The 54,460-nt window shown below is 50.2% G+C and overlaps 1 protein-coding gene and 1 long non-coding RNA gene across 2 annotated transcripts; both read left to right on the top strand.

Moving 5' to 3' along the window:
* Nucleotides 1-24,942: 24,942 nt before the first annotated feature.
* Nucleotides 24,943-53,559, top strand: Tgfbi (transforming growth factor beta induced). The gene is made up of 17 exons (XM_052156464.1): nucleotides 24,943-25,138; nucleotides 29,498-29,596; nucleotides 38,349-38,413; nucleotides 39,789-39,949; nucleotides 40,260-40,424; nucleotides 40,643-40,789; nucleotides 42,525-42,666; nucleotides 44,634-44,846; nucleotides 45,502-45,639; nucleotides 46,178-46,323; nucleotides 46,965-47,101; nucleotides 47,756-47,886; nucleotides 50,055-50,179; nucleotides 50,939-51,041; nucleotides 51,346-51,425; nucleotides 52,211-52,235; nucleotides 52,906-53,559. Exons 1-17 carry the CDS (start codon nucleotides 25,005-25,007, stop codon nucleotides 52,953-52,955), a joined length of 2,061 nt encoding a protein of 686 aa, XP_052012424.1. The 5' UTR covers nucleotides 24,943-25,004; the 3' UTR covers nucleotides 52,956-53,559.
* Nucleotides 50,186-50,864, top strand: LOC127664476 (uncharacterized). Its single transcript, XR_007973207.1, has 2 exons — nucleotides 50,186-50,369; nucleotides 50,415-50,864. It is a non-coding gene; the product is annotated as an uncharacterized LOC127664476 (long non-coding RNA).
* Nucleotides 53,560-54,460: the final 901 nt, after the last annotated feature.

Below are 54,460 nucleotides of genomic sequence, written 5' to 3'. Positions count from 1 at the left end.
TGTAGCTCAGAATCCTGCTGAGTGTAATAATCTCATATTCGGTAACACAGACACATGGAAAGCTATCACCAGCTGTTTAATCTTGTCAGTCATTGGGAAGGGACCAACACTTCACAGTAGTTTAGGCAGCACTGGTCATAGCTGGTGATCACTCTCAACTATGGAGAGAAAGATCTGCGACAAGAGATGCATCTCTTGGTTTTGCTAAAACATTCAGGCTACAGAACAGCTGAGAGAAAGAGCAAGCAAGCTGTGGAATTTTCTAGTGCAGTCTCACTGGATATCTGAATGGGGATCTACGTGCCTCTTTGGAAGTGCTTCATGTCGGTAACACTCGTTATCATAGTCTTAAGGCTGACTACCTCAGTAACCAGAGGAAGCCTGCCTTGAGTCCTTGCATGTCTGAAGGCCATAGACTGGTCTATATTCCACTTCCTTTCTTCAGAACCCAAAAATATGCACGCCAGAAGTAATGGATCATGCCAGTAATCTCAGCCAACAGAAGTCTAAGGCAGGAGAGCTGCCATGCCTTTGAGACCCTGCTGATCTTCTCTATAAAGCACCAAAAGGCAAGTCCAAAGCCAGCCAAGTGGGTGTTATTGTTGTTGTTGTTGTATTAGTTTTCCTCCATAGACGTATTGGTAACTTGGTCTTGCAGGTTTTATTTTTTTCCAGATGTGTTTTAATGATAACTCCTAGGTTTCAGGTCCCAAGGGCCATCATTTAGAAATTCACTGAATGACTCACCAAACACAGTGTCAAGGACACTCAGCCAAAATTCATGGTAGCCATGTCACAAGGATGTTTGTACAGGCAGCTTGAAGACTTTCTCCCAGGACCTGTGGGTTTCCTGTGTTCTCCTTCCCACGCATGCTCAGACAAAGCTACTCTTTATTAGGAAAATGGAGTAAGCTGTGCGATCCATCTGCATATTACCACCCACTAGAGACTCTCTGCATTGGTCTTTGTCACTGAGGTTTGATCAGGTAGGGATTCCATGTACCAACGCTTCATACTTCCAGAAGGAAAAACAAATGTTCGACAGTTGAGGCGCTGTGACCCACCATAACTTAGGGACAGTCCTATAAAATAATAGAGAAATCCCACCAGCCAGAATCTCAGGCCCCTGAGAGCAGGCTTTGCTAAGGATGGTGGTCTCAGGCCTGCTTGGATAGCCACCTTCAAACTTACCTTATTAGAATACTCTCATGCGGACCGGTTCTGATGCAGGCCGTGTACCTGTTGAGAGAGACCCAGCCAGGGAGGGCGGGGACGGAGGGGTGAGTCCTTGGTCCAGTCTGGCAGCTGGCAGTGCTGGGAGGTCTGTTCCACTGCTCCAGCATGGTGGGTTTTGATAAAAAAGAGACAGCCCATGATTCTCGTGCTTTATTATAGAGGAATAGACTGAGAGAGGGGAGGTAGAGAGCTGAAAGGCAGCCAGCCATGGCCGCGTGGAAAGAGGGGAAAGAATGGAGAGAAAGGAGAGAGAAGGGCAAGAGAGGGAGCAAGAGAGGCGGGAGGGGCCAAGCATCCCCTTTTACAGTGGGCTGGGCTGCCTGGCCGTAGCCAGGTGACCGTGGGGGTAAAGTTCAACCAGAATGCCAGGGGCCTGGGGCAGGCATTGCCCTATGTGACTGATGGTCACAGGGTTATGTCCAATACTGAGCCATTCAGTTTGCACACCAGCAACTCTGTATGTCACTCTGTGTGTCACTCTGTGTGTCACTCTGTATGTCACTCTGTATGTCATTACTCCTTCGACATTGCTTTTGCCCCAGTCACTCCCACTCTTGTCTCTAGATGCTGTGTATCTCGGATGTGACTGGGTGGAGGGTGGAGAAGGAGCCTGAGTCTCCTCCCTCTGCCTGGCAGAGGCTCCTCCCTCTGCCTGGCAGAGGCTCCTCCCTCTGCCTGGCAGAGGCTCCTCCCTCTGCCTGGCAGAGGCTCCTCCCTCTGCCTGGCAGAGGCTCCTCCCTCTGCCTGGCAGAGGCTCCTCCCTCTGCCTGGCAGAGGCTCCTCCCTCTGCCTGGCACATCCCTTTGCTCTCGCCTGCTCTCTCCAAGGCTCGTGCCCCCTCACTGCTCTTACACTTGGCCGCAATCTTGGCGTGGCTCTTTGTTGGCTGTCTTACTTCTCTGCGCCCCTGGATAAAATGCAAATGCAACTCAGCTGAGGAAGAGCTTATTCTGGCTGGTGGTTCAAGGGTGCAGTCTGTCATGGCAGGGAAGCCGGAATGGCAGAAGAAGATGGCAGAAGAAGGAGGCAGCTGGTGGCTTTGATGTCAGGGGCAGATGCTCAGGTGACTTTCTTCTCATTCTGCTCTAGATCCAGCCTTTAAGATGATGTCACGCACAGTTAAGATGGGTCTTCCCCTCCTCTTTTAACCAAATCTAGATAATCCCCTAGGGGCATGGTCAGAGGCTGGCCTCCTAGGTTGATGAGTCCTCTTGGCAGTGATGTGTTTATAAAAAGATAAAGGGGAGGATATATGTTCTATGGAGATGCAGTAAACTATGGGGGAAGCGCGTGCCTCTGCCGGCCCATGCTGAGGCATCCCTCCCCGCCAGAGGGACCAGTCACATGGCAGTATAGTATAGAATAGAGTTTATTCAGGGAATGGGGAGGGGAGTCAAGAGGGTAGTAGAGAGAGAGAGAGAGAGAGAGAGAGAGAGAGAGAGAGAGAGAGAGAGAGACAGAAAGAGAGAGAGAGGAGAGAGAGGGAGAGAGAGGGGGGAAGAGGGGGAGAGAGAGAGGGAGAGGAGGAGAGAGAGACAGAGAGAGAGAGAGGGAAAGGGGGAGAGAGAGAGGGAGAGGAGGAGAGAGACAGAGAGAGAGAGAGAGGGAGAGAGAGGGAGGGAGGGAGGGAGGAAAAAGAGAAGAGTAGAAAAGTAGAGGGGTAGAGGCCAGCCATGAGCATGTGGGAGGGGCAAAGGAATGGGGAACGAGGAGGGGGAAGGAAAATCAAGAATAAGAGAAAGCAAGAGAGCAAGAGAAGGGGGCAAGCACCCCCTTTATAGTGAGTCAGCCACACCTTGCTATTGCCAGATAACTGTGGGGGCGGAGCTTAGACAGAATGCTGACAGCACTAATGGGCCTCCTGGGTTTCCATTGTAGCATTATGCAAAAAACATCCTTTTTATTGCAAACCCCAGAATACTTTCAGAATTCCACCACTGTTTTCCTTCTTGCTGTAACCTTACCACCAATTATTCTCAAAGAGTGGGGGCTCTACCAAGACCCATTAATTCCAGGGAGTAGTGTGAGGACGCCCCTAGAGCCATGGGTGTCTGACAAGACCTGTTAGGCAGGACATGGAGTGGCAGATTGCAGGTGGGGTACAGCTTACAGCCCTGCTCCTGGTACCCAAAGGTTTTAACTTAGTAGCCATCTATTAAACTGCTCTGTCCTTTACCTCAATATCCTGTTCTGTGATGAGCTAATGAAAATGTGTGTTGGAGCTGAGGAGAGTGCTCAGTGGTTAAGAACACTCATCGTTCTTCCAGAGGAGCCAGGTTTCGTTGTCAGCACCCACCTCGGGTGACTCCAACTTCAGGGGATCCAATGGGGTCTCTATGGGGACCTGGATATATGTGGTACATAAAACCTCTCTCTCTCTCTCTCTCTCTCTCTCTCTCTCTCTCTCTCTTTCTCAAGTTTCTCACCTGGCATTTCCTTGACTACTGATCCTAATCCACGGAAGTAGCTTTTAACTTTCTGCATCATAGTCTTAGGTCTCATGAGACTAGGGGGTCATTAATGAAGTATCATTTTTAGAATCAAAGTCCTAAAGATCCTTAAGGGACTTTGGGACCATAAAGAATAACACACCTTAGGCAATCGAGGAAGATTAGAGTTCCCTAGAATCTCACTGGCGAAGTACAGATGGATATATGGACACCAACAAGGCCAGGGGGTGGTTACGTAGGCTTCCTGAGAGTGAAGAATCCGAAGCTTGGCTTCTGGGTCCTGACTCTGGAGTGGACTTGCTGTGTGACCTTGGACAAAGCAGGGCTCTTGCTTTGTTTACAAATACGGGGATTGGTCTGGAAAGTTTCCATCATGACTCCTGCCCCAACATTCGTCTTTGTTTTTGGGTGCTGTGATTCAGTGGGAATGCCTTAGAGGGAGGGCTCGGCTGACCTTGGGCTGACTGGTCAGCTCAGGCAGCCAAAGGAATAGAAAGAGCGCACACCTCCCCAGCCTGGCCTCGGTGCCAGGGCCCATGGCTTCTGCTGTTGTCCTGCTTCTCCCACTCATCTCTGCCTCTTGGAATCCCTCAGAACCAGATGGCCTGTGTGCTGTATAACCATGTAGTTTACTAAGCCGTCAGTCAATTCATCTCTCACACACACACACACACACACACACATCAGATGGAACAGAAAAAAAAAGAAGCCTCTCAGGCTCCCTCTGAAGTGAAGTCTGTTCTTCCTTTCATGACTGATTCACAGCTAAGCCTCTACAGTCGGACATTGCCTCATTCTGGCGGTGAGACATGGGCCTTCTGTCAGGCCAAGTTTAGACAAGAGTTCCAAGGCACAAGTGAGTAATTTCTGATGGATGGGGGCTTGCAATGCTTCCCCGGCCTCACCAGCCTGGCCCGAGGCCTCCTCTGCTCTTCAGGTGGATTTTTTCCCCTTATATTCAGATTCTAAATCTACCCTCTGACAGACAGAAGTGAGTCAGTGCCCTGGTAAACAGCAGGCTGGCACCCTGCTGTCTCATGGGTCTGAAGTCAAGTGTAAATTCCCTTTGTGCAGTGACTTGAAGATTTAAGATCTCTGAGGGCTTCTGAGCCCTGTCCCCTCTGGAGGAACGGGTGGCAGGCAGGGCATTCTCCTGACCACTCTAGGGTAGGAGGCTAGCTACCTTGTATTGTCTCCAGACAGCTTTTTACTCCCAACCATGACAGGACCATGAGCATGTTTAGCAGATTATGAGACACCTCTGAAACCAGATATTCAGGTTAATACAAAATCCTCTCTCTGGGCATAAATAATCTAATTAGCTGTTAATATACAAACAGGACAGTCACAGCTCTCAGGAGTACAGGGAGCAGTTCTACCTCACACCCCTTTCAAGACAAGCCAGCCCTGTTCCTCTCTGTGATAAACCTCAGGAAAAGGCAAGAGTAGGGGGCCCCCCTGTGTCATCTACATCCTGAGATGCTTCCAGAGGGAAAATGCACATGTCTTGAAGGATCCTTGTCTGTGGCTCTTACCAACCTCACTGTCTGGATCTCTTGGGCCACGGCAAAAGGTGGTGCAGACAGTACCACGTGTCCTACACAACCCTGACCAGACTGTTTTCCACATTGCCGTGTGCATCTCTCTAAACTCGCAGAGCTGAAGAAGCACATCGACTCACCACTTCTGACAGAATGGACGTGCCGGCTTGAATCCGGGGAGATATGTTGCCTTGATCTTGTTAATGTACTAAATGGTACGGGTCTGAGAAGACAGGCCAGAGCTGTCAGCATCAACAGCCTGTGTGTTCAGTCTGTGCAGCTGATAAATATTTACTGGATGGTACTAGGTAGGAGGTGTCCCCCTCTAGACTGGGAGCATAGAGATAAACAAGGAATAAGATGACTGCCCACAGAAGTTTACATGTAGCAGGATTACACATATAATAAACAGACAACAAAACAAACAAATGGTACAGCTCTTCAGACATAACAACTTGACAGGGGCTGCATGGAATGTGGCTCCTTCAAAGTAAGTTCTGAATAGCAAGAAGTGGAGAAAAAGGAAAAGCACAAGAGAGAGAGAGAGAGAGAGAGAGAGAGAGAGAGAGAGAGAGAGAGAGAGAGAGAGAGAGAGAGAGAGAGAGAGAGAAAACCAGTATATTATCCCTAAAGCAAAAATAAACTTGGCACATTAAAGAAACGGTGGCTGGAGGACACAGGGGTGGGGTGGGGGAGGGCAGGAGTGGTTGGCATGATCTTGGAGAGCATCTGGGACCAAATCCCACACGTGACTAAGTGCACTGGGTGTCACTGAGATGCTCTGGGAAGGGGCAGGGTAATACTCTCCCTGGAGGCGTTTTAAGAAGAGCCCTTGGTAACCAGGCTTGCCGTGTGGAGATCCCTGTGTGTCCACCCACCTGCTGTATTCCTGGGAAGAGGGATGGCTTTTGCAGGCATCTGGTCTGCTCAGCTGTTTGGTTATTTGTGTGAACCTTCAGGGGAGAGAGATGTCCCTCCTTGAGGAAAGAAGCCACACACTTGGCATTGACCAACTTCTCCTCAGCCACCAACTTCTCCTCAGCCATGGTTCTTGCAGTAGGGAGTAACAAACACAGGACACTATGGGGAAGTCAAAGGCCACTGGTTGCCATTACAGGGATAAATCCTGCCTCAGTGACTCTAGGTCAAGACACTTTTTGTCACTGGAGCCTCCCCCATTCCGTGGTCTTCGTGTTGGTTTTATTCTCTCTTGTCCTAGGAGAATCTTCTCCCACATGGAGTCACCACTCTTGCTTTTGGAAGGCCTACACCATGGCCGATTATCACTGCAGTCTGACCAGCCCTCATCTCTCCATCATGGAACATCTTCGTGGGGTTCGCTGCTCTGTATGAATGTTAAGCTTTATCCAGGGTTCCTCAGATGCTCTCCGCCATTTTCCTGAGACCCTGGGATGCAACCTCAGCTGACCTCCAGGAAGACTGGCCTGCTGAAAGGTCTCCCCGGTAGGCCAGTGAGGCATTTCTCTCCTGGACCTCATGGTCTCAGAATGGTGCACGCTTGCTACCACAGGGTCTTCTTAGCTCCCTCCTGTGAGGAGGAGCTCCAGCTGCATCAGCCCCAGGCCACACGGTCTGTGGAGGCCCAGGCCTCATGCCCCACCCACCATCTGAGTTCTGATTGTGTTGGGCACTATTACCCAGCTCTGTCCTAACTGTGCCTGGCTCCTTCCTCCAAAGGTTCCAGATCATTGTCGCAGAAGGCCAGCAGGCCATTCCAACTCCTGATTGATGTCCTTTCCGGCTCATGACTGATGTGCTGGCTTTGTGTCCTCATTCCAGATGTGTGACGCTCCCAATGACTGTGCTCTGGCCCCATCTCGCTCACGTGGACGAGGCCCACGGCCACTGCATCTTTCTGCTGGAATGTCACTTGTCTCTCCTCCCTCTGTCACCCTCACAGTGGGACAGGCCTTATACATGCAGACTAGCTAGTTCGTTTTCAAGGAGGTGCCATTGAAAGAAGCCGTCCAGCTACTTAGATGGACATGAAAGCAACTCTGCTATTTTATGGTTACTCCTTGAGCTTTAGGAGAGGAGTCTATGCACACACTCCTGAGCAGTGAGCTCAGGTCGGCCGCGGCTGCTCCAGCCTGCTGTGCTTCTGAAGGCTTGACCTCGCCAGAGTGGCCTTAACCACGAGGCACATGGCTTGGCTTCATTTCCACACCTTCCTCCTAGTACTTACTGTTCGTATTTTTGATAAAATGTGAAAACTTCCAGAAATGCATGGGGGATAGTGCCTGGAGTATAACTTGTCTAATTTATATGATTTTTAAATATTTGATATGAAAAAGAAAAGAACTGAAGACTATAATTTTTAAAAATTTTTTTTAAATTTATATTGAAGTAATCTTTTTAAATGCACTGGCTTCAATTAAATATGTAGTTAGGACTAAATGTCACCCATTTCTTTTTTATTTTGTGATCTGGCTGCTAAGAGTACTAGGGTGGAGATGGAGCTCTGCATGTGTGATGGAGGGTCCCATACCCAGCACCAGAGAGGGGGGAGGGGAGAGAGGGGAGGGGAGAGGACGTCAGAGAGGAGGGGGAGAGGAGGGAAGGATAGGGAAAGAGGGAGAGCAGGGAAGGCTAATGGAGGGAAGGGGAGAAGAGGTGTGGGGAGGGAAGGGAGGAAGGGGGGAGGAAGGAGAGGGGAGGGAGGGGAGGGGAGGAAGGAGAGGGGAAGGGATGTTGGGGAGGAGGGGAAGGGATGTTGGGGAGGAGGGGAAGGGATGTTGGGGAGGAAGGGAAGGGAGAGGAGGGAAGGGAAAAAAGGAGAAGAGTAGAATAGAAGGAAAAAGAGGAGGAGAAGAAAGGAGAGTGGAGGAGGAGAGGCAGGGAGGGGGGAAAGCTTGCTTGCACACACAGAGCTCACAGTGTGGTTATAGGCTGCAGTGCCAGTCAGGTCAGTGAAGCTGCTGTTTTGATCGAGGGTCTTCCCGGCTCACGAAGTCTCCCTGGTTCCTTCCTCTGAGGTTTCCTAGCCCTGCTATTTTCCCTTAGAAACAGCCGCTCTGGTCACCGACTCAGCAGAAGTGAGACTCCTCAGGTGGACGCATCCATAGCAAAGGCCACCACAGGGAGTGTCACCGACGTGTATCACACCACACGTTAAGTAGCATGTAGTTTAAAGGACATTATTTTAACAACTGATTTAGTCTTGGTTGAAATCACCACCATAAAGCTTTTCCTACAGAGAAATGGAGATGGGAGAAAATCATTTTCTTCCCTCCAAATCTCTGGCAAGCCCAGATGTGACTCCATGTTTTGTTTTCATTGATGAGGAAACCCACACTCATGTCTTAGTTGACAGAGCTTGTTCGAGACCTTAGCAGCAAACAGTGGCTTCCTTCCTACCGTGTTTTCTTTACTGTGGTAAACTGCTTTCTAACCCACCACCACCGCCACCTCCGCTGCCGCCGCCGCCACCACAACCACCACCACCGCCACCATCGCCACCATCTTTGGTTACTCTTTTTCTCTCCCCTCCATGAAACCCTCCAGAACGGTATAGGCAAAGCCGCCAGGACTTTTCCCCACAAAAATGCCTGGGAGTTTGAGAACCCAGCCCAAAGCACTTGACAAATCCTTCTGATAAGGCAGCTTGGGAGTACAAGAAGAGGATTTTGTTCTAAGCTTTGAAATATTTCTTATCTGAAAATCTTTTGAATCTGTTTTTGTGTGGGATGGGAAAGCCAGGCACGCCTACAGCCATCGGGAGGCGAATGTCTAAGCATTCACATGTGTGCTCTGAACATGTGTGCTGGAGACAGCACACATGGGCGAAGGGGGGTCTTGAGATGGGTGGTCATCCCCAAAGATAACAGGGAAGGGATTTTACTCTGGAAGTTTTGTAGTCAAAGGTTTAAAAACAAAGTATATCATCAACCCATGGTCTTCAATACCAGAAATGAACTTGAGAAAAGCTTCCTCCGATCTCCAGTGAAATTGGGAGACCAGAGCCTTCTCTCACTGTGAGTGTGTGCTCTGCCCATAATACTGCATGCCTTGCATTGCACACAAGAGCACACACTTACACGTAAGCGTGTATTATTCTCTGCTTTAGTTTTATACAGTCCCTGTTTCAGACAAGTGCCTGCTCATGTTCACTGAGGAAGAGGAAGTAGGGTGTTGTGTAATGGAATGGAATCTTGGAAATTAATGCTGATATTTGGTAAGCTGTTTCCTCTTTTTAGTGTGTCTAATTCATGCCTTTCTGGATAAATGTCAAAACTTTAGCTCTCATCAAAAAATGTGTGTGTGCGTGCATGTGTGTGTGTGTGTGCGCACACACATGTACACATGTACACATGTTCATTTGTGTATACATGTTCATGTGTGTGCACATCTATGTGCTTATGTGTGTGAATGCCAGAGATCAATACTGGGTATCTCCATCTTATTTTTTGATATCAAGTCTTCCTGGAGCTCACTGATTGGATAGACTAGCTGGCCTGCAAGCTTCAGAGATGCTCCGATCTGCCCACCTGACCTCTACCAGGGATGGGGGTCGCAGGTGTATTTTGTTACCTGGATGCTGGAGATTTGAGCTCAGATCCCCAGGCTTGCACGCTGAGCAGCACACTGGCTGAGCCATCTCCTTAACCTTCCTCATCAGAAATTTGAATTCAAACCACCAATTTCTGAGTCCTTAGTTAGCTTATTTAGAGGCTTATTTTTGAGTGAGGGACATTCTTAATGCAGACAGGCCACTACTGCCTCATCTTTGGAATGTGTGGACATGTGCAAACAGGTTTCTCTGTTTGGCTCAGAAAGCCCCACTTCCTCTTCTCCTTGGGGGTGGAGTTCTGTTGAGTTATAGACACAGCGAAAGCTAGAGACAGTCTATAAGGCCATCTGGCTCCTGCAGGAGGCCGGCTGCACTTGCTGTGGAGATAGATTCCAGGCCAGCCCTCTGAGCGCTAGTTATCATCCAAATGTGACACATGGCTGCGTATTCCTAAAGGTCCCCGTGGGGCTCCCAGCAGCTTCTGCAGCCTGTTCCAAGCCTAACACTTGGGAGGTTGGGCGTGGGGCTTCGAATCTCTTTAGATAAGCTGCCCCTGTTCTAATTGGGCCTATGGAGTTCTGGCAGCACACCCAGGAGAGGAAGGAGGCCGACTCACTTCTACAAGTTAGAGATCCACTCTCATTGGCTGCTGGGCTCCAGAGGAAAGCACTTCTCACAACTCTCCAGTGCCTAAGAGTTGGGGCCAAGATGCTAACTAGTGAATGGCTCTACCACAGCTCCCCTACAACCCACAGGTCCCAAATCCGATCTTCAAGAATTGTCTTGTACGTAATTGGTGTGGATCTATATGCCGACCCTGTCTGCAGAGTGGTCTGGCACATTGATGTTAGGAGCGAGTACCTATTGAAGGAACATGGGTGCCAGTGACAAGTGGGTGAGGAGGTCCCCTGTCTGTGCTGCTTCTGACTTTAAATGTCTTGTGCTGCCTGGCTTTCTATAAGGGCAAGCTGTGAGATGATTTCCACAATGTGAAGGAAAACAGAGGAAAACTCCAAGCCCAGATGTGAGCCTCTGTATTAAAAGGACTTTTATCATGAGTTTGTCTCAAAGCCAGAATAAAAACTGCCAGAGTGGGCTGTAGGCAGTGACTGGAGGGCTGGAGGATGTTTCCTTTGAAGTCTGGTGGTCAGTTTCTGCTGGTTGTAGGGGAAAAAAAAAAAACCATCTTGCCCTACTGAAGGGCAAAGCTATTATTTAGAAGGGAGAGGCCCAAATCCTGTGTTGACTGATATACATGACAGGAACTTTCATGTTGCAGAAAGCAGAGCAATTTGTCTAATGTCAGGTTTGCCTACTACTTTTAGAATAGTGATTTTTAAAGAGCTGTCCCCTACCCCCATTAAGGCTGGGAATTGAACCCAGGGCCTGGAGCATGTAGCAAACACTCTACCATAACAGCTTTACTGAGAAAACAGTTAGCACTTTGCAAAGCCAGCAGGCCACTCCCTAGTGGCTGTCACCTCCTCTGCAGTGTGTCAAGGTCTGTCAGGCCCTGTCTGCTGTTCTCAGGCTTCCCAGCCACGTTCTGCCTTCCACCTGGATGAGCACAGGATGAGGGGTTTCCCGGCAGCTGCTGTGTGCACAGCCAGGCGTGGGGGCTTCACTCTGCCCTCACAGTCCCCAGTCCAGTGGGAAGGAGGCATGCAGGGAAAGAAAGGAGAGGGCATAAGGGCCTTGTGAGGAAAACGCTAGATGCTGTGCGGTGAAGAAGTCCCATGGGGGCCCTTAAAAAGTGAGCAAGTTTGGTCAAGGTGGGGAAGGAAGATGGAGGCAAGAGTGAGTCACCCAGATGGGTTGGAAAGCTGGGAAATGTTTGAGGGAAATCTAGGGTGGAGAGAACAAAGGCCACGCTGTGGGTGGGGAAGGGCTAGAGGCTGCCTGGCGCTCAGGGGCATTGAGATACAGCAGATATGTGGGGGGTGTGGCTGCCTAGGAGTGTCTGTGTTTCTCAGCCTGGCTGCACACTAGAATCACTAGAAATTCCAATCCAAACTAGGGTGCCCGCAGGCAGACAAGTGCTGCATGCTCTCAGCTGTATATTGAAGCTAAAATATGGATCTTGTGGGAAGAGAGAATAGAACTGTGGTTTCCAAAGGCCCAGGAGAAGTATAGGGAGGAAGGTCTGAGAGAGGAAGGCCAATAGGTCCAGAGATGGAGTCAGGTGGAAGAGATGGCTTCTACTGTTCTATGACACAGCAGGACAGCTGTGGTCAACAGTTAAGGATAATCTCAAGGTAGCAGAGATCTCCTTCGGTGTTATCAACTGGGCCTGTCAGATTTTCATTGTTGTGCCAGAATGACCCGGTTGACATAAGCAACAAGGGAGGCAGAATTTATTTGGGATCCTGTTTTTAGGAGTCTCAGTCCAGAGCCCTTGAATGGTGATTCTAAGCTCACATAAGGCAAAACATAGCATGTGACAGTGACTGACTGGAGTGTGTGACAGAGGCCACGCCTCGCCTCAAGCAGACAAGGTACAGTAGTGGGGAAGGGGCTAAAGATCAGGTATAACTTTAAAAGTTTGTCTCTTGGGGCCTACTTCTTCCTGCTTGATGCCACCCTCTAAGTTCCTATTACTGACTAGAGATCAACTGTTCCATGCATAAGCCTTTGGGAGACGAGGTTCATATTCAACCCAGAACACCAACACCAAGAAATGATTCACATTCCAGATAATAGATAAGGTAGCCAACCATGTCTGATACCGAGCCATGTACACGTCCTGACATACCACACTGCATCGCGTAAGGGTACACAACTCTATATTGCAGTGTGTCCAGTATCCTAAAGTTCCCAAGCATCAGTGACTCTAAAATGAAGGCAGAACTGATCACCACACGGTTATTAAGGATCCCAATTCAAAGGACAGGGTGGCAGCAGAGTGAACCAGAGATGCTACTGTGCTGGGCTGTAGACCATTGTTGAGATAGCAAGAGTCTGATGGAGAGATGGCTCAGTGGTTAAGAGCACTGACTGCTCTTCCAGAGGTCCTGAGTTAAATTCCCAACAACCACATGGTGGCTCACAACCATCTGTAATGGGTATCCGATGCCCTCTTCTGGTGTGTCTAAAGACAGTGTACCCACATACATGAAATAAATAAATAAATCTTAAAAAAAAAGAAAAGAAGAGAGAGAGAGAGAGAGAGAGAGAGAGAGAGAGAGCAAGCACAAGAGTCTGTGGCCCTGCAGCTGCTGAGCACAATCTAACTGATCTAAAAAGGACAAAGTGAGAAAACCATTGGGTATGTCTTGGGATGCTGGCCTCATCTGAGAGAAGGCTTTTTCAGTCACGTGTAGTCCCAATCCTTCAAGGACAAATGGGGACTCTACAACAATATACCACCCCCTGACGGTCTACAGGAAGATCTTTCAGGGCAAATGCATAGACCTTACCAGAAGCAATTTCCAGATTCTCTGTGGGCTTGCCTAGAGCACCTCTCCTCTTAAATGGCACATCTTTCCCCATTTCTCTTTTCACCTTAATGAAAGCAAGACTTCCTTGTAAGCAGCATACTCTAAGAATTGTGCCAGAACCCCCAGACAGCAAGGTTCTGAGACCCAACAAGAAGGAGGCAAAGTGCGTGCCTGGTTCTATCGAACTGGTCTCTACTAGACACATAGACTTGACTTTCTCTCTAGAGCTAGACTAAGTCAGGTCATAATAGGCTCATTTGGATTAAATTGAAGTCCTGCTATTCTCACCCAAAGAAGTCTGGGCTAATGTGACAGACAGCACAGGCTGGTGACACACTGCGATCACTTGATAGTGGCCCACATGTGCCATGCTATGTGGACCAGTCGTTGTGCTAATCCCTGACCATGTGGCACATCCAACCCTCCCACCAGCCCGTGGAGTCCATTGTGACTGCTGATTACAGAGAACACTCATATACGAGAGCAACCACTTGCCAAGCCTGAGAAGGGATGGACTCGAAAGAGAGAAGACATCTTTTTCATAATTACATGAACCAAATTTATATCTCCAATATTTTGACAAAAAAAAAGTATGTCCACATTCAACATAATGCTCTAACAATTTTAGGCCATGATTTAAATATATAATATTAAATATATAATAAAAAATCTTTACATATAAGCTTTAAAATATACAAGAAGGTCAGTTCTTTGAGGAGGTTTATAAACAATGTATTTGAAGATTGCTGACTTTGAGCCAAACAGCCCTGGCTAAGACTTCTTGGCTCAGTCTCTGTGCGGTGCTGGCCAAGTCCCGCCCTTTCTGAGGCTCAGCCCCTCGTCTGCAAAAATAAAGACACATGTCTTTTCAGCAAGGTCGTCAGAAAGATCAGATGAGATATCCCAAGAAGTGGCCTGGCGTGTAGCCCACTCTGCTGAATGGTAAGAATCATTAGCACAGTTGACACCTTGGAGACCTTCCTGGCACGGGAGGGGGTCCATGTTAGCGAACAGCCTCCCTCTTTTGCTAAGAGCAATGGTCCCCAGATTGTTCCCATGGAACTCTCATGGGGAGTGGGAACATGGCGCAGCCAGGCTCCATGCCTCTCACCATCTTCCCTTTTCAAACTTACTTAAAATCTCAAGTCATACCTTTTCCCAAGACTGTAGGCCACAGTGGCTGTCCCCGCCCATCGTACGAGGTAAGTCATGAATAAAAAAATGGGCTGGTGATGAATTCTGGGAATGGGGCAGGCATTCCCCTACCCTCACCAATCTGGTGATCTAATAAGGAGGACAGTCATGCCATTGGTTGCCATGGGGACAGTAGATCAACAGGGCCAATGGAAGAAGGACAGAGAAGAGCCTTCCAGGCCTACCAGGTTATAGTTAGCTGTAGAGATGCATGTTTACTGGTCTTGAACTTGATGTCACCTATTTCCCTGTTTTCCTAGGCAATAGCATGCATCTGGCAAACAGAGAATCTTCTGGTTTCATGTTTACTATCTTAGTTGCTTGACTACACAGCACTACAGCTACCGTGTCGGTAACCATTTGTTGGTTGCTAAGTTTAAGAGGAAGGGAGGCCTCTTGCAACTCTTAGGCTTTCCTTGTATTTTCTCTGGGCTTATGTAGAACTACATGAAACCCAGTCTAACCAGATAGGGACTACCAGTATCCTACCTGCTGGATCCTAAGGCATGAATCCATAGGAGGCAATATTCTGAAATTTATGTTCACATGTGGCTCCAAAATCAGGATTTATTTGGGAGCATGCAAGAAGAATGTATGGCCACTGATCCCTGGGCTGGGGCTCTGGGCTGGTAATGGTAAACATAATGATGTGACTTGTCTCAGCCTGCATCCGCTGTCCCAGACCAGAGAAGAGCAGAGTCATCAGTGGGGATGAGAAGGCAGGATTGTCCGTTCATACTTGCTTGGTCCTAGCAAGTCAGATCTAGCCACTCAGCTGACAGCCTCAGCTTTTCTTGCTGCCCCAAAGTGACCTTTCCCCTTTGCCAAACCCCCCCCCCTTTCCCCTCTTTCTCTCTGGCTCACACCCTTCAGGGCAGTCTCTTTAAATCCACAAAATTTACAGATTCAGGGAAACAGCCCTACTCACAAGTCAAAGCCAACTGGGACTGTACATCATTCTTTTTAAGACCCAAAATGAAGATCTTCTGTGACCTTCCAGACTCTTCTATTTGTGGCATGTTCCTGGAAAGCCACAAGCCAGTACTCCTTGTGTTCCCAAGAGCACAAAGCTAATTCTTATACTACCAAACCATCAGAATCTCCTGGTTGGCTCCAGAGGGTTGGCAGTACCATCCTGGCCACCTAACTTCCCATTCCTCTGCTGAAGAAGGTCATACTTAATTCAAACCAATCTGTGTGGTTTTTTTTTTTCCAGTTTCTGACCATCAGTGCTGAATCTCCCTGTGGTTTATGGCAAAAGAAGTTGCTCAATGACTGAGAATACAGAGGAGACTGTGAAACCCACGGGAGAATGCACACACAACATGGGAGGCTGTGCTCAGCTGACTTGACTTCAAGACTTCAAGCCACACGTGAGGAATTTGGGTCACAGACCAAGGTGATCAAGGCTGACCTTGCCTCAAAGAGGGATGTCAACCACTTGAATCAAGCCAGATTCAACCACTCCCATAGAATCTCTTTCATGAAAACAGGCCTAACTGTCCCTTCTAGGTCCTCTTGCATGCCTGTCTGTGCCCCAGTCACTTGATTCTGTCTCATGCATGTGGTTGGCTTCTGTAAGCATCCCACAGTTGGAAATAACCTTCTCTTGCTCCCCTCCCCCCACCACAGAACAGACAAGCGTTTCATCTAAAGGAAGGACAGGGTCCTGAGCTAATGGTTCCCAGGGTGCCATTTCTATGATAAGGGCTTTTTATCCCAAATCTAGCCTCTGTTGACCCCTGCTTAGGACCACTTAGAAGCATTCTGTGTCCTTCTTTTGGAGGAGACATCTTAGGCTACAGTCTTCGTGCCTTGCCTGCCGTCATCTACTCTGAGGTCCTTGCCCGGTAAACATTCACCGTGGGCCAACGCCTCCAGCCAAGTGAAGCCTCTGAAATAAAAACACACAGACCGTGCTGCCGGGACCAGTAGCTGCTTGCTGCTAGCTGGGGAAAGGACTTCCATTCGTTATTGTCCCAAAGCTGACACTATGCCAATCCCCACATCTGGAATTGATTAGAAGGAGAGAGCATGAAAGCACGGGTCTCATGACCCTGCTGCCTCCCTTTCTAGTTAACTCTCTGGTTAGAAGTGATAACTTGGGTCTCCAGAGTAAGTACAGAGACGAAAGAAAAGCAACTCACAATGGCACAACATCATTATTTGGGGGGGGAGGGGCTTCAGTGAGCTTTGTATCTAAATAAACATTTGTTTGAGGCTGCACATCATACTGTACTTTAATCACCATGCCAAGCCTCAGTGAGCCCAGCCTTGAGACCTGTGTCCTTCTCAACCTTAGCAGACTCTGCTACGTCGTCCCAAAGGATCAATAGAATCTGTACTTACTGGATTTGGTCAGAGAGAGAGCAAGAGACACAGAGACAGACAGACAGAGAGAGAGAGAGAGAGAGAGAGAGAGAGAGAGAGAGCGCCTGGTGTTTGCAGACCATTAAGGCCTCCATTTGTTGCCCTTCCTTGCCACCTTGAAACGGCAAGCAACCAGAAAGTTCCCCAGAAGCCTGAATAGCACCGACACTGGGTGCTGGCTGGTACTTCTGCAGATGACAGGAGGACCCACAATTCTTAGGGCCTACTTTGGGGCTTCTTGCTATTGAAGAAGTAGTCCAAAGAAGAATGAGATGATCTACCTTTGAGAAGACTGAATGAATCAAGTCTTGCTGTGTCGAGAATATGCTATACCATGGAGAGGAGGGGCAAAGGTGATTTAGTGTAAAAAGTCAGGTCGGCATTATTTGGTCAGTTGGAATTAGTGCATTTAAATGTGACTTCTTTGTGCTCTTCCTCAACTCCCAAATTATCAAGTACTAACAGGAACCAGAAAGCCAGCCGAACAGCCGTCTACAGTTTCTGCCTGAGGAGTTGCAGGCTACCTTGCTGACACAGCTTCCCTTTCATTCAGATGATGAATCACCTCTTCTGGGAAGAGTCTGGGACCCCTGCCCCCCTCCCTGCCCACACCAGCTGTATGGCGTGGCATGTGCCTGGTACTTCCCTTAGGAGCTGCTTTTGCGTAGAGCCTTGTATTAGGCGCTGATTTCACCGAGTGTGCGTCTGGCTCCCTATGGGCTGAGTGCCTCCCGCCAGTCATGACTCAGTCCTGTCTGGAAGCCGTGTGCAGCCCACTCCAGGCTAGCTGTGGAGAGAGCTCAGACTGATGGAAGACCCCATCCAGACCTACTTTCTGGAGTGTGCTGACTTCTGAAAGCTGTCAGACATTTGTTTTCCCTGACTAATAACAGGATCAACTCAGCCCCTAATGTGGTGGCTGAGTTAGAAAGGAAGTAACTTTTGTTGTTGCAAGACTTTGATATCCTAAATGTTAGACAATGCTACTAGTTTAACTAATTCCTATAAGTGGAACATATAATTGATCAGTAATGAAACAAAGTATTTAAAGTTCTTTCAGCTACTAGTTTAACTAATTTGCATACATGTGACACATATTTGACCAGTAATGAAACAAACTGTTTAAAGCCCCTTCTTTCAGTGTGCCCAACCAACCCTTTGCTGCAATACTTCACTTCTTATTTCAGGTAACTTTCTGGTGCTTCATAGAAGTGGTGACTGCTTCAGGGATGTGAGACCATCTCCAGAGGGAGCTGCACTAGGAAAAACAGCTCTGCCTTGTCACAGTCAGACAGAGGAATTGCTTCAAATGTGGAAGGTTAAGGAGGGGTCCAGACAGTTTAAGCAGAAGGATGGAATTAGGCTGGCCGCTGCCAAGGTGCACTTAGGAATCCCTGAGGGCTGGGGAGATTGCTCTGTGGGTAAAGGCACTTGCCACCAGGCCTGAAGGCCTGAGTCCCACCTGACGCCCATCCTTGGAACTGACAGGGTAGAAAGAGAGAAATGACTCTTGGAAGTTGTCCTCTAACCTGGACACGTAGCCTGTGACAAGCACATAAATAAATAAATAAATAAATAAATAAATAAATAAATAAATAACACTGAAAGCATCCCTTATAGGCCGAGGCAATAAAGTTTAGTATGGGGCCTGGATCCCCGATGTGAGGACTAGGAAATATCCCCTCCGAGAGGCCCCAGTATTCAAAAAGTGAAATATTAGTTGTAATTTACCTAGGTGTCCATGCAGATGCCAGGGATGCACTTCAGACCTAAAAATGAAGGTCCCCTTTTTGCTCAGATAAGTGTCTGCCTCCTTGCTGCACGTCTAGGATTTGAACCTGGGGCCTTAGGTTTGTAAGGCAAGCCCTCCCTCCATTACCAACCTGCATACCCAGCCTGCTCAGTTGTGTTTTTTTAGTTTTTGTTGAAATTCTAAATGTTTCCTCAGAATTAGTACCTGAAATAGGGTTGTTTGGAGAGAGTAGGGAGTCGTACCCAGGGGACCAACAGCAGCTGGCTGACTAGAAACCCCTCTGGTGAGCCTGCCACGCACCATCCCAGAGAGACTTACCAAGTCATAGAGAAGACCTGTTCTTTTATGCTAGGAGTAGAGGCAGTCTGCTGGTAAACTCTGTCATTTGTTTGAGACAGGGTCTCACTGTGTTGCCCTGTCAGGCCTGGAACTTGCTATGTGAGGTGTACGTGCCTCTGAAGCCAGGCAAGTAATACTAATTCAAAGGACTTTGGCTTTGAGGTGAATCTGAACTTTGGCCCAGTGCACTCTGCACTTTGGAGAAGAGAACACTGGGATACAACTTTCCTTACCAAAGCTACCTCTTTGCTAGAGAGAATTTGGGAAGCTGGGGGTGGGGCAGTTTGATGACTGAATCTTTATGCAAAGAAAAAGGTAGGGTTTTAGAAGCTATGTAGCCACCCTGTGTGGGGAGGGGTACATCTTTGAACAACTCCTCCAGGAATAGACCTGACTGGGACATTGAGGGAAAAAAGAAAAGACAAACACACAGGATCAGGTGGGTGGGGCTCTGTGATGGAGAAACAGCAGTATGCTGGAATCTTGTTGTATACAGTTGAAAACATAGGCAGGGTTAATGCATACAGTTGAAATTAGAGGAATTATATATGGTCTGTAGGAGCCATCTCTGTAGGGAGCTGTCTTCAGGCATAGGCATCCGGAGAGGGAAGGCTGTGGTGGACATTTTCTGCACACACTGTGAACATTCACACTAGGAGTCACAGGGAGGCTTCTCCAACCCTGTAAGCCTCAGGGGAAGAGAGGGACTTTCCCCTTTTCCCCAAAGATCTGATGCTATAGGACCTTGACAATGGCACCTGTCACACATTCACTTGGGATCTCACACACTTGGGGGTTCCTCTGCTCCCTCCAGGCCACGGCTTGTGTGGTGGTTTGGGGGACAGCAGGTTGGGGGTGGGGCTTCTCTCTTCATATGCTGACTCGCCGCCACTCTCATGAGCTCCTTTGAGCCTCCCAGCCTAGACTTCTTTGTATGTGGAGTAGTGAAGGCAACAGTACTCGGTCCATAAGATTCTCTCAAAGGTGGACAGCTTCGTGACTTGGGCAACCCATGGACGAGTCAGCACTCCGTGTGTGCTCGTGCTTTCTGATGTTCTTCTTCTGATCCTTCCTGACATCATTCTGAGACTTGGTGTCTCTACTGAACACAGCCTTGGCTCCTGTCTCCCTGGCTGGTCCCAGTGCCTTAATGGATGGGGTTAATGGAGTGTTGGGAGCAGTCTAAGCTAGGTATCATGTGGTCCTCTGTCTGAGATTTCTGTTCTTTCAGAAATAATGCTCCTTTGAGCCCTTCAGAGTTGTAGCCTGACCCAGAAGCCACACATGTCTGTTTTGTCCTAGATATTCCTAGTGGCCTCTCCCAAAGAATGGAGCCCAGACCTCTCTAGCCCAGACCTCTGAATTGGCAAAAGCAAGAATGTACTAAGAATGATTTATATAAGACCATTCAAAACTCAGCACGGCAGCCCACCAGTAGACATAAATATCAAGTTGTTTCCATGGTGTCTTATAATGGGGTATATAAAAGGACCATGGGACAAACACACAGGCTGCCTGGAAAGACAGATTTTCACCCTCAAAATGAAGGCTTCTTCAAGTAGGCATATCCAGGAAAGGGAACCAGATGGAAGGTTCCAGCCAAGAAAATTTAAGTAATTTGCCTGAGCAAAACTTGTTAAAGGTAAAGTTGGTTATGGAAGTGTCAATATGTGTCCACAAGGCAAAGAAGAGCATGGGGGGGGGCTGTTGGGGCTGTGAAGCTATGCGAGTGAAGGAGACAAGGGGGTACCTTGCAGGAGCTGGCTGCCCATGTGAACTTGGGCAAGCTGATTAGGGAAATCAAGGGGGGTAATTTTTCTATAGGTACTCCGGATGGATTCTCCACTGATCTAATCTTTTCCCCATTTTTACCAAGCTTTTCTGTAATAAGTCTGGGTTCCTTTTTTGTACGTTGAAAGAGAAATATCAACAAAGCAGTCTGGATTTTCTTCCACAAACTTCCTTCCATAGTAGTTGTCAGGAATGTCTTGGAGAGCCGTGTTTGTTGGGTTGGGATAGAGAGGAGATGCCAAGAAAGATGGACGAGAGGCTAGGGTAGGAGACGGTGTTCTGGAGTTGTCTGTGGGTTGATAGGAGGAGGAGTAACAGAAATCTGGGCGCACAAGGGTTAGAGAGGGTTAAGAAACTTTGAAGGAAGGTTTGGAAAGAATGTTTGTGTTGGTAACGGAGGACATATGGGAATCAGAAGTAGAGGAGAGGCAAGCCTGCATGCAGGATTTCCGACCTTGAATGGTGCCGTCAGCAAGGATGTCAAAAAGATGTGTGAGTTCCTGACTTCAGAATGCACAGCCATTGGTGCTGTCCAGCTCTCTGGGCCATTGCCCGCCCTGGAGATAAAGATACACAGACAGGGAAGCCGCAGAATGATGTGGTTAAGCCTGGTCCCACAAGCCAGCCAACCGCCGTCCTTGGGCATCACTCTGCGGAGGTATTTGAGGTTAGGCAGTTAAAGCAACCCCAAGAACGCCCTGGGTTCTTCTCAGAGATTTCAGTCCAGCTAAATCAATGAAGCTCTCTTATGAAAAAAAAAATCACTTTCCCTGGAAAACAGATTTGGGTTCTAACCAGAGTAGCATGTGGCAAACTCTCATGAAGAAAAGCAGTGTTTGGAGACCAGAGAGAACAGCAAGTCGTTGAGCAGAGCAAACCTGGAGCCTTGTGCCATTCGGGGCAAAACCTGGGAGCCTGGCGCTGCTTCAGGGCTGTGACAGCTGCCGTTTCCATCAGCTGGGAAGCCCAAAGCGGTGGCTTTGTCTTACGATCCAACTGTCACAAGTCTTGGTCTGTCCTAGCCTCCCTAGGAACCTTGGCAGTGGATGAGGATGAGGTGGAGGGAAGACGATGACCTGGAGCCCATTTTTTTGTCCCTGTTCAGTCTGTAAGGGACACTACGAAAAAGAAGACCAGAGGAAAAGCCACTTGGTGGTCCTTCCTTGATGATCATCCACCCTGGGAGCTAGCCTTGGCATGAGCCAAGGTTTCCTGGGGTAAATCTTCCAGTATATTCCTTTTGGGTCAATCGTTTGACTCCCATCTTATCCTTACCCATCTAATATGAGCCCATAGGCCAGGGCTTCTAGTGGACATCACTAAGGGACCCTGTCAAGATGTGGAGCCTGACACTGAGGGTCTGCAGAGGGCCGCATTTCTAAGGCATTTTCCAGCGGTGTGGATGCTATTTTCTGCATGTCTCACCTGGAGGGCCAAGGCTGCGGGAGAGCTCTGGCACGTCTGCTCCCACCCAGCTCCGAGGTCAGCCCACGGCTGCTGCTTCCCGCCTGTGTGCTTCACACAATCAGAAGCCCCACACTGTGTGACAAGGGAAACATGACCGTTTAACTTAGAAAGCTCGTGCCAAACATGCCTTCCTGTTCCTTCTGGGTTGCACGCAGGGCGGGCCGGAGGGGCAGGGTGTCCTCTGGAAAAGCTTTGACCATTTCCCTTGATGCTTGAGCATCACCAGGCACTTGGGGGTGGGAGGGGCACAGCCTGAGCTGGCCTGGCGCCCACCCTCTCCTCCATAAACATGGGATCCCATGCAAAACAGGTCGTTGGAAACACTGGCTTGTCTTCTGCTGCTGAAGGGCCACTCTCTGCAGTCTGAAGTTGTTTTCAAATAGCTCTCGGTGAACTTGATTGGGCCACTAAACACAAAGCAGCTATTTTTCTAAAGTACCTTGTAAAGGTCTAGTAATTATTGTTCCAAACAAGCCTCATTTTCTCTTGTTTAGATTTTTCTAACATAGAAAGAAAGAAAAAAAAGCTTCTCAAATAAAAGGTCTGTGTTCTGCCCCGGTGGCTCCAGGTCACGAGGCTGGAGGGCCTCCCCACCCAGCCACATCACCGTCTTTGAAGCAGCAGCTACTACCATGGGGGGTATGTTTACATTACTGCCTTTTATGGTTTGGGGCAGCGTGGAGCTTGTGGTGGAATTTTTAAAAATATCTAAACAGTAACTGAAGCATTACTGTGATCGCCCCACTGAGCTCATGGAAAAACTCGACTCATCGAATGTTAGTTTTATGGAGAGGGGAGTGAGGATGGGTGAGATCACTAACAAGTCCCACTCAGACCCCCTCCATCTCCTGGGAGATGGGGGCGCTGGACCGGAAGGAGGAAAGTGTGCCTCCCAGACTCTTCCCTGAGTTAGCGCAGCTGCATCTCCTGGCCTTGGGTGGGGAGGCTTTCTGGGATGGGGCCTGCACTTGACTCTCTTGGGGTGTTTTCCAGCAGACTGGACCAGGCGCTCATTGGATTCAGAGACACGGTTTGCTGTCTAGCAGAGCAGATGTCGTTTAGAGGTGCTCTGTGCGCAGCCTCTCTTTCGGTTCCTCCTTCCTTCCACTGCATCGCCTGCCTCCACCCACTGGGCCATCAGCATCCTTTGAGGGACCACTCTCTGCCTGCACCTCCCCTGCAGCAAATCCCTGAATGCCCCTTGCGCGCCAGGTCCCCTCAGGAAGGAATGGCTTCCAGGTCTGCATCTCCACCCTCCACGCCTCCCTCGAGCCCTGGATTGAGCTGTCTGTGGACATTCCACTGAGATGAGTCATGCACACCTCAAATGCGTCAGGTCCCAAGCTACTCATCCATCCCTGGCAAAGGACACCCATCTCCATGCCCTTCTGATGAAAAGCAGCAGCAGCCGCAGCCCCCACAGTGCCCAGACCTCGGACACCTTATGTGTCCCTGATGCTTCTTTGTCCCCTCAGCACAAGGGGTACTAGTGGCTTTTCTCACTGCAGGGACGAGGCTTGACAAGAAGCAGGTCACAGAAAGGAGGCTTTGTCTTGGCTCACAGTTCCGAGATGCAGTCTGTGTGACTGGGAGGCTGGGTTAGCAGGAGGCTGCTCGATGGTGTCTCTCGGTGTCGCCAGGCAGAGCGCGGGGATGTACACCTTCACCCTGTTCTCTTTCCTTCCGTTTTATTCAGCCTAGGATGCCATCCTGTGGCATGGCACCACCCCTGTTCAAGACAGATCTTTACCTTCGGGATACTGTTTTTCTGAAACACCAGTCAGCTCCAGGCTGCACAGATGCTCCTGGGCATTAGCCAGCCCAAGCCTGTGTGTGGGTAATCCAGTGAACCGGCACCTGTAGCCCGTATGTTCCCTCAAGTCATTACCTCCATCCCTTTCCAACTTCCACCACAGGTGCTCAAGCTCCTATGTGGCCCCCTGCAGCTCTCTCAGGGCATCCTGCTGCCCACTCAGGACACCAACTGGGCCATTATTTGCTTTCTTCCCTATCACAGACAGCATTCTGAGCTTGGAGCCCCACTACACTGCTGCCTTCCGCCTTACTCTCCACCCAGCATGCTTTGGTCAACTGGATAGCTTGGGTCCTCTCCAGCCATCTTCTTTTTGCCCAGCCAAATCCTGTTCGGCCTTCATATCTAAAAGCAGCTGCTACCAGACTGTGCCTGGGCCAGGTGCCTACTCCAGACTCCTAAGGCATCCGTCCTAGGCCCATGCTCTCCTGGTGCTGGGAGCTCTTCCCCGGGCTAATAGAACCAGGTAAGGGGAGGGTGATTAAGAGATGCTAGGTCGAGTTCTCACCTCCCTACCATGTGGCTGCTGGCATATTTCCTGCTCATCCAGGGCATGGCTCTTAGCTGATCTATCTCTTTGCAGCATCTACCTGGCATTCACAGATCTTTACTGAAGCCAGGTGAGGGATTCTTAAATGCCAAGGTGTGAGCCCCGCCCTTGCCCGCTTCTCTGTCTTCTGTCAACAGGAAGATTTGCTACTCATCTGCAGAGTATCAGCAGGGCTGCTGCGTCTGGACTGCAGAGGCCAGTCTGACAGGCCTAAGCTTGTGGGAGTCAGCACAGACCCTCCGGCTTCCTGCTGTCTGGTAGGGAGGTATCTTTGGGTTCCAGACATGAACACCTAAAGTGAAACTTGAGGACGCTTTCCTTTGGACCCGCACTTTGTGCGAAGTGGGAGGGTGTGTGTGAGCTGGGCGGTGCAGGAGGGCGCGGGTGCTGAGGAGTGGCGTGGTCTGGGAGGCGCCGGCTGCCCTTCCCCTCCCTCAGCTGCTCCCTCCCTCGGGCTACTAAACCCAGCGCGCGCTGCCCTGCGCTCTCACTTCGCCCGCCCTGAGCCTGGGTCCGCGCGTGCTCCAGCTCCATGGCGCTCCTCGTGCGGCTGCTGACCCTCGCTGTGGCACTGTCTATGGGCCCCGCCGGGACCCTGGCAGGCCCCGCCAAGTCACCCTACCAGCTGGTGCTGCAGCATAGTCGGCTCCGGGGCCGCCAGCACGGGTAAGTCCCAGAGTCTCTGTGGTGGGAGGTGCAAGCACCGGACAGATCGCTAAGTTGCCAGTGCACTCAGCTGCGGACACCATACCTAGCCAGGGGTGCAAGGTACAGAGCTCAAAGGAAAATCAGCCATTTCATGGAAAGACCAAACCTGCGTGGAGGAGGGAGGGACCGTGACTTGATGAGATGAGGGGACCCAGTGGGACACTTTGTGGTGAAAGGGTTGGGGGCACTGGTCAGTGATCACAGAGTCAGACAAACGTGCAAGAAAGAAACCGCCTAGGGAACTTTCAGTCTCCTTTCTTGACTCTAGGTAGAAGGGGGCGTTGACAGCTCTCAATGCAGAATCGCCATCACCCTGAGGAGGTTCCCACCATAGAGGGGACACCCAGACAGGTTTCAGTAATCCCAGGAGTAAGAGTGGTCAGAGCTGGTGGCCGGACCCTAGGTACCTGCCACTCCTGTGCTCTTGGTATTGCTCTGCACCCAGATTGGGAAACCGAGTCTTGAGAGGGTACCAGCTTGCCTTGCAGTATGCCCTGGAGTCAGGACTGGAATCTGTCTTAGTGCAACAGCCAGCTTTGTAAACGTGGGCCGTTGAGGTGCTTTGGGTATTTCACTGAGATGCTACAGATGTGTAGGCTTTCCAAGATATAACTCTGAACAAGGCTTTGCCTTGATGAAGAGCCTGGCATGGTGTCTCTCCACACAACCAACTCATGCCTGCTTCAAACACAGCCCAGCCTTGCCGCATGCCCAGTCTACCTGGGTGCAGCAACTTCATTTATACTAGAGCAAACAATATGGAAAAAAGTAGAGTAATGACTTCTGGGGAGGCCCAGGTGCCCGCGGGCAGGCATTCACACCCCAGGCTATACCCAGCTCTCCAAGAGACTACTCAGATCTATACTCAGATCTAAAGAAAAAACAAACCACGTGGCTAGTGACGGTTATCTTTGTAGACCCACACAAAGCTGCAACCCCAGCAACAGGGTGTGCTCTGAACTTGGGTAAAGCATGCTATTTTAGGGAGCAGTTACCTTGCTTCTGCATGTGGCTTTCGGGTCTCTTGTAGTGTCCCAGATGCTCAGTGCTTAGGGGAAAACGAGCTGCCGGGTGTAGGACTGGCCCCAGGCAGAACAGAGCCAACCCAGGCTGTTCCTCAACCTCACTCCCTCTTGAAAGGAGGCAGGCAGTGGAAAAGGTCCTGGGGTCATCTTAACTTAGGCTGTGCACATGAAGGATTGAGAGGGCAGATGGGGAGAATGCAGATTTGAAGCCTCCAAGCTGAGCACAGACAACTGGAGCACTGACAACTGGAGCATCTCTGGTCCCTGCCCGGTTCACCTTTGGCCCCCACCACCTTTCTTGCATGTTATGCTCAGTTCTCTCCCTCCTCCCTCTTAACCACTAAGATCTCCACAGGTCACCCTGTAGCATTGTAACCAAGAGCTGCAATGCCACAACCACGGTGAAAGGTCTCTAAAGACATCATGTAAGATCTATTTCCGAGGCCAGCCTCCTTCCCATCAGAGCCCAGGACTCTGAGGAAAACTGGTGCTTTCAAAAACCAGACGTGGACCAGTGAGGTGGCTCAGCTAAGGTCCGGGCTGCCAGGCCTGATGACCCACATGGAATAAGTGAAGCAGCCTTCCAAATGTTGTGGGAAGCTCACTGTGGCATGTGCTTCCAATGGAACACGAAATGAGCGGATGACTTCGATTCACTTCTTGGAGGGATCCCCTGTGCTTCTTGTCCTAAGCTGGAAAACTTGTGGCAAATGCTCTGCAAGAGGCTGATGGATCAAAAGACGACAAGTGCTAAGCACGGAGTGCTTACCTTTTATCTCAACTACTCCTGAGGTGGGCAGCTTAAAAGGAGACCCCCATCTCAAAATAAATATAAGAGAGACTACAGCAACACCCTTCACTCAGGGAAGCCTGGATTTCCCAGCACACGAGCCATGGCAAACGGTTACAGGCATGGTTACATAGTTGCATTTACTCTGACCTAACTGTCCCTGAAAAACCACGGGACTGCCTGGCCATACGCACTTGGGTGTGGTACCTTATGCAGATGGATAACCTTGTTCCAGTTCCAGCCCTTTATTTAAAGTGAGAGCTAGAGAAAGGAGAAGTTTGGGGAAGTGCAGGGTGTCTGTGAGGGAGGGAAAGGACACTACCTAGCCACTGGGCAGTAGCACAGTCATTCATGACCCTGCTGCCTTCACCTCCTCGTGCCCATGCCCATAACCACTGCCCGGTTCCTATTTTACAGAGGGCAAAACTGATCTTAGGATACAAACACAGAAAGCTGGTAGGAGCCTAGGGGTTGCTGGGTGGTCTGCTGGCTTCCAGCCATGTCTGTGTGACAGTGGGGGAGGGGAGCAGGGACACAAAGCAAGTGAAAGGGGCCCACGCTTTTGGACAGCATCAAGAGTAACTGAATGAAACTTCCAGAAGTACTTGGTTCTCAGAAGCAGCAGAGTTGCCAGTTGCCAGTCTCGGGGCAGAAGCCCAGGAATGCCTGCCCCTTTTGAGTACATTTCAGCATAGATTTCCTGTGGACCCAGCTTACCTCCGCCCCCAGCCTCTGCTCCTGTCACAGGGGCAGGAGCAGTGAAAACTATACACAGTCGAGGAATGCTGGAGCCAAAATCCACGGAGACTCGCTGACGAGTGCTGGCCGCCCATGGAGAACTGCAGGGAATTCATCCACAGTAATTACTTCCTGCTCGGCTGGACTGGAGAACTTCTGGGATCGCACAGCAGTGAGGGTGATTGGGGGCTGGAGTGTGGCCCATGGGAGCTCTCCGGGGGTTATTCAAGGACCTCGAGTGAAACACGTGGATCTCTGGCTGCAGAGCCTCTAAGCACCTGGTGAGAACCAGCCAAAGTTGGCTGATCCAGTCTTTACTGGTTGTCTTCTGTCAAGATGACTTTCCTAATATCACGCCTCCTCCACTCGCTGTTGTCTGTTAAACAACAGAAAGCAGACGTGTGCTTCCTATGGAAAGAAAATAAGGGAAAGACAAAGGGTCAGTAGGAACAACCACCCAACCAATCGCCCAGCTGTGGACACTGCCCAACTGATGAGGGGGTAGCCCAGATCACCCCAAACACCATGCTCCTCATAGGATTCTATGGACCACAGTTAGTTAGCTAGCTAGCTAGTCCAGATTGACTTCAACTCACTGTGTAGACCGGGTAAGCCTAGAACTTAGAGCAATCCTCCTGCCTCTGCATTGCATCTTTAAGGTGTTGAGAACCGCTATGGAAGAACCCGCCCACGTTTGAATGCACCCAGAGTTGTGTGAACATAGACACTCATGAACACTCCGAGTCTATTTTCTTTCCTTTTCTGACTTACGATTGGTCCGAAGCCTGCTGCTGTCTGCTCGGGGACAGCCTCACCTTTGTCACCACACAGCATGGCAGTTCCCTTTCCCCAGGAGCTCCAAAGAAGTCCCCACCGTCACCTGGCCTGAGCACCACCCTGGCTGCTCAGTCGAAGAAAATGTGAACAGTATTCTCCAACTCCAGAAAAGCCTTCTCAGCACAGAACCGGCTGTCTGCTTCTGCTTTTCCAGACTTATTGGAGATATTTTTAACCTAAATCATTATCAACCATTTCTAACGAGCCTGTTTCAGCCTGACTCTATCCGGACCAAGAACTCTTATCTTTATGATTCTTGAGGGTAGCTGGAGAGAGGGACCATCCTTGGCAAACCAGTCATAGGGTCTGTTTGGTACCCAGCACAAAGGAAGGGCTACGCCCCAGGTTAGAATAAGGAAGGACGTGTCCTGAGGAGGTAGGGAGCAGCTCTGAGCCATGGGCCCTGGGGAGATAAGGAGAAGGGTCCTCCCTGTCAGTCCTGACAGCTGCTGCCATGCACCCTAGTTTACAGGGTGGATACTCCCAGCGTGTTGTCCCAGGAGCCAAGCAGCTGGTCTAGACACGCAGAGCGTGTCTGTGGAGCTGGCTGAGAAGTGCTGGCAGTCGTCCTGTCTTGACAACAGGACCTCTGGCACACTGAGATGCCAAGTCTGCTCAGGGTAGGTACAGAGAGAAGAACTGACAGGTCCCAGCAACATCACTTGGATTTTACCCATTTGCTTAAGCCTATAACCCATAGCTAAACTTTTAAGGTCTTTTCACTTACACTTAATATTTGCCCGTGCCAGAGAATCTTGTAAGACAGACTTGAGGAACTTATCTGAGGAGAAGGTTTTACAGGAAGGGTGTACAAAGATCTTGCCAAAGTTTACCCCAAACCACCAAAATAGTCGCCTCTCCTCTCTCTAGAACTCGGTGTGGGCTGACTGCTGGTCATGTCACTAACACTGCCACTTTTGTTTCCAGCCCCAATGTATGTGCTGTGCAGAAGGTCATTGGCACCAACAAGAAATACTTCACCAACTGTAAGCAGTGGTACCAGAGGAAGATCTGCGGCAAGTCGACGTGAGTAGCCACCAAAGACCTCCATCCACCAAGGACGGCACACGTGTGTGTGTGTGTGTGTGTGTGTGTGTGTGTGTGAGAGAGAGAGAGAGAGAGAGAGAGAGAGAGAGAGAGAGAGAGTGTCAATTGAAGGTGCCCTGGGCTGGCCAGCTCCAGAAAGGCCAGACTGACTAAGGAAATGAGAAGACACAAGGACAGACATGTCAGGTAATGTGTGTGGGGCGTGGCATTTTGAGAAGCTGTTTGACTTTGTTTTAGATTTTTAGGGCTGCTGACAAGAGACAAGACGTGGTCACGTTGATTAGAGCAGTTTGGGGTTGCAGGAAGCCTGCTGTGTTGAGTGTGCATGTATGCATGGCATGTGTGCGTGTGGGTTTCTCTCACTAGACAACTGTTCAGAGGAGCATTCTGGGAATGAAAAGCTGCGGGTGAACTTATCCCAAAGGTCACCCTTGCTCAGCAAGCACCAAAGTAAGCCCTTCAGAAAGTCTGGCTGCCTAGGAATTTGCACCCCGGGAAGCAGCACAAAAAAGTAAGGCAAGGCTCAGACTCCAGCTCAGACCCTGGCTCCGCCTCTTACTTGGGGATGGTTCATCTTTTTGTATCCTCAGTTGCTTTGTGTGCGAAATGGGCATAGCTGGAGGACCTGCTATCCTAATGAGGCATGAACTGAGTAGTATTCATCAGAGGACTATGGTGCCTGTGCATTCTAACTACAACCCCAGACTATCACATGTAAACCACACGTAAAGACGGAAGGGCAGGCCCACAGAGCCTGGTGGTCATAGTAGGCTTTGTGGGTGCCTCTCTTTGTGGAGGGAGGTGGCCTCTGCCCCCTCTCTGCCTGGCTCCCTGGTTGAATGCATGTTCTAACTGAACTCTGGGAAACCTAATGGGCTTCAGCACTGCCAGTCAACAGATCTCAGACCTGCAGAAGGGAAGCTGAGCCAGGCAAACCCCCTCAGCCACTTGTGCTGGGGGGTGGGGTTAAGTTTCCTCTTTTCTGCAAAAGGGAAGATTTCCCTGAACTTATCCCAGCATGAGAGATTTTTAAAATTGCATGCCTCATGCTTTCAAGCAACCATCTCCCACTGAGAGGAGGGGAACACTGTCCCCTGAACACACCCGTGGAAATGAACACACAGTGTGCGGCTCAGATTGTTAGGCAGCTATTGATCCTGGTCTCATAGAGCAGAACAGGAATGAGGCCTGCAGCCCTTTGGGAGTCTGCACAGTCATGGCAGCGGCTCCCACCCATTGGACAGCTCAGCCCCTAAGAGTTGTGTGAGATGGGGCACCTCCCAGGTTCAGTGAACAGATGCTCAACAGAAAATTTTGCTGTTTAGAACAAAAAAAAAAGATTATGCAAATTCTATATAGAACATTCTTGCTGGACACTGAGTTTTCAAAACCAACACCTCCCAGTACCAATGGGTCTACTTATAAGCATACATAATCTACTCAAACACAATTCCTTAATTAAACAGGAAGTCAGGTTAGGCCCCATGTAATTGTTTCTTGGAAGAGGCTCAGTGTCCTGGTGCCAAGCAGCAGAGCTTCGTGTCAGAGCCTCAGGTTTTACAGAGCTCCTGTGAGCCAGCTGACCACAGGGTGGCATTTGCTGTCCTGTTTCAGACGGGCCTATGTCACAGCGTGTGACTGAGGGGATCTGCAGTGACTTGATGACACACGACGTTGACAGTGTTGACTTATTGGCTTCTCCTACCTGCATCTCTTCTCTGTGTGCCAGGATGAGGCCCGAGCCGCAGGGCTATGTTGACAGATAGTAGCTGATTAACTCCTCTCCTCTAACCTGAGTTTGGGTTTGAGAGCACAGTGAGGTAGCAGAATAGTCCTCCCATCCCACTGAGCGCAGGAAGGGGGACCCCCATCTCCAGGAAGAGGAAGATGTCTGAGGTCGTGGGTGGGAGAATGGAGAACACTGTTTGTAGTGGGGTCAGTCAAGGTTAAGGCCATCCAGACTTTGACCTAGCTCACAAAGCCAAGAGGAAAAGATGCTCACATCCAACTCGTGAATGTAGCGGCTGCTTTGGCAAGCTTAAAAAAAAAAAAAAAAAGAAAGAGGAAGTGAGCAGAAGAAAACACGAACCGATAAAAAAACTTTATGATCCCCGACGGAACATCCTGTGCGGCCTTGGCCTCGGGAAGGTGGAGCTGACTTGGAGGAGACCCAGGGGACAAAGAGAGGAGAAAAGAGAGATAGAGCTTGTCTCTGTTGTCCTCGAGGACTAAGAGCTTCACAGGATAGTGGTGTGCATAGGGGGAGGTCTCCAAGGGAGCTGCCTTCTGACCAGAGTTAAGTGCTAGGTAGAGGGGCTTACAGACTGGAATTAATGTTATCCCAGGAGACTGGGTCCCTCAGAGTGCCTTGTTGGAAGAAGACCGGGGCTAGGCATGTGGTGGCTGGAGCAGAGGACCGTCTTGACAAGCCAGCATGGGCCCTGGCATTTTCTCAGTGAGATGTCAGGGGAGCTGCGTCGGAGGTATGCACTGGAACGAGAGCAAATGGGTCCTCAAGGGACCTGAGACCAGAAGGAAATTTCAATCCTGAAAATAGGTGACAAATACCAAGCATGGTGGTAAAGATCATGTCATGTGAGGTCACCAGAGGGATGGGAACAGACCTAGTGTGTCTGGAGCCTGGGATCCCTTGTCTTCCTCTCTGAATGCTGTCTTCTGGAGGGTAGGGGGCAGCCCTGCCACACCCAGCATAGTCCTTAGCAGTGAGGCCACTGGGTCTTCCAACAGTAGCTGTCTGTGTTTCCAGAGAGAGAAGAATCTGGGACTCTGGTGCTGTGTCAAAGCACCAAACTGTGCTGTGCTGATTTACTGCAGGACACACTTGACAGAGGAGGCCTGTTGTGTGGGTTGAGTGAATTCTATGACTCAGGAAGTCTCTTCGGTTTTCACTTCAGAGCTGTAGAGCACCCCAGCAACCAATAGCTAATCAGACAAGGAGACTCGTAGGTGACAGACAGCAGCCCACTGTGGTTTCAGGCCCTGGTTTGGTAGGGAACTGGAAAGTCTTATGTGTGGCTGAAGGGAGAAGCCCTGTGGCTGCTTCTTGGCAGACCTCTTAGGTGAGGATCGGGGAGGGAGGGAGGTGGAGGTCTGTTCAGCAACCATGTTGAAGCTGACATTACTGAGACATCACAGCCATGGCTGGAGCTACAGCATCCTAAAGGTAGTACAGACGGGCTAGTGTAGAGCTAGCACATGGACATCATAGCAGCCCATCCCAACCTCTTTACATGGTTCCCCTGGCAACATGATTCACAGGTGAGAAGCCGTTTTCTTGAGCCAAGATGATCCGGACAGAAACGCCTGTTTCTTCAGCATCTGGTATTGCTTTGTCCTTCAACTATATAGCAGAAGTTCCTTAGTGCTGTTGTGTTTTATAAAAAAGAAAAAAAGAGGAAGGGGTATGTTTGGTAGAGTGAGGTATGGTGCATGTGTGCGTGCATGTGTGTGTGTGTGTGTGTGTGTGTAGGGACGTGTCTTTGTGGGGGCGGGGCATGCTGAGGCGTCCCTTCCCCCTGAGGGACCAGCCACACAGTATAGTATAGAATATATTGAGTTTATTTAGGGCATGGTGAGGGAAGTTAAGGGGGGGGGTAGTAAAGACAGAGAAAGGCAGAGAGACAGACAGACAGAGAGAGAAGGAGGAGGAGGAGGACTAGAGGCTGGCTATGAACACATGGAGAGAGGAGGGACAGAGAGGGTAAGAGAGCAAGAGGGCAGGAGAGGGAGGAGGGGGCAAGCAGCCCCTTTTATACTGAGTCAGGCACACCTGGCTGTTGCTAGGTAACTGTGGGAGGAGCCTAGAAGAAATACTGGGGCATGGTGGTTCTGTCTCATCAGCTTGGAGGTCTACTTCTTGTAGATGTCATTCGGGCACAAAGATGGAAGCCACCCTTTTCTTCCCTCCCATGCATCCCTTCGCCTTGGTCCCAGAAGAGAGTGGTCGGAGCTGTCTGCACTGTCCCCAGACGAAACCTGAGTGTATGGCCTGTTCCCCTCTATAACCCACTCTCAGCTAATTGAGGCTGAGCATACACCACACTCTGAGTGGCGCTTTCTAAATATTCTAGCTCTAGACCATTCTGTAAACTAGAAGCCTGCTTAGCTGGTGGGGAACTTTGTTCTTTTGGGAACATTCTTGGGCCCATGTACTGTGTAGGGTAATGATCCCCCAAAGGTGCCCATATCCTGGTCTGAAACCTGCAAATACATCCCTTAAGTCCCAGAAGTGACTGAGGTGTCAACCTGAGGTGAGTCTGATGGCATCCTAAGGGTCTTTGTAAAGCGGGGTACGATATAGTTAGAGTCAGAGAGAAGGGAATGAGCTGCTCAAATCCAAAGCTATGGCGATGCCACCACAGGCTAAGGAATACAGCGGCCTCCAGATGCCGAAGGGCGAAGGGCAGGGAGGGGATTATCCTTACAGCTTCTAAAAGGAACACAGCGTTGATATTAGGCCCATGAGGCTGATTTCTTACTCTAACCTTCAGAATTGCAACACAATAAATTTGTAATATTTTAAGCCACGGGGCTTGCGGCAATTTGTCACAGCAAGCCATCGGAAACTAATAACAGCCCTCACTGCTGCATTTATGGCTAGCACAATGGAATTTGATCAGTGGTCTCACGTAGAATTTTGTTTTTGAAGAAGTTATGTTTGTTATATTAGATAATAACTGAATTTCCATTTTAGCATTTCTGTGGGGTAGGGGAGGGGGTTATTTCTGTCTGTCTGTTTTAGAAGTTCCAATTGAGTACTTTGAATCCATCCCACGTTGAAGGACTTCCTGTTTATTTGCCAATTCAGTCTCCATAGTCATTCTGAGTGACTAGTGTGGGATTTTTTTTAAAGCCATTTGCAGATGGCAATACTGAGGCCCCAGAAACCTGCACATCCTACTGAGAGCCAGCCATTGAGAAATGGAGAGGTGTGGCCACTCTGGGCTTCCCCCAGGAGAATCAAGCCTGGCAAATGGGGCCAGCAATGCCACAGGTACCCAAGTGAGCAAGCCAGGGTCTAGGGGGGCTGTCCCAGGTCTCCTTTCAGCCCCGATCTGTAGCCAGAGTCCTAGAAACAAATCCTCTTAGAATCAGAGATGCCCTTGGGGGCCAGAGTCACCATCCCCTCCCGGTGGCTCACTCCAAGTCTGGTGGCCATTGCGAAGACAGTGTGAGGCTAAGTGCCCAATCTCTCACCAGACAATGGGCACAGAATCTGGGGTGTGTGGCCAGCATGCAACAGTCACCAAAGTTCACTTCCATCCACATGGAAACCCCCATAAACCACGTTATGACGTCACCCCGTGCCTTGCTAGGCTCTGACAGCTTCGGGGACAGAGGACGTTACTGGGGCATAGTTGGCTAGATAACTGCTTCTCTAGTGAAGACTTCAAAAACCAGTTTAGCCTCTGTCCAAGGACAGGCATGCAGAAAATGAGCCACTTAAGGCTGGGGTATGCCAATATCTATGTGCTGTGATTATGTGGTTCGCCTTGGGCAGCAGGACACAGTGAGAGAGTCCCCTATATCAGAAGGCTAAGCTGAGTCCCCACTCCTTAGTCCACCTCCGCTCAGAGTCTTGTTAGTCTCCTGTCCTCAGGCAGAACAGCAGCCAGACCTGGGCTGCACATTTGGGAGAGTTAGTGTTTTAAGTTTATGTTAACTTAGTGGAAAATAAATTTTGGGGAGAAGTCAGTGAGATTTCTCCCCGTCCAATCGGAGCGAAAACATCCAATCAACGTTGGGAAGAGCATCCCAGCACCCCCACACTATGACCTTACCTTGACATTATCTTTTTACATCCCTTTTGTAGATCAGGCACCTCCCCTCATTTCGGGGAACAAGGTAATTGGTAATTCATTCCCTTGGAGTCTGTGCTTTTTCCGGCATGAGGTTTTTACATCCTGCACTGTGTGTGGCCAAGCCAAAGCTGGGAGCCTTTCATCAGAATCTAGCTCAGGAGACAAGATGCAGAAACCGGGAGCCTGATCCTCCCTGTGAAGGGGCATTTGGTAACTGTGGGCATGCAAGGAGAGGTACCTAGTGTGTGTGTGTGTGTGTGTGTGTGTGTGTGTGTTAACACATGTGTATGCACATGTGTATGCAAGTGCTCATGAAGAGATAGGAGGACTGCCCGTGGGCATCTGTTCTCTCTTCCATATAAGCTGTAAGGATTGAACTCAGATCATCAGGATTGACAGCATGTGCCTGCTGAGTCATCTTACCAACCAGGCTCGGTATTTATCAGAGGAATCCTGGAATCTTACGTGTGTGTGGGGGGGGGGTCGGTCAGGATGCTATAGGCTTACAGTTTGGGGAGCTCTCTGGGTTGAGCCAGAAGGGCAGTTGGCGTGTCTGCTTTCCCTAGAGCATGTGTCTTTGCGCTTCGATGTCTCCCCAGCTGACTGGAACGATGACACTGAGGCCAGAGGAGCATCATAGACCGGCTGGTCTAATAATGCTTTACTCTGTGCTAGAAAACGAAGACCACAGAGAGAAGTGGGTTCCCCAGGTGTCTTAGTCAGGGTTTCTATTCCTGCACAAACATCATGACCAGGAAGCAAGTTGGGGAGGAAAGGGTTTATTTAACTTATATCTTCCTTGTTGCAGTTCATCACTAAAGGAAGTCAGGACTGGAACTCAAGCAGGGCAGGAAGCAGGAGCTGATGCAGGGGCTGTGGAGGGATGTTACTTACTGGCTTGCTTCCCCTGGCTTGCTCAGCCTGATCTCTTATAGAACCCAAGACTACCAGCCTGGGGATGGTACCACCCACAAGGGGCCCTCCCCCTTGATCACTAATTGAGAAAATGCCCCACAGCTGGATCTCATGGAGACATTTCCCCAACTCAAGCTCCTTTCTCTGTGATAACTCCAGCCTGTGTCAAGTTGACACAAAACCAGCCAGTACAACAGGGTACCCCAGTAGTCACCGAGGGATCCCAAGTTGAGCTGCCTCACATGGATGGCGCCCCTAGCCATTCTGCCCCTGCAAGTTCCTTAGCAGCAGAGAAGACACAGTAAGAGTCATCTTGCTGCATGTGGGTTGGTCAGTGGCAGGCCTGGTGTCACAGCCTGTTTAGTTCTTTAAGTCCTGGGGATTCAAGGTAAAGAGCAGACAGGAGGCACACTGCAGACAGGGAAGCTGGAAGGTGGGGAACGCCCAGCAGAGAAGAGTGAAGAGCTTGTTGTTCCTCCATCTTGGGTAGTAGTGGGGTGTGGGTCGTGTCTAGCCATGCTACACCTGCACTTCCCTGGTGGCCTGAGACCCTGAGGCTTCCCCTAGGTACCAGAGGAACCAGGCTCCGTCTTCACTTAACTAAGCTTTTCCTGAACCGATTCCAAATGAATTCACAAGACCCAGACACATTCCTGTACAGCTAGCACGGTCCACTGTACACATCCCCCTACCCCAGAGCCACAGTTCTTCCCGGTTGCCTGCCTCTTCTGATGATGTCATCCCTATAAGAGCAAGACTGAAAGTCTCTTGTATGGGGGCAAGGGGGAGAGACAGACCAGGTTGTTTGCATTTGGTCCCAGGCCTTGGGGGAGGGTTGGGAGATGGGGAGGCACTGGGGGAGGGGTGGGGGATGGGGAGGCATTGGGGGAGGGGTGGGGGATGGGGAGGCACTGGGGAAGGGGTGGGGGATGGGGAGGCAGTGGAGAACCAGCGCACCTGCGCGCAGCCTTCAGCTCTGGCTCCACTCCAGGCTCCTTTTGCTACAATGTTATTTGAAACTCCTAACTTTGAGGCTTCCACAGCATAGCAGGCTGACTGAAGCTTCTTTTGTGGTGTCCACACAGTGTCCCATGATGGGCTCCTTGGAGGGAAGAGGGAAGAGGTTGTCTTTAGTTTTCTCAACAACTCTTTAAAGGGTCCTGCACATCTGTGTCCATCCAAATGTGGAGGATCTCGCAGATTGGCGGCATTGGCTGTCCCCTGGAAGGACAGTGGGAAGGATGAAGACAAGGGAGGCTGGGGGGGGGTAGTTTGTAAATAACCACTAAGATATTTTAAATTTTGAAACCATAAACCCGTTTTAAATAACTTTTTAATGTGAATAAATAGCAAAACAGTTGTCTCCATTAAGAGATACTCAGTTTCCATTTGAAATCTGATTTGTAAAAACCGAGAGAACACAATGACCTTTGTGCTCTGACTTTCGGGTTATTAAATCAAATACTGAACTAGCAGGAGAGAGACAGAGAGAGCCTCTGCCCTACACAGGTGCATTTTACACAGGGGTTGAGGAGACCCAGTGAAGGGGTGGAGCCACGGGGTGAGGGAAGCTCAGAGCTAGAAGCAACACCACAGTACTCTCTAGTTTTCCTTGTTCCTTTCCCGCAACACCATCCACTCCACGGGTTTCCTGCACATGGTTGTTGGAGATTGGTGCTGGGGAGCTAGTTTCTGACTGTGCTGTTGAGGGTGCTGCCTCCACCTGGCCTCCCAGTTGGTCAGCAGGTGGTCCTGGCAACCTCCAAGAAGCCTTCTACAAGGCTGGGGAGTGAGAAGCTCCTGACCACTGCTCAGGACAGTCATGACTGAGGACACGGAGGACACGCTTCCTGGGGAAGGATGCTAGGCCTGTTGCCCGCCTTCTGTCCTCCTGGTGGCCTTTCTGCCGAGAAACGGAGCAGCATCGGAAGGAGAAACGAGAAGGAGAGCATCAGAAACGATGCTGCCTGACATCCCCGTGCCTCTCTTTACAGAGTCATCAGCTATGAGTGCTGTCCTGGATATGAGAAGGTCCCAGGAGAGAAAGGCTGCCCAGCAGGTGAGTGAGGCTGGCACTGCCTGTGCAGGGGTGGGATAGTAGAGCAAGAGAAGAGAGAAGAAGGAGGAGGGGAGGGGAAGGGGAGGAGATGGGGAAGAAGAGGAGGAAGAAGAAGAAGGAGAAGAAGGAAGAGGAGGAGAGGAGGAGGAGCCTTGCAAAAGGGAATAGAGTCACAGCTTGGTGAGGTTGAGTTGTCTGCCCCGTGTGCTCACTGGAGCCATGACGTGGCAGAGGATGGAAGATGAAAGAGTCCCTCTCCTGTATTACTCATTCAATGGGTGGAGAAAAGCCCATGCCAGCCTGCCAGGCCTCTTCCCTGTGGCTGCAGGCTCTGGCCTTGTCATCGGTTCTGGCGGTGATTCTCAGGGCATCCACAAGGCTAGCCTGTTAGCCGGTTAAGTCGCCGTTAGCCCTGCTGGGACTCAGTCAGGAGAACCTGGTCTCTGTCCTCTGGAGTACAGCCTGAGGAATAGGCAGCAGGCTAGATGAACTTACCCACAGGCAGCAAAGGGCCCGCCCAAAGATGGCCACAGTGCGCCCAAGATGGTGTTTGACCTGTGAATGTTATCAGCACCTTTAACCTACACACAGCTAAACAGGCTTCGTGTTTTGTTTTAGCTTTGGCATTCAAGGTAGTCTGAAGATTCAGATACAAACAGACATTTAAATGACAACACAATCTAATTTAGTGTCGTTGATTTTGAAAACATGGTCATTATTGCCATGGCCATGGCGTTGCTGACAGGCAGAAAGGCAGGTGAAGAAATTAAGTGGGATTGGATGCTGGCCTAGATTGGGGACTTAACATGGAGGTGACAGTTTCTGGTTATTTAAATACAAACATTAGTCTGTATGTGGTGACACACATCCATTATCTCAGTTCTCAGGGAGCTGAGTCAGGAGGATCACCAGTAGTTAAAGGCCAGCCTGGGGCTACATAGTGAGCCCATCTTAGAAAGCCCTTCCAGTTGCCATCTAAGAGGTCAGATCCTGGAAAATACACAGAGACTTGTAGCTCTTTCATTCTAGCAAAGCTGTTAGGGAAATCTTCACAAGGGTTAGTAATCTCCCACCTCTTTCCACCCACTTTATCTAAATGCACAGGAGCAAAAAAAAAGCTCTCCTCTGCTGCGCTTAAAGCAATTAGACATTTAGAGATTACCCATCAGGCTGTGCCACATAGGGAGGCGTTTGGTTCCTGTGGTTCTAAGAAGCGTGCGAGTTTTAAGCAGGTCTATCAACAGACATCTGGGTTCCCGCCCACTTCCCCTCCCTTTCTCTGAGGTGGTGCCCACTGTCATTCCTTGACAAAGAATCGAGGGCATGCCTGTGTCTGGGATGGACTCACTCCTGTCCCTCCTTCTGTCCCCCGCAGCCCTTCCACTGTCGAATCTGTACGAGACCATGGGAGTCGTGGGATCTACCACCACACAACTGTACACAGACCGCACAGAAAAGCTGAGGCCCGAGATGGAGGGGCCCGGCAGCTTCACCATCTTTGCCCCTAGCAACGAGGCCTGGGCTTCTTTGCCTGCGGTGAGAGGAGTCTTCTGCTCAGGGGATTGCTGGGAACTGCCTTTCCTCTGAGGCCTGGGCACACTGTGGGATTCTGTAGTGATCTTCTGCTGTGTTAGACACTCTTTCCCTTAACACGCCCTTCTCCCTAGGGAAAGTGAAAGCAGCCTCCCCAGGTGCCTTCCAGTGCCCCCAACCTCCCACAGATGCTCACTAAAGGAGGACTCCTTCATTGAAGGGGGGGGGGAGGGATCTAGGTTCACTTGGGGCAGGGGCCTCGCCCTTGAGCACAGGGATGCTGCCTCTTAACTGTCCTGTCCTCTCTTTATAGGAAGTGCTGGACTCCCTGGTGAGCAACGTTAACATTGAACTTCTCAACGCCCTCCGCTACCACATGGTGGACAGGCGGGTCCTGACCGATGAACTCAAGCACGGCATGGCCCTCACCTCCATGTACCAGAATTCCAACATCCAGATCCATCACTATCCCAACGGGGTAAGGGCATCTCCAGTTACCTGGCACTGCCCTCTGTCCACAATCAGTCCATCTGGGGTGTTGCTTTCTAGGGTTCTGTCCTGTTATTTGATAAACTATAGGCAAGCCTTGGCCTCCTGAGTGTTCTCTACAGACATTCCGCTCCTAGCTGTGGACCCGCTGTTCTCCCTCCTGGAAGCCTCCTGTCTTACCCACTCAGCCTTGCTTCTCTCTGGCAGATTGTAACTGTTAACTGTGCCCGGCTGCTGAAGGCTGACCACCATGCCACCAATGGCGTGGTCCATCTCATTGATAAGGTCATTTCCACCGTTACCAACAATATCCAGCAGATCATTGAGATCGAGGACACCTTTGAGACACTTCGGGTAAGAGACTGCTTTGAATAGAAGCCTAGGCCGGGGACACATGGCCTCCCAGAAGGTGCCTGGCAGGGTGTCTTCTGCAGGAGGACACAATGATATCCCAAGTGTGGTTATGTGGAGACGACTCTAAAGAGCACCGGGCTGGACAGACCCTGAGAATGCCCGTTATAAAGCTTTCCTTTCCTCGGCTCTTCTGGATAATCTCGCAGAGTCACAGTAGAGAGTCCTCTGAACCTTAGGACTAAACTGTGAAGTCCAGCAGTGTGAGGACCTCCTTTCTGAAGTTTCTTCTCACACAGAACACTATAACAATGACTTGTCAGCCAGCACAGTGCTTCTAAGACCACAGGTCCCAGTGGGGAACCTCGTACCCATGTTTCCTTGAAACATAGACCTAGCAGAGAAGCTGCCTGTGTAGACTCAGGAGTGCAGGCTCCGACTCTGGAGCTGTGCTGGCTGTCCTCAGGCCCAAGGCCTATGTCCAGCAACTGGAAAGGCAAGCGGATCCTGTTGGCACTGGCCACACAGGGGGAAGTAGGCACAGGCTGCCATGTCAGGGTTTTGTCTGATTCAAGGAGGACTTCCTAACCACAAAGTACACAGGGAGTGAGCAGCCCCGCCCTGGAGATCTCCAACACAGAGACAAACACTCTGGCATGGGCACACAGGGGCCCGTGGCGTTTGGGGAGTGGCTCAGAGGCTCCCAGGGAGTCTGGTTTTGAGGTGCCTTTCTCTGGGTCTGCAAGGGAATGTTACCCCCAAAGCTGACAACACAAACTTTCATTTTCAGCACAGAGTCCTACTGAGGAGCTTCCCTTTACGGTTGAAACTGATAGGAAAAAAATTTCCCCTTTTTGGTTCTCCTTTGGTCCTCCCTGATACCCATCTTTCCCCTTTCAACGCATGCTTCTTAAACCCCATCACTCCCCAAGTGTAGGTGCCAGGGGTCAGAGTGAACAAAGAGGCTACCATTCTTTCTGGGGAGACAGATGAGACTTGTGCAAGGCAGGCCAGTGAGATGAGGTTGGGCGGGACGAGCAGAAGACTGGTGACCAGTGTTGCCCAGGATGGCCAGGGACTTCTTCAGAAAAGACGCTTTGGGTAGAGAGGCCCTAAGGAAGAGACCAGCCTACACTGCTCCACCCCGCTGCAGAGATTCTGCCACTGCAGGGATGCATGGAGGGAGCCTGTGGGCTGAGTATCCTGCAGGCCTTACTAACCAGGAGGAGCCTCTCTGTCAGGGAGCAGCGGGAAGCACTGGTCTCAGTGGATATTGTTCTAGGTGCTGTGTAACCCTGAGGCAGGTGATCTTCACACTGTACAGACTCATTCTCTATACAGTGTATATAATCATTCATAAGGGAGCTCTGCTAACTGTGGGATTACAGCTGGGAGACATGACAGTCAGGGTGACTTTCATCTGGGAAACTGTGCCAAGAGGAGTGGCATTTTGGTAAAAGTTTGAAGGAATAGGAGTCCAAGAAGAAAAGAAAGAGGAAGAGAGGCAGGGGGAGCTTTAGGGGTAGAGGTCCAGAGTTAGGGATTGGTAAAGTCATGCACACTTGAAAGATGGCCAGCTTGGCTGGGACACAGGCCAGGGCTCCAGTGGAATCCATGCTTCCCTCTCACTTGGGATTCCTCTAAGTGTCTTGTGTCTCCTAGGGAGGCACAGCCAGCACAGGGTGTGTGCATCTTGCCAGGTGAGCCTAGGAAGGCTTATCCTCCCTTCCCTACACAGGCGGCTGTGGCTGCATCAGGACTGAATACCGTGCTGGAGGGTGATGGCCAGTTCACACTCTTGGCCCCAACCAATGAGGCCTTTGAGAAGATTCCTGCTGAGACCTTGAACCGGATCCTGGGTGACCCAGAGGCTTTGAGAGGTGAGCACCCTCAGCTCCTCGCTGTCTTCTCGGAGCAGCCCACGTGAGTACTGGCTAATGCCACAAGTTTCAGGGTGCCCACTACAGCCCTGGTTTGTGTTATGCCCAATGGCTGCGTCTCTGTAGAAGCCAGGCAGCGCCTGTGCTAGGAGTCCCCAGCTGACCCTGGGCAAATTAAGGAAGCAAAATAGGAGTGTCCAAAACTGTCAGATGGATGTGCGAGACGTAACGAGCTTGGGAGAATCAGTGTGGGTGGCTGGTGATGGCCTCCTTCAAGAGGAATCGTTATGGTGACCTCTTATATCTTCCTATGTCTGGCCAGAGGCTTCATGGGTAACCAAAAATAATAGGAAGCAATGGTCAGTTGGTTTCCATTGCTGGCTCTGTCTTTTAGCTCCTAAGCTAAGCGTGGAAGGTAGATTAGGAGGGGGCCACCCTTCTTTCACCTCACCCCCTTTAATTCTAGGACTTCTGAAGGATCACTAGTATCAAGCTGCCTAATGAACCCCCAGACCTGTACAGTGCACCCCACTTACATTCTTCCTCCTAAATGCCACTAGGTGTGACTTCATTTAAACCTACATTGGCAGTGTACCATGTAAAATGCCAAACTACAACATGCATTAAAAGATCTTTTGTACAGAGCACATTTTTTATACTCATTGATACCAGAACTCATTATGAGAGGCCTTTTGATTATCTCCTTCTTCTAAGCAATGGCGAGTTTACTCACAGCAGGGGACTGCCTTCTGTTGCTATAGCTACAGTCCTGAAGGAAGAGGGCTGGGGTCTGCATTACCAGTGTCTTGTTTTGTCTCTAGGTGGTTGGCAGCCAGGCAGGAAGCAGCCGTGGGCTGCAATATCTCGTTTGAAGCCTAGGCTTCTGGTCCTGTCCTTCTCGCCTCTGTGTGGTCCCTACTTCTCCCCAGTGCAGTTTATTTCTCTAACAAGCACGGTCCCCCCAAAACCTCATTCCCATCAGGTCGTCTTGTGTTTTAAGTCAGGGCTCACTCTATGCCCAGGCGAGCCTGAAGCTTACCACCATGCTTGGCCCCACAGTCTGTCCATTCTCTACTGGCCGAGTTGGGTCAGTACTGACTTTTAGAGGCTTTGTAGCATCCTGAGGCCTCTGCCAACCCCGGAGCTTCCTCCTAACTGTGACAGGGCAGTTTTGGTTCCCACACTCAACAGTGTGGTAAAGCTGAGACCAAGGACCTTGTGGACCTTGGAGAGAGGCAGTGGGAACCTGTGAGCTCAGGGTGGGGGTGGGGCATGTCTGTGACTAGATTTTGCTGCTTCCTCTGTACAGAGGTCATGAAGGCCTGAGAGCCTGCTAGGGTGTGGGTGGGGAGGCCTCCACTTCTGAGTGCCCCTGTACACACCTCCTAAGTAGCACCAGACAGATGTGTGAGCAACTTTTACTCGCCCTCTAAGACAGATCCAACAAGGCATCTGAGTCTGATGGAGACCCCAGCCTTCTACCTTCAAGTCTGTAGCTACAGCAGCACAGGGCAGGCCCCCTGCTTTGAGCAAAAAGGATTGCACAGCTCTCTTGCAGGGCAATTTATATTATTTCCTGCCTCATAGATGTCTTATAAAGGCCTAAGGCTTCCAAGACCCACAATGGGTCTGCTGGAACTTCCCACTTCTCCCTGGCCCATCAGGAGAATTCACCCCGAAGCCCAGTGCTCATGAGCTAATGGCTAGAGTTTCTCTATTGAGGCGAGGTCGGCATTTCAGGATGAGGAGGCTATGTGGCTAAGGATCCCACAGCTGGTCAGCAACCATGGGATTCAAACTGGGGCAGTCTGACCGCAGCATCCCAGTGGTTTTAGCTGGTGGTAGGCAAGAGATGGGGATGTGGGCCCTGTGATACTCCAGCCAAATTCTCAGCCATGGGCAGCCTGGGAGCTGGCCCCTGCATCCGGCCACAGCAGGCTCTAGACCTGTGTTCTCTTCTGCCACAGACCTGCTGAACAACCATATCCTGAAGTCGGCCATGTGTGCCGAGGCCATTGTCGCTGGGATGTCCATGGAGACCCTGGAGGGCACCACGCTGGAGGTGGGCTGCAGTGGGGACATGCTCACCATCAACGGGAAGGCTGTCATCTCCAACAAAGACATCCTGGCCACCAACGGCGTCATCCATTTCATCGATGAGCTGCTCATCCCAGATTCAGGTAGGTAGGTAGGCCTTGGGGGCCCCTGTGCTGCGCAGCTTCCTGTCCCTTCTGGAACCCTGGTGACAGGGACAGGGGTATTCAGAAGTCTTTTGGGCTACTTCTTGCCTGTGGTGCAGCACACAGCCCTGTGAACCCGAAGGCTGTGGGAAATGTGAAGTCTTACACTTCTGGTATAGGGCCTAGGCACGGGACACTGTCTTGAGGTGTTCAGGAGACCTCATCTTAGAACCCTTTCTGGTCTTGCATGCTGTGGTTGGCCACAAAGGGCCACCACGGATGTCACAGCACTTGCTTTCTTTAGGCCTCATGAGGCCACTGACCTCGGGAGGGAAGATGATGGGATGGACTTTAGTTTCTATTCAGCCTGAGAGTAGGGATCTCCCAGGAAAGAGAGCAATCTCTTCCTGAGGAAGTATCTTCCGAAGCAGCCACACAGGCCATGCTGGCTCCTCCCCAAAGCCAATCTGGGACTTGGGGACAGTGCTGTCAACTGCAGGTTAGGTGTTCCAATGACAGGGACATGGTTGGCTCCTTTGTGTTTAGAAGGGTGGTGATTAGCAAGATGAAGTTTGTGCAGATGGCCGCCCCACTCTGGACCACGATATATTCCCACTGTCCATTACCTTTTGAACTCCATTTCTTCTTCCTGTAGCCAAGACACTGCTCGAGCTGGCTGCAGAATCTGACGTCTCCACGGCCATCGACCTCCTCAGACAAGCTGGCCTCAGCACGCATCTCGCTGGAAAGGAACAGTTGACCCTCCTGGCCCCTCTGAATTCTGTGTTCAAAGGTAACCCGGGAAAGCACCCTGCTGTTGTGTCGCCTCTGGGACAGCTGCCCCAACCCTACAGCCCTGCCCTGATTTACAACAGCCTTGGAACCTTCTGCCTGCCATAGTCCAAAGCAGATGTGATTCGATCAGAAACTTTGGACTACCCGTTGTTTATCCGAATCAGCCAAGAATGCATTGGGGGATCTTTTCCTCAGAGCTCAGTACTTCCGCCTCTGCCAAGAGAGTGGAGCAGGCCTCAGCTTTTTGTTTGCAGGGTCAACATGAGTGTATATGGGCAGGGGTCAGCTGAGGTGCTGTCCTGGGGACTGTGAGAAAAGACTCCTCCCTCTGAGGGCAAACTGACGAGCGTGCTCAATAGCTGCACCTGTTTATTTCTCTAATAGGTGCTGAACGTTAAGAGATTTTGACAGCCACACTTACTCTCTGTCTCTAGTTCCAAACCAAGGCGGGGTGGGCTCCCTTTCACGTGTGTCTCTCATCACACACCTTATCTCAGAGCCTATCTCTCTGGATCTGTCAATCCCTTCGCTTGCAGATGGGGTCCCTCACATCGATGCCCAAATGAAGACTTTGCTTCTGAACCACATGGTCAAAGAACAGTTGGCCTCCAAATATTTGTACTCGGGACAGACACTGGAAACGCTGGGTGGCAAAAAACTGAGAGTCTTTGTTTATCGAAATGTAAGTTCTAGGTCCTGATTCATACCCCTTCTTTGGCCTGTGTGGCTTTTTTTTTTTTTTTAAGTCCTCAAGAGCCAGGAGCTTATGCAAGAACTGGCTTTCTCTAAAGGGGAAGCGGTTTCTGGAAAGTATGCAGGACTTCCTTTCCTGTAGGTTGGAGACGAGGGCTCAGCCCTAACTCAGTTGCTGAGCAGGATGGCTGCTCAGCAGGATGAACAGGGGTGAGTGGGGCAGAAACGTTGGAGTCTTTCTAGGTTTGCCCCATGAAGCTCAGCTCTCCTTGGTCCAAGACCTTCCCATATCAAATGAGATGGTCAACATGGTGCTGCTCTGGGTCTAGGACTAAACAGGATCATTTGGTCGAAGATGTCCTATGGCTGATAAAGTTAAGCAGTCATGGATTAAATCATCATGGATTAAATCAACCAATCAACTAGTCTGTCTATTTGATCTCTGTCAATAGACCTCTGTGAGGTCCACCTAGTCATAGAGTCCCTGTGTAATTTTATCAGAGCCCCCCTTCCCACCCTTTTCTGAGGAAACCTCTGTGTGTGATGTCATCACTGCTGGCTTAGAACAAGTCTGGAGGCCCCTGCCTGAGAGGATAACCATCTCCCTTTCTCTGGCCTTCTTTTGTGCAGAGCCTTTGCATTGAAAACAGCTGCATTGCTGCCCATGACAAGAAGGGACGGTACGGGACCCTGTTCACCATGGACCGGATGCTGACACCCCCAATGGGGACTGTTATGGATGTCCTGAAGGGGGACAATCGTTTTAGGTAACCAATCTCATCCTGGGGTCAAGCTTCTGCCAAGTGGCCATGCTGGGCCCCAGCTCTTTTATCCTACTACCCAGGGGGTGACCTAATGCTAGTGACAAACTGGTGTGACCATCCTCGGGTGGGTTATGGAGAGGATGAGGGTGTCTTTGATGCCTCAAGTTGGGAAGCAGGGCTCCTGCTAGTGATACAATCCTCATACCCATGGAAATCTTAATTACACAAGGATATCACTCACACCAGAAAGTCCCCAGGGAACTAAGGGGCTATAAGGACCTACCATATCTTTCTCTTTCTGCCCCAACTGAGGCCACCAGGTCACTTTGTTTTTTTACCCTGAGCTCTCTACTTCCAACTTTCTAGTTCTCTAATGAATGCTGTCAAGACAAGTGTTTCCCTAGAACTGACTCGAGCCACCTGCCCACGGACTGGGAGGCTGGACCTCTGCCTCCCAGTGTCCCACACTCGGCAGACACTGACTCTGACAGTCTCTGGGTCAGCCATACCAATTCTCACTTTTTCTCTCCCTTTATCCCCTCTGGCCACGTGTCCTGCATATGACATTGATTCCCAGTGAAGAGATGACAACAGACCTTCCCTCTGTGTGGAGAGGGCACGGACAGCAAGCTGTCATTTCTTTGTGTTTGTCTGCAGCATGCTGGTGGCTGCCATCCAGTCTGCAGGGCTGATGGAGACCCTCAACCGGGAAGGGGTCTACACCGTTTTTGCTCCCACAAATGAAGCATTCCAAGCCATGCCTCCGGAAGAACTGAACAAACTCTTGGGTAAAGAGCAAGTTGAACAGATATCCCCACTGTTCTGAAAAGGCAGTTACTCCAGACTGTAGCAGGAGACAAGTGATGTCTTACAACAGGACTTGGTGTTGAAGCAGTACCGTAGACCTGTGGGCAGGATTAAGGGGACAACAAATGGTGACAATGGCAGAAATGGGGTGGAGTGAGGGCTGGAACCAGGGATACCTTAGACAAAGGACACAGAAAACAGCCAGAGCCATTTATAGTCATAGTAGGCCCATGGCAAAGGAGCCTGAGGATCATAGTTTTCCTTCCTTCCTTCCTTCTTCCTTCCTTCTTTCCTTCCTTCCTTCTTTCCTTCCTTCCTGTTTCCCTCCTCCCTGCTTCCTTCCTTGCTTCCTTCCTTCCTTCCTTCTTCCTTCCTTCCTTGGGCCAGTTGACTTTCACCCGGTTATAAGAGGGCAGAGGTGATACCATTTTGATTCCTTGGGCCTGGTGCCAGGCAAAAGGAAATTAGGCCAACTATAATCAGTCCAGTCCCTAAGGTGTGCTTTCCCCTGGGGATCTGTGATAATGAAACCACTCACTTGCATTAAATGTCCTCAGAGATTTAAAAAAAAAAAAAAAAAGCTTTCCCTGGGGAACTTAGCTGAGGGCAGTGGCTAAGAATGTGAGTGAGCTCTGGGTGAGCTGTGAAGCCTCAGTTTCTCCATTTTAAAAATATGAGGTTGGCAAGAATCCCCAGCTCACTGTGATGTAGCTAGAATGTGGTACACACGCTCCATCAATAGTGGTCGTGACAGTGAGGGGGATAGGGATGGGCTTTAGCTCTGTGGCACAGTCATTTGTGCCCTCCCAGAAAGGCAAGCTAGGCGACAGGAAAGGAGCGAGGAGGAAGCGGTGTAGCCAGCCTCAGAGCAAGCATGGCTTATGCATCCTTCCCAGCAGAACAGAAGGCTCAGGTTGCAGTCAGCAAGGAGCTAAATTTGTGTCCCGTTTAATTTTCTTTATGGCCAAGCAAATGCCTGTGTCTGTGGTGCTGACGCAGGTTCCTGAGAAGAGGGGAGAAGTTCACGCTGAACATAAACTTCCCTTCCTCTCTCAGCCCTGTAAGAATAGAATATTCCCCAGGTGGCTTGTGCCTACTCAAATTCCCTCAGTTTCCAGTTGCATGAGAGTGGAGGAGGGTGTGGAGAAAGTTCCCCAAACAGTCCCCCAAATCCCCATGGGTAGACGAAATGGCACCTGGGGGAGGAAGACCTGGGCAGGAAGCCCTGGATCCAGGGAATTGGCATCTCTCTGCACCATGCTGTGGGCCATATTTTTGTGGGAAGAGATCTCTTACCAGCTTCGTGTAGATGCCAGGGAGTTCCTTGGTCTCAGTGGCTGTATCCCTTAGCTCTCCATAGATGTGCGGATAACCAGATGAACTCTCTAAAATGCTTTAAATTTCCCTGAGTTTTATGGTCCTGGGAATAGCCACTTAAGCCCTGGGGAAATATGCTTTTGGCTGGCTAGGGGAGGATCAGAAACCAGGGGGTAGCTGGCAGGTTTAGGTACCACCTCTCATCCGGAAAGGCATCGGTGCTTGCCCTAGTTGGCAGAGAAACGGTTGTGGCCTGGAAGGAGTGTTATGCTGTGAACACAGGAAGGTGTGGGGGGAGGGGCACTGCGCAGGGAACTGCCTCAGCCCTGACCTCATCGACTATTCAAAAGCACAGCTGTTCAATCTTTCAGTGTCTCCCTCAAGGAAATAGCTCTCTCCAGCCGAAAATGCACTTGAGGGCACAATGTGTAAATATTTCACTACTGTGTTATAGTCAGCAGGAGCCCCGTCAAATGGTGAAGGCTCCCAGATGCTGATGCTGGAAAGGTCCCTGGCTTTCCAAGCAAATATTTAGCTCATGGAAACATGACTCATATGCAAAGAGGAGTATGGATTAACTTCTTAGGCACCATGGATCCCTGTTTAACCCAGCCCCCTGCTGGCTACAGGGCCTTGTCACAGCCATGGTCATCTGTTCACCATTAAGCAGATAGTGGGACCTGGGCTGTATACACAGTAGGTACTCGGTGAGCACTTCTACTTGTTCAGTCATCCTGTTCTGGAGAAGCCACAGGTGTCTTCTCTTGTTCTATAACCTCACCAGTCACCGCCCTTGTGCTTAACAGTGTCTCCTTCCACCACAATCTTACAGCAAATGCCAAGGAACTTACCAACATTCTCAAGTACCACATTGGTGATGAAATCCTGGTTAGCGGAGGCATTGGGGCCCTGGTGCGGCTGAAGTCTCTCCAAGGGGACAAACTGGAAGTCAGCTCGGTGAGTGATATGGATTGTGTAGAGGCCCTTTAGAAAGTGGCAAGTACTTACTCATCAAGAGAGAGCAGTGCCCTCTTTTCTCCTCCAGCTTCAGTCCCAAAGCCAGTCAGTCACTCATGGAGCTGCATGAGCTGCATCTTAAGAGGTCCTCCATGCTGACCTAAGAGGTCCTCCCATGCTGACCTAAGAGGTCCTCCATGCTGACCTAAGAGGTCCTCCCATGCTGACCTAAGAGGTCCTCTCATGCTGACCTAAGAGGTCCTCCATGCTGACACTGCTCTAGGGGCATCTCTCACTGGGTACCACTCATCTTTAGAGCTGTGTTCAGAGGATTCCTACCTGGAAAGAGCCGGCCTGACTCAGCAGGGCCCCATGTGGACAGGAGCTGGCTCTGGTTCTCCGTTCCTTTCTCTGGATCTTTGCTGTCTCCTGCTCACCAGTTTTCAGGAGAACATGGGAAGACACATTTGGTGGGGGGGTGGGGAGGACTGGAAGAAATCTCTTTAACTTCAGGTTACTAAAGGTCTGAGGACTTACACCTCAGCTCTATTTCTGTTAAGAGACATTCTCCCTCCTTGCCCCCCATTGTGGTAAGGGTAAGAATCCTGCTCATCTCACCATGCAGAGGGCAAGGGCAGCTGCTCATCAGAGAAGCACCGCCTCTTACTCACGGAATGGGTTCATGGTCAGTGGATGCCCACTGATGAGGAGCAAAGGGAGCCAGTGGGCTCTGCGTTCAACGGTTGTCTCTTCTCTCAGAAAAACAACGTAGTGAGTGTCAATAAGGAACCTGTGGCTGAAACCGACATCATGGCCACGAATGGTGTGGTCTACGCCATCAACACTGTTCTGCAGCCGCCAGGTGAGGTCCTACTATGTGGTCCTAACTGAATGGCACCCGTGAATGTGGCTCCCGGTCACTGACAGAAAAGTGAATCAGGAACTGTGGTTTTAAGCTGATATGCTACAGAACCTGAGGCATGCTTCTTACTGAGTTGCCTGCTGTCTTACCCCAACTCTGACATTACCCAGTATGAATATTTGTGTGGATGCTGGTGGCAGAAAAGATGTTATGTGTGGACATGGGGACACTGGTGGCAGCTAGCGCATGGCCGTATGTCCGTTGGGATGGTGGTAGCAGACCATGGGTTTTTCTTTCTCTCTAGCCAACCGCCCACAAGAACGAGGAGATGAGCTGGCAGACTCTGCCCTTGAAATCTTCAAACAGGCATCAGCGTATTCCAGGGTACGTGTTCCCCCCATCAGTGAGCCACTGCTGAGGAAAGCGACCCTGGGATGCACCTCGCCAATGTGGACAGCCCACCCTGTGTCCATGGCAGCCACCTGGCTGGCAGGCCTCCAAATTAGCCTTCTGTTTTCCAAGGCTAACCTATCTTCTGCAGTGTGTGGTTCCTTCATTGTGTTAGGTCAGGCGAAGCCCATTAGAACTTACTTTGGTTTCTAGAGATGAGGTAGAGTCCTGACCCCAGAGACTGGAATGGTAACATGGGCAATCTGCTTTTGAACAGAGATCTCCTCCAGAAGGGCTGAACTCCTACTCTTGGGAGATGCTTTAGCTGACACTCCAGCTATCAGCTCTGGTCTCAGTGGAGAGGCTTAGCTTGGGGTCACCCAGGGATGTCTACCTTCTACAGAAGTTCCCATTTGAAAGCTGGCTTGTATAGCCAAGGGCTACTCCCTGAGGGGACACTTTGGAGCCTGTAGGTTCAAGTTTCCCCCCTTCTCTCCTCCACCTCAGCATTGGTTTTAAGTGGACGTGGTAAAGTGCAAAGCCCCTTCATATGTAGGTTCTGTGACACTATGTACTAAGAAACCTGATGCCTCAGACAGGCATAGCACAGCTCCAGTCCCACTGCCGATGACTGCCACATGTCCCAGGCCAGCTTGGTCTACATGTCAGGTTCCAGACAAGCCAGGGGGAAGGGAAGGAGAGACGGGGAGACATAGGAGGAGGGAAGAAAAACAAAACAAAAGAAATCCTGACCTGTTCTTGTGTGTATTGTTCCTCAGGCTGCCCAGAGGTCTGTGCGACTTGGTAAGTGTCTGGCTTTACAATCCCATCTGGGTTAGTGGTCCCCACCCATCTCCAGCAGACCCAAGCCTGCAATCTGTTGTGTATGGAGTAAAACATAGCACAAAGGAAAACACGCCTGGCCTCCAGACCAGAGTAGCAGAGTAAACTGGGGTCAGACACAGAAAATCGAGTTTTCTTCTCTGTAACATGAAAACAGTGGAGTAACGGCCTCTCAGGGTGGGTGTGACTTTGGGCTCAGAGAGCCTGGGAAGACTGCCCAAGGCTTGGCGGGCACCCACACCAAGGGTATCACTCCAAGCTGTAAGATGAGAAATTCTACAAGCCCCCAAAGCCCCTGATGTGTACATGAACAGGGGAACATGGCAGAGACTTCTGTCCATGAAATTCTGAAGCTGGGCCTGATGGTACACAATCCCAACTCCTTGGTGATCTGAGGCAGAAGGATTGCAAGTTGAAGGCCTGGATAGGCTATGGAATGTGTTCAAACCTGATCAAGCTAGTGAGACCTCAAAAATAAGATGGCTATTGCCAAAAATGGCTATTGCCTTGCCTGGCACGACACCGCTCCGGGTTCATTTCCCTAGTACCATGGCAAAAAGACTAAATAAGAGTCCCAGACAGACAGCGGGACACCTGCACCTCACTGGCTTTCCTGCGTCTCATTTTTCAGCCCCTGTCTATCAGCGGTTACTGGAGAGGATGGGGAAGAAGAAGCATTAGCAGGAAGGACTGAGGAGAAGAACCCTGCAGCAGCTTCCCGCCAGTTTCTCTCAGTTTGCCAAAGAGACCATTGAATGTTTTTTGAAACCAAATAACACTTCAACATCCATGGGCTGCACCATATTGAGATCTGAGCCTTGGACGGGTAGGGAAGGGGCTAAGGGGAGAAAGGTTCTTTTTAGCTTTTGATCCTTCCAAACAGTGGCCATTAACCCACTGAATACGCAGATGTGGCAGTCATAACTGGGCACCGACTTCCAAAAACGACCTCTCCAAAGCAGGGAATTTCCCGACCGTGCCAAGGGCCTGGAAAGAGGAGCTGCGGCATCTTGGAGCTTACAAATGTGAATCAAGCAGTCCAGCATTCTGGAAAGCCCTGGCATGGTTCTATAACGCTCTTGTACCGCTGGAGAAACGGCATTACTATAAGCTATGAGTTGAACTGTTTCTGTCAAATGTCTTGTATTCACACATGGTTTGGACATGGCTTCTATATGGCCCTGCCCAGGTAGAAAGGAAAGGGTAAGAAGAACACGTAGAATCCAGATTCCCTGAGTGTGACGGAACCATGGTGCATTTGTAATAATAAAACCAAAGAAACAAATACCTGTGTGCTACTGCGTGCTGGGGATGGGTTCTGCTCCTCGGTGCCTGCCCACAAGCTGCTTCATCCCCCCCCTCTACACCACTCCCAACCCCCCCCCCTCGAAGTCCTCCCAAGAGCTTCAGCCAGGTGCCCTGAGGTGGTCATTTGGAATAGTTTCAGTAAGTGGCCTTTGGATGCCCACACAGCTTATGACATTGTGAACCTAAGCCCTAGTTAGATGTGTTTTTACCTAGTATCAAGTCCTTGATTTTCACATCACCCAACACTATTCCCTTTTGTTACCCTGAAACTCCTTCCTTCTGGGAATGAGATACCATCTTGGGTTGGTCTTTAGACAGTTTAGTCTTGCCAAAACAGACTGTCATACAAGGGATGAGTGGGACATTCAAGGAAGAGAGAATATTGGTAACAACAACCAAAAAAAAAAAAAAAAAAAAAAAAAAAAAAAAAAAAGCCAAACTGAGGCTAGAACCTGTCTTCCGGCTCCCAGAGACCAACACGTGCAAGAGAGCTAGTCTTCCCAGACTCTGCTGCCTGGGCCAAGCCTTATGCAAATCTCTCTCCTGCTCCTTCAACCTATGGCATCTAGGCTATGCCCAGAACCCTGGGGTCTGTGGCTGGGGTAGCGACTTAACGTCAAAGGCCTTCTATTTAACAGGTGGTGACTTGCTTCCTGGATATTTGTGGATATGAGGGTAAGGTAAGACATATTCTGTAGAGTTCTATATAGATTACATCCTTATCATGCCTTCTAGGATGCCTTCTAGGGTGCCTTCTAGGGTGCCCAGGATCCTTGGTCCATACTTCACTTGGGTCTTTCTTGAAGGAGGCCTGCTTCCCTAGAGAATGGGTCAGTTCTGTCCATCCATCCCCTGTTCTGCTGTGTTCATGGATACAA

The sequence above is a fragment of the Apodemus sylvaticus genome, chromosome 14 (genome assembly GCF_947179515.1).
Source record: "Apodemus sylvaticus chromosome 14, mApoSyl1.1, whole genome shotgun sequence".
Classification (NCBI taxonomy): Eukaryota; Metazoa; Chordata; class Mammalia; order Rodentia; family Muridae; genus Apodemus; species Apodemus sylvaticus.
The sequence above is the reverse complement of the archived record's forward strand: the minus strand, read 5'-3'. Positions and strand labels throughout refer to the sequence as shown.

Excerpts from the sequence above, each read along its gene's own strand:
- Tgfbi (XM_052156464.1), top strand. The coding sequence starts at position 25,005 with ATGGCGCTCCTCGTGCGGCTGCTGACCCTCGCTGTGGCACTGTCTATG. Across the intron at positions 42,667-44,633 it reads TGACCCAGAGGCTTTGAGAG|ACCTGCTGAACAACCATATC; the intron begins GTGAGCACCCTC and ends CTTCTGCCACAG. Across the intron at positions 51,042-51,345 it reads CACTGTTCTGCAGCCGCCAG|CCAACCGCCCACAAGAACGA; the intron begins GTGAGGTCCTAC and ends CTTTCTCTCTAG.